Raw genomic sequence first — 57857 nt, 5'->3', positions numbered from 1 at the left:
AAATAATAATTTCAAACTGGCGATTAGGTTCACTGTTTGGAATAATTCCAAACCGTAAATTTAGTAGCCAGTTTGGGTATTTTTTAATAAAAACTGGAAATTGAGGCAGATTTGAAATTTATAATTAAAGTTAGATATTCATAAAAATGTCGGCTTTTACTGGAAGCACAAACAATGGTTTTAGCCTTTATGTGGATCCCTCACCTTTTTATGGGTACCACGCAACTTTTTTAATATGGTGCCCGTGAGGCCGTGAACAATTATTATTGGAGAGAGAACGACTCACAAAGTCACATATATTGGAAGTTTTTAACTCTTATATATTATTTTCCTTTATACCTACTGCTGGATTCGGTATCAGTCATATTGAATAATTCATTATAGAAAGCTAAGAAAACTCGTCAGTCAGATATAATTATTAAAACATTATGTTTGTCTCTAGACTCTCTACGACTTATTTTAAATGCCAGTACGTAACATTAACAATAGAAGATGATATTCCATAGAAATAAGAAAAAGCAGCAATCTATCGACAAAGGAGAAATACTGAACATAGAAGATGATATTCCATAACTTGTTAAAACAAATTCATACTCACTGCCCTCCCAAACCTTAACAGAATTAAACTTGCACATTAACAAAAGAAAACAGGATACAAAGCTAGCCCCCCAGAACACAAACAGAGACTTGCACAGACAAACTTTCAAACCACCATCAACCGACCTTGCAAGACCATACCATGAGAGCAGCAGCAAACACCCAAGAGCCAGATGGCTCACTTAGTTCCCGCCACGGAGGCGGAGCACCAAGTGAAGGGTCGACTCCTTCTGGATATTATAGTCAGCAAGGGTGCGACCATCCTCCAACTGCTTACCAGCAAAAATGAGCCTCTGCTGGTCCGGGGGAATCCCCTCCTTGTCTTGGATCTTGGCCTTCACATTATCAATGGTGTCAGACGACTCCACCTCCAGGGTGATGGTCTTGCCGGTGAGGGTCTTCACAAAAATCTGCATGCCACCACGGAGACGCAGGACAAGGTGGAGAGTGGACTCCTTCTGGATGTTGTAGTCAGCCAAGGTGCGGCCGTCTTCCAACTGCTTCCCGGCGAAGATCAACCTCTGCTGGTCCGGTGGGATTCCCTCCTTGTCCTGGATCTTGGCCTTCACATTGTCAATGGTGTCCGAGCTCTCCACCTCAAGAGTAATGGTCTTACCAGTGAGGGTCTTCACAAAAATCTGCATACCACCACGTAGACGGAGCACCAAGTGGAGAGTCGACTCCTTTTGAATGTTGTAATCGGCCAAGGTACGGCCGTCCTCAAGCTGTTTGCCAGCGAAGATCAACCTCTGCTGGTCCGGGGGGATACCCTCCTTGTCCTGGATCTTGGCCTTGACGTTGTCGATGGTGTCAGACGACTCCACCTCAAGGGTGATGGTCTTGCCGGTGAGGGTTTTCACGAAGATTTGCATACCACCACGGAGACGGAGCACCAAGTGGAGGGTCGACTCCTTTTGAATGTTGTAATCGGCCAAGGTACAGCCGTCCTCAAGCTGTTTGCCAGCGAAGATCAACCTCTGCTGGTCCGGGGGGATACCCTCCTTGTCCTGGATCTTGGCCTTGACGTTGTCAATGGTGTCAGACGACTCCACCTCAAGTGTGATGGTCTTGCCGGTGAGGGTTTTCACAAAGATTTGCATACCACCACGGAGACGGAGCACCAAGTGGAGGGTCGACTCCTTCTGGATGTTGTAATCGGCCAAGGTACGGCCGTCCTCAAGCTGTTTGCCAGCGAAGATCAACCTCTGCTGGTCCGGGGGGATACCCTCCTTGTCCTGGATCTTGGCCTTGACGTTGTCGATGGTGTCAGACGACTCCACCTCAAGGGTGATGGTCTTGCCGGTGAGGGTTTTCACGAAGATTTGCATACCACCACGGAGACGGAGCACCAAGTGGAGGGTCGACTCCTTTTGAATGTTGTAATCGGCCAAGGTACGGCCGTCCTCAAGCTGTTTGCCAGCGAAGATCAACCTCTGCTGGTCCGGGGGGATACCCTCCTTGTCCTGGATCTTGGCCTTGACGTTGTCAATGGTGTCAGACGACTCCACCTCAAGTGTGATGGTCTTGCCGGTGAGGGTTTTCACAAAGATTTGCATACCACCACGGAGACGGAGCACCAAGTGGAGGGTCGACTCCTTCTGGATGTTGTAATCGGCCAAGGTACGGCCGTCCTCAAGCTGCTTGCCAGCGAAGATCAACCTCTGCTGGTCCGGGGGGATCCCCTCCTTGTCCTGGATCTTAGCCTTGACATTGTCGATTGTGTCAGATGACTCGACCTCAAGGGTGATGGTCTTGCCGGTGAGGGTTTTCACAAAGATCTGCATGCCACCACGGAGACGGAGCACCAAGTGGAGAGTGGACTCCTTCTGGATGTTGTAATCAGCCAAAGTGCGGCCGTCCTCGAGCTGCTTGCCAGCGAAGATAAGCCTTTGCTGGTCCGGGGGGATGCCCTCCTTGTCCTGGATCTTAGCCTTGACATTGTCGATCGTGTCAGATGACTCGACCTCCAAGGTGATAGTCTTGCCAGTTAGGGTCTTAACGAAGATCTGCATCTGTTAAGCAAATAGATATAGATTGATTTAGCCCCAAATAATAAATCAGAAAGAACAGTCATAAACAGACTTGGATTAATTAAACACCAAGTGTTTTACAACTGAACTAAAACACAAATCACCATATATCAGGCAGAGAGACAAGAAATTTCTCCGATTACTACCATATCAAAAAATTCTTGTAAGTGATTACTACCACAGGTCAAAAAATTCTTTAAACGGATTCCTATGACAGATCGATATTCTTTTTCAGTGATTCCTCTTACAAATCAAGAAATTTCTCCGACAGACCAAGAAATTCTTTTAGGGTTCCTATGACTACATATGTTTTCGTCAAAATCAAGGTTGCAACCCTGGATTGCAAGTCTTCTCGGTGATTAGATAAATGGCCCAATTTTTACAAACAGATCTGAACTGTACAACCAGCTTTTTTTTTTTAAAAAAAAACCCTCAGTTCACAACAATTTGCGCCTATTAATTACGAATATCATCGTAAAAGGCAACAATCCAGTTGATCAAAACAGATCGGAAGAAATAGCGTAGATCAAAACGGATCAGAATAGATAGGGACGATTAACAACTACGAACACATATCTGAGAATAACGCCTCTGAACAAAGCGATTTCGCTCGAAACGATGAAAAGGGGTTCGTTCAGTCATACCAGACTTGTTTTACGAAGAACTATAAACAAAATCGAAATACAGTCCTTAAAGAACAGCAAGAATCTACGGCTAATTCTAATATAAACTATCTATCTATCTATCTAAATTTTAAATGAACAAAAGATTGTTGAAAATATAGCGAGAGAAGTAGAGAAGCGAGAAATTAATACCTTGAAAGAGTAAAGAGAGCGCTAGATTGATTTTTCAGGGAATTATTATGAACAGGTTGGATGAATCGTCTAGACCATCCAAGGCCCACTTTATAGGCCTTTGGGAAGTCTGGTGACCGTCGGTGAAGGTACCGTCTCGAATAATTTTCTAATTATTGCTTGCCACGTCGGTCGTAAGGTGTCAGTGACCGTTTCCAATACGTCTTAAGAGACATTTTTCTAGAAGAACCAGGTACAAAATACCGACGTAGATTGTGAAGGTAACAAACAACCCGGTTTACGATTTCCCGGTTCACGGAGTTCTTATGAGTAATGACTTGTCACCAGAAACTATTCAATGAACATGGAATACAATACAACTGTATCTTCTGACTTTGGGAATTAGTCTGGTTCTGGGAATCGATTCCTAGTTTTGGTTATCCTGGACCAGGAGTGGTGTATATCACATGACTTGAAGAAGAAGCTAATCTAAGTTACCAAAACCACTAATTAATGTTGCTTGCAAGATGGTTTTATGAGTGGAAAGGTGATCCAACAACAGTTTGCTGAAAACTTGCCTTGTGAGTAATGATAATTAAATGAATTCTCCAAGATTAAGATTGGTTGGCACTTGGCTTCTTTTCTTGACCCTGTTTCTGTTTGTTCAACGAAACCTTAATTTATCTTACGGAATTAATTGGTTTATCTTTTCTTGACGAACATCAAATATAATTATATGTACGTATTAACACCTAACTAACTACGTTTGATTTGCATTATTTTCTTTTCCACTGTCCCTTTCTTTTTCTTTATTTTGAGAAATGCTTTTATTTATTATTATTATTATTATTATTATTATTATTATTATCAAACCTATAGGATTGTTCGAAGCAGTAAATGTAGACGATATTAAATGATTAATTACGGTATATACTAATCATCCCTGAAATAATCAATATATATATAGACAATCATCGCATTCTATATTTGATAATTGATACAATGGCATTCTAACAATGAAATTAAAATTTCTAAAAATAACAAATAGATTTCAAAATTCAAAGGCATCGAAAAATTTGTATAGACTCTTTTCAGACACAAATGAAAAGAGAAATACGAAAGCTACTGCCGCATTTCAAAATAAAAATAAAAGATTTTATCTCTTTGTATTTTTTTAATTAACTAGTGTCTATTTTAATGAACAAGTTTGCTCACTTGTGTTGCAAATTTATTTTCTTTCCAACTCATTTTTTTTTTCTCGGCTTAACTCATTTTCTTGCCTACTCTTATCAAGTTTTTGAGTCCGCCCCTGATACATAAATATAAATATAAATATAAATATCAAATTAGTAAATTAAAACTCGCTTAACTTTTCTTATGCATTTTCAAAATGGTTATTGCAATCAGTTATCACCAGCACATAAATGAGTTTGGAAGTGCTGAAATAATAATATTGATGATTCAAAATGAAAATTTAATTAAAAATATGTTTGATAATCGGATCTAATAATCTGACGAAAAATTAATTTCTTTCAGATACATATCTTATGCAAGTTTAAATTCTGTTCAATTCACTGGTCCATGTCACGTTCCTTTTGTGACAATTTAAGTATGTTTGGATGAAGTGAGAATAGCTAGAATATGGAGTTATTCGGAATAACAATATGCATTCAAATAATATTTTTGCTATTCGAAATATTTAGAATAACTGATATTTTCTATTCATTAAAGATAGAGAGAGAAAAAAAATGTTTCATTCTCGGATTTTCGCCAACACAATCCCGAAAAAACAAAATTAACATCACTTCTTTTATCTCCATGTCGTGACAATTTATTTGAGATCTCACTTGTATATATCTTTTATCTTAATTAGCACACTGCTAACAAATTCTTTATCGGTTACAACTATTCACTATTTCAAATTTACAATCCAAACAACATTTTATTGGTCCCAAAGGCACCTAGAGGGGGGTGAATAGGCATTTTTATATTTTTTGTCCAAATAATTATATTCTAACGTGTCCATAAGTTATTTTTGACAGAAACTAGAATAACTTTGTTATAAACTAAATGTAAAGTAAATAGTAGAGTTTAGAGACACTTTACATGAGAGTTGTTTACGGAGTTCGACACTAACGCATACGTCTCCAGGGCTCGCAGCTTTTTAGATGGCGTGCCTTTCTTTATCCAATGAGAAATTAGTACAAGGTGGAACCGGTGAGCCCTTACAATTTTTCTGGGAAGTCATACGACCCTAACAGGACAATCCGAGTCGCAAGAACTTCAAGGATTGCAAGATGAGCACAAGGCTTGAAGTAGTAAATGATTCGATCACACATGATCACTCTAGGAGTTGGTTGATTGATTGAATAAGCTTGAGATTGATTGTGTATATTGAAGTTGGAGTGCACAAGCAACAACGGCTTTCTCTAGATCAGTAAATACGAAATATTAAAGTTGAAGGCGGCTAGAGTGATACTCCAAACCTTGGTATAGCTTATATTTATAGAGAGCTAATAAAAAGAAAGTAAGTGGTGCTGACTGTTGTAATGGTACAGGGGATCGCCTTAACGGTAGGTCAATCGGAGTGGTTTGGAGTATAACGATGGTCACTATTGATAACGGTACAACGGTGCCCACCACGGAAATGCTCTGGAAGGATTAGCGTTTCGGTGACGCTAAAACCTATTTTATGCGTCATGAGATTTGTATAGGATTTATTTATACCGTTATCACAGTCATTGGACCGTGACAACGGTAGGCCTCACTTAGGTCAATCTCAAGCTTATTTTACCAATCTTACATATACGTTATCCTTAATCTTGAGTTAATACTTTTGCTATTCAGTGTCTTGTGCTTCATGACTACATCCATGATGTTGTATTGCAGTGTATTAATTAATCCTTGATGTGTAATCACTAATCATTCACTTGTCATGAACCTGCACAGATACTCAAGAAGAAAAACTGTAAAATGCACCATGATATACCAATATAGCATGAACTTGTAATATCTCTCCCCCTTTTTGAAAATGGTCAAAATGGTAGAAAATAAAATATAGTTACGTTCAAAACGAAGAGAGAGCACCCCCTCAATTCATGCACTCCCCCTTAATTTGGTAAAATTGTAAATTAAGGTCCAACAATAAAATATAAATAAATATTGAAAATAAAGCATGAAAATTTGTACTAAATATGAATTTTGAGTTTATATAGTACAATATATGTGATTTTTGACTCCTTGTTGGTCATAAAATTGTTGAAGCTAAATTTGACCTAACTTGATCAATCAAATCTTCTAAATTAAGAGAATATTGACGTTAGGTTTTGATCAAGTTCATACGCCTCTAATTTTAGGCAAGATATTAAAACTTAAGATTATTAATTGATAATTATGGTGATTCTTCTAATCTGTATAATTTTGAATTTTAATAAATGATCAAGTGTTGGTTCCTCTAAAATAGGCAGAATATTTGAAGTTATATTATAATTTTATCATTTCATTTCTTTAAAAACTAGGGTGTATTTTTGTTGTATAAATGATCTTATATTTATGATGATCACTAGAGGACATGATTTAAAGAAATATATTAAAATAACAATAATACCCTAGGATACATCATTTGAGAGAAATTTAATTCGAAAACATAGAAATACTCATAGATAATCAAATGAACTATTTCTAAAAACCCTTACGACTTATTTTTTCACGGGCTTAGTCTCCACTTCAATTTTTTTCTCCTCATTTGGCTTTTTGGCATCTTTCATGTTGATTTCTTCTTTAGGCTTCCTCTTGTGATTCTCTTGTGCTTTGCGAATGCACTTGTAATCGACGCATATGAAAAGGTTGAACCTCGGGTCAGTATGATGAACCGGATTGATGAGAACACAACGAGGATGTAAGTCTTTGTTGCAATCATTGCATGTGAACATGCTCCATGCTGTGCTATCTTTGTTACATACAAGACATGTGTAGTACTCAATAGGAGACTCGGCATCGGACTCAAGGTCGGAAAGAAAAGCATGAATAGAATATTCATTTTGAGAGTCTTGGGAGCAATTTGAAGACATATTTTATTTGTATTATGAGGTGAAAAGAAGGGAGATAGAATGAAATGATGATGTGAAATGTGTATTCCAAGATGTGCTTAAATAGGAGAAGTGATTAGGGCTACACATCTTTGATTGTATGGCAACTAGATATAGATTGGGGAATATATCAATTTAGAATTGTGAAATACACAAAATTTTGGACGTGGAATCATGATTTTTGATAGAAAATCAATTAATTAAGAATTGGAAAGTTTGGAGAAGGAAATATGACAAAAACTGGAAGGAAATCAGTCCAAATCCTGGTCTGCCGTTGGGGACCGTTACAACGGTCTCTGGACTTGGTAACGGTATATGTCACATAGCATTTTTATTGTTAAATTTTAGAAATATGAATGAATATTTATATTTACAATTTTAACTTGTATACCCGAAATTAGTCTTTCAATTCTAGCATTCCTAATTTGTAGCGAAGATCAATATGTTGTTGAGTACTTAGAGGCTTTGTGAATATATCGACAATTTCATTTTTGGAGTTAATGTGTTGGAGTTCTGCATCCCATTTTTCAATATGATCCCTTATGAAATGATGTCTAATTTCAATATATTTTGTTTTTGAGTGGAGAACGGGATTCTTGGATATTTGAATTGTACTTGTATTATCACACATTATTGGAACTTTATAGAAATTAATTTCATAGTCTTGTAATGTTTGCATCATCTATAGTAATTGCGTACAATAATTTACGGCCGCGACATATTCGGCTTCCGTAGTAGACAATGTGACCGAAGTTTGTTTCCAACCTGACTAAGATACTAGTGATCCACACAGGAATTGACAAGTCCCACTTGTATTTTTTTTCTATCTACTCTATCCCCGGCGAAATCAGCATCTGTGAACCCTACTAGTTCTAGACTTGTCTGTTTACCATACCATAATCCTAAATTTAATGTTCCCTTGATATATTTAAAAATTTAATGTGACTCTTTTGGATTAACTTAAAATCTAGCACATAGACATACAACATGCATAATATCGGGTCTACTAGCCGTTAAATAAAGTAAACTACCAATCATACCTCGATATTTGTGTTGGATTTTGACGGTTCAAACCCATTGATTAAGTCTGTTGGAGTTTTGACTGTTCAAACCCATTTATTTGCTTAAGATGCGGAAAGAACGTAAAACAAAATTTTACTTCTAACTTAAGCCAAGGATTAAACGGGGTATGTCAGGAAATTTTCTAAGGCGGTCCACCTTCAGTATTCCTTTGGCATCAAAACCCAATTTAATCATTTTACAGATCTACTCCATGATTGATTTCTAAAACTTTAATCTACTTACCAATTAAATAGATTAATATAACATATTTATACCTTGATTCCAAATTCTAATTGGAATGCAGCAGAGCGAGAAGAGAGACATCTGGGAATGACTCGTCTCGGAGTATCAGACGTCTGATACCTCTATCGGTTATCCACCAGGACTAACCGGAGAGCGGTTTATTTTTTTTTCCATAAATACTATAAACCGCGGAATTCTGCAAAAACACTATTCACAGATAAAAAGACAAAAACCCGTAAACACGAATTTTCGGTTACTCAGTTTCATCAATGAGCAAAACTGAAATACCGCGAAATTCAGGAAAACACTATTCATAAATCCCGTAAATATATTTCAGAACAACCCGCAAGATTATACGTCAACTACATATAACTTTTTTTTCTCAACCGAAAAACTATTTGGGAGAGAAACCGAGAAAGAGAGAAAATATCGATTCGTTTCGACACAAAACGATACGAGTGAATTAGTATTTTAATCTCTTCATGCACCCCTCTATTTATAGACTCTAAAATGGTGTAAAAAGACCAAAATACCGCTATGACATGGCATGCCACCTAGGGGGTGAGGTGTTATGTGGATAGGATTGATGACGTGTCATCTGGATAGGATCGATGACATGTCATGCGGATAAGGACGAATCTGAAAAGACCCGAATGCCCTTGGCCCGAATATAATTAATATCCGTATAATTATTCTGAACAATTATATTTCTTGCGGTTGTTGTTTCGGTAACTTTTATACAACGTAACATGTACGTTTATAAATTAACCGTTGTTTCTGCTTGTCATTTTTATATGACATTTATAATTTAATTATATCACGTATAATTAATTATAACCATCTTAATATTAATTATAATCAATTTATAATTAATCAGTAAGATTCTCCGAATATCTCCTATATGGTGTGACCCAATAGGATCTGTGTTATGTTGGTAAATAGAATTAAAACTGTTTTAACTTCTATAATCATAGGAGGCATCTGGCAGTATACACTATGACCATCCAATTACATAGATGATGCTGCACTGTACAATATCACGATCCAGTAAACAATTTACTTGTGTCAGTTCTTTTGTCACATAGCTATCAGATCAGTTTCAAGGTAGATGTGTGTCATCCTTGCTAACTTAATATTTTCTTGATCTTGAGCATATTATCAAATATAATTACTCTTGTAATTATACCGCATGCAGATAATCTAACTCTACCAAGGGGCCCAGTGATGCTATAGCTTGTACAAAATACGAGGGACAATAGTACTTTTGGTAAACCATCACTTCCTCAGCTAAGCTATACATACGGAAGTGCTACCGTTATGACTGCTTTTTACAGACAGCGTTGGATAACACTTACACATACACATCTCTTAGTAGGGACGATGAATACCTCATACTGTAGAACTTGACACTGAATGAAAACATTAATGACACGAACACAATTATATTTAATGTTTCATTCGGAGTCTGTCTAATATCATGTTCCTAGAACATATATCTGTGTGATTAAAATGACATATCTTGTCAATGGTCTGTAAAACTTGACCATCTTTTAATCCACACATTAACCTTGTAGCGGTAATTAGTGTTCTTGCTAATTACCTCGGTCAGAGACTTTTTAAGAGTATATATCATCTGTATTATGAAATTTCACAATTCCAGTCATGAACTCGGAATGATTCATAAATGCAATAATACTCAAGGCAACAAAATGATATTTTAAACATTCAATTCATGAACAAAGCTTTATGATAATTTATCGTATTATTGACTTCTAGATTATTACACTAACAATTTGGTGATGTCCGTAGGTTGTCCACTCGGATCTGAGTCAAGCTTTGCGGAGGTGGCCATGAGAGTAGGACAAGTCTTGCTATCCGACATGTCATACTTCTTAATCAACTCTTTTGCATACTTAGTTTGACTTATGAAAGTTCCGTCCTCACGTTGCTTAATTTGTCCAAGAAGAACTTGATTTCACCCATCATGCTCATCTCAAATTCACTATGCATTAACTTTGAAAACTCATCGACTAGAGCTGTATTAGTTGTATCAAAAAATTTATCATCTACATAGATTTGGACAATTAATATATCTTCCTTATCATTTTTGGTAAACAAGGTTGTGTCATTTTTACCTCTATTGAAACCATTTTCTAACAAGAAAAAGCTAAGTCTTCCATACCATGCCCTTGAGACTTGTTTTAGGCCATACAATGCTTCGATGAGTTTGTATACATGATTGGGGTAATTTGGATCAACAAATCCGGGTGGTTGTTGGACATACACTTCCTCTTCTAGATATCCATTCAATAATGCATTTTTAACATCCATTTGGAATAATGTAAAGCCCTTATGAACGGCATATGCTAAAAACATTCGAATGGATTCTAGGCGAGCTACTAAAGCAAAGGTTTCATCAAAATCTATATCTTCTTGTTGGGTAAAACCTTGTGTTGCTAATCTATCTTTATTCCTAATTACATTACCATTTTCATCTCTTTTGTTCTTGAAAATCCATTTAGTACCTATAATCATACGATCTTTTGGTTGAGGTACTAGTTCCCTAACATTGTTATGTGTAAATTGGTCAAGTTCCTCTTCCATAGCACATATCCAATTTTCTTCATTATTGACTTCCTTGAAAGTTTTAGGTTCTAGTTGAGATACGAAAGCACAATGAGCAATTATTTGGTATAAAGCCGGATCTAGTCCTAACACTCTTCCTATAATTGTCTATAACATTAGTAAGAGGATGAGAAGAAACTTCTCTTAAGTTTTGAGGAATTTGATATGTCTCTTCGGGAGTATCTTGAGGCTCTCTAGAAGTAGCATTTTCCTCAATGGTTGGTTGCTCGAGAGGATGAGTATCTACAAGCTCCTCTTCATTAGTAATGGTGCGTACGGGTTAAGGTTCTTTTGTTGTCCCCTCACTTGCTTCATTGCCTTGAGCTTGCTTATTCTTGATGATGTTCTCATTCTTTTTATTTTATTGTGAGACTTCAACACCTACAAAATCATTTCCTTCCTCGACTGATAGATTAGCATTTTCATCGAATTTAACATATATAGATTCCATTATAGTACGATGTTGAGGTATGTATACTCTGTATGACTTACAGGTTAGTGAATAACTTACAAATATGTCTTCAATGGCCTTGGGATCAAATTTTCCTACCTTTTGTGATTCATCTAGTATGAAACACTTTGAACCATATACTCTAAAATGTGATACATATGATTTATAACCTTTTAAAAGTTCATAATTTTTTTTATCTAATAATAGGTCTTATGTTTACTCGATTAATTATGTAACATGCGGTGTTAAAAGCTTTGGTCCATAGATGATGCGGTAGGTTGTATTCATTTATCATGGTTCTAATTATTTCAAGTAAGGTTCAGTTCTTCCTTTCGACTACTCCATTTTGTAGTGTTCTAGGAGCCGAGAATTCTTTAATATACCCTTTATTAATGCAAAATTCACTAAATTTTTCATTTTCAAATTCTCCAACATGATCATTTCTAGTCCTATTAAATTTTAACCCTCTTTCATTTTCAACCCGATTACAAAATATTTCAAAATTTTCAAAAACTTCATTTTTATGTTGCAAAACATTACCCAAGTATATCTACTATAGTCATATACTATGACAAATGCATATCTCTTTTTGTTTAACCTTGGGGTACTCATTGGTCCTTTAAGGTCCATATGAATCAATTGTAACGGTTGTATGGTAGATACCATCATTTTTGGCTTAAAGCTAGTCCTCGATTGTTTACCTTTTACACATGCATCACACAATCCTTCAATTTCTATGTTGGTTATTGGTAATCCTCTAACAAGGTTCAATTGAATTACTTTCTTAATAGTATCATTACCTATATGTCCCAATCTCCGATGCCATAACTTACAGTCTGACGTTGTGGCACTAAGACATGTTTCACCAGTTTCAAAATAATTAAAATATAAGTAATAAACATTTTTATCTCTTTTCACTATGTAGATAATTTCATCATTTGATGATTTCACTAAATAGCAATCATTAGTATCAAATTTGACATAATATTCGATATCACACAACTTACTAACACTCGGTAAGTTATAGGTTAGGCCATCAACTAGGTATACATTCTTAATGGTTAAATGTTGGTTACCTACTGTACCTAAACCTATTATTTTGGACTTGCGTTTGTGGTTACCAAAAGTAACCCAGCCACCATCATATGGTTCTAAAGTAGTAAACTTAGATTTGTCACCAGTCATATGGTGTCAACATCCACTATCAATGATCCAAGCATTTTCTTTGTGTGAAGAACTCAAACACACCTACAAGAGTACATATTAGTTAATATAAATGATTAGTAACTAATACATACCTTGTTATTATCTCCCCCTAATTTGTGTTGAAAGTTTGTGATATGTGGGGGAGATTACCTCCTATGTCTTATTATTTCTTAGACTTAGGAACCCAAACAATATTCGACATGTTATTTTTCTTCCTAAGCTTACACTCCAATGATGTATGACCAATCTTGCATCAATAGTTACAAAATTTACGAATGGGTTTACATGTAGAATGTTCCAAATTCGGTATTTACCTAAAATTACAATTAAATGACCATTTGAATCCTTGAGGTTGGATTCGTTCATGGTGACTTGACTTGTTTAGACCACTAATGTGAGCACCCAACTTTTTACTATTGAGTACTTGAAATTTTTTAGGATATTGGGGAACACGTCTCAATAAACTAGTTTATACTAGTTTTATTAAACTCTTTGTAATACCATGTTTCATTTTGATTTCTAAAATAGTGTTCTGTAGGTTTATTTGGATCAAAGGTTATAGCTTTGTTTGATTGAAATCTAACTTATTCATTATTATCAAATTTAAGTTTTGCAAACTTTTCATTATCAAACATTTGAGTGAGCTCCCCTTGTGTATTTTGCCTTTGCGAGTGGTTGGATTGAATTGAGAATTGACTTTTCTTATATCCAAGACCAAGTTTTTCGATTTCTCAATCATCTAATTGATCCCTCGCTTGAAAATAGGGATCTAACCTAGTAACACTACTAGATTCACTAGGTTCCCTTAAAGCCTTGTTTTCAGTCTCTAGTGTTTGTATTTTTACTTTTAATATTTCTATGTCACATCTATGTGTTTGACACTTATCTATGCTCCTAAAAATTGGCATTTCTTCTATTTTAGTTTCTAGATCTTTTAGTTTGTCTTCAAGTATTTTATTTGTTGTTTTTAAGGTGGTATTTTCAAGTGTGGGTGTTTCTACTTCATTTATCTTAAGTTCAACCTCAAGAATCTTAGACCTTAATCTTTGAATTATACCTTCCCTTTTAAGCAAGTTCGAATTTGCTTCATCAAGGAGTTTTCTCAACCTAATTTCATTTTCGGAAATTAGATTCTTTTTAGAAAAAAAAATGCTTGGTTTAAGGGTGGATGCATGACATAGAGATACAACGGTTTGATTATGACATGATATGAATGAACCACTAGTTTATTCACATTCGGATTCATAACCATTTGTATTAAGTCCTAGAAATACCTCACTCAAAGTACTTGAGGATCAATTCCATGAGCTCTTCATATTTTTTGCTTTAGCTATTTCTCGGAGTATATCAATGGCTCGCTTGTCGATGATATTATTCTGCAATATGATCTCCTCCATGTCCACATCGGGATCTTCATCATAGTTAGCCATCAGGGCTAGGTTGATTTCGTGTTCATCACTTGTCTCAGCCTCAAACTCATCTTCGTAACTCATGTAGATGCCTTCATTTGTTAGTGCCTGCAAGGCTTTCACCATTTTCTTACCTTGAAATCTCTTTGTTGAAGGCCTTGACCTTTGATCTTGCCTTCCTCCTTCCACCTTATCTCTTGGGTAGAGCTTGTAACAGGTCTTTATGGTATGTCCTTCCTTGTGACATATTATACACATTATTCACTTGTTCTTTTCTTCCTTTCGTTTGTTGTATTGTTGTTCGAACTCAAGCATTCCTTGAATAATTTTGGACATAACAAGGGGGTTTAAGGAGGCTTATTGGTTAATTTTGATCAGGAAAGAATCACTTGAAGAAGAGGTATTTTGAGGGGTGTAGGCTTTACTTGGTTGGAAGGTTTGTTTTTGTGCATTAAGAGCAATGTTCTTAGGTTTGTGTTCTAACTCTGCGGATTGTTTGAGTTTCTCTTCACAACTTTGAAGATATGCAAAGAGCTCTTCTGGAGAGAAGGTTTGCACCCCCTGATAGAACTTCAAGAGCACTTACCATTGATACCCATCTTGGTTTCCTAAGCAACACTCGCAGTAACTTTCCTACAACTTTACTGTTAGATATGGGTTCTCCCAATTCCACAAATTCATTTTGTATTTGTAACATTCTATTGTACATATCCTCTATTAATTCATTTTCCCACAAATCAAAGGTTTCAAATCTAGTTTCTAGGCCAGTAAGTTTGGTTTGTTTTATTTGGGCATTCCCTTCAAATTTATAAACTATGACATCCCACATATCATTGGCAATGATCATATCACCAAAGATCATTGATACAGATTCATCAACATAATTATATATAATGTTTACTACATTATCATTTACCCTCTTATTTGCTTTTGATTCATCTGTCAGTTCAGTGGAATTTTCTTTAGAGGTAGGGTATATCCACTAACAACAATATCCCAAAGGTCAATTACATTTAAATAGTTTATCATTTATTTTTTCCAGTAACTAAAATTCTTGGTTGAGTTGGTTAACTTTGTTGGTCCTCGTACATGGTTGATTGGTACCATTAAAGGATCTAATACAAATCAAACTAAGTGTATCTTAATTTATTTTTTCTGCTCTGATACCACTTGTGGGTCCCAAAGGCACCTAGAGGGGGGGGGGGGGGTTGTGAATAGGCATTTTTATATTTTTGGTCGAAGTAATAATATTATAACGTGTTTATAAGTTATTCTTGGCGGAAATTAGAATAACTTTGTCCTAAACTAAATGTAAAGTAAATAGTAGAGTTTAGAGACACTTGACACAAGAGTTGTTTACGGAGTTCGGCACTAACGCCTACATCCCCAGGGCTCGCGACCTTCTAGATGGTGTGCCTTTCTTTACCTAATGAGAAAGGAGTACAAGGTGAAACCTAACAGGACAATTCGAGTCGCAATGTGATAAGCCGAAATTGTATCTAGTGAAACCTAGGATTTGTTATGTAAATTAAGCCAAGTTTTGTTGAAATTAGGTTTGATTAGGTTAGAAATGTCCAAAAGTTCAAGTTATTGCCCTAGTTATGTTTATTTTACAGGTAATCAAGTGTTTGGAGCTTAACGAAGCAAAACGGGTGAGTCAGCACGAAGATTGGAGCAACTATCAACATTCATTGCAACTCGAAATGAACCTATTGCTGCCCGCAACCAAACAAGTCAGAGCCCCTTCATTCCTGCACTTTCATTGCGGCCCGCAACCAAATCCATTGCGGCCCGAAATGACTTTTACAAATTTTCTGCACTTTCATTGCGGCCCCGCAACCAAATCCATTGCGGTCCGCAATGACCTCTCCAGTTTCTTCTGCGCAACCAGTTAACTGCCTCCATCCATTGTGGCCCGCAATAAGGCGGTTCAGAGCCCGAATTTGCTATTTTTAGTTAGTTATTTCTAGGTTTTAGAGAGGGGTATAAAAGGGGACCTGTAGAACAGATTAAGGACGTTTTTAGAGAGAGATTTTCTGGTTTTGAGCAAGGAAAAGCAAGGAAGAGAGAAGAAGGGAGAAGAGAACATCATTGATCAACCGGTTTTATTATTTTCTTTCCTTTGGAACTCTTTTACTCTTTTGATTTCATTTGTGTCTTAGCCATGACTGGTTAAGGGCTTTTCTAGGGTTGATTAGGGCTGTACTTGAAACTTTTGTTATGATTTAATTGGTTTTATTTTATATATTCTTGTTCTTTGTTATGATCAATTCTTTATTTTAATTGATTGTGAAGACTTAATCGAAATTGCATGAAACCCTAAGATTTGGTATTTACAATTGAGAAATTGAATTTTAGGTCCAGACCATAAGGAATAGGGTATTTGATAGGCTAAGTACCGAGAGGTGATGCTTGTCTTATACGGGCTTTACCTAATAGTTTAGACAAATTGTGCCAAGTACCGAGAGGTGAAAGACGGTTTGCTAAATTAATTGGGACAGTAAGAACTTAATGACTTTAGATTAGTGTAGCCAAGTACCGAGAGGTGACGTTTATTCTAATTTAAAGATGATATTAATATAGAGATATCACTTTGTACCTATAACATCCAACTGTGCCTTCATAATTATAAGAACAAATTTAATAAACCAATTAGCCATGACATTTGTGGAGAGGAACCCTAAGAAACCCTAATTTCTAATACTTGTTAAAAATCAGACTTTGCTTTAAAGACTTTAGTTTAATTTAGTTTAATCACAATCAAACCAACCTTTTGAACAAACAAAAATCTTTTTATTTTATTTTACTAAATTAAATTGTTAGGTTAGATTTAATATTCCAACTCGTCCCTGTGGAGACGATCCCTAAGTACTACTCGACAAGGTTGTACACTTGCAACCGAATTGGGCGTAAATTAGGATTTATTACTTGTATTGTAATAAACACATCACAATGACTTCAAGAATTGTAAGATGAGCACAAGGCTCGAAGTAGTAAATGATTCGATCACGCAGGATCACTCTAGGAGTTGGTTGATTGATTGAATAAACTTGAAATTGATTGTGTATATTGAAGTTGGAGTGCACCAGCAACAACAACTTTCTCTATATCTGTAAATACGAAATATTGAAGTTCAAGGCGGCTAGAGTAATACTCTAAACCTTGGTATAGCTTCTATTTATAGAGAGCTGATAAAAAGGAAGTAAGTGGTGTTGACCGTTGTAATGGTACAGGGGACCGTCACAACGGTAGGTCAATCGGAGTGGTTTGGAGTATAACGATGGTCACTGTTGATAACGGTAGATGACCGTGACAACGGTGCCCACCACGGAAATCCTCTGGAAGGATTAGCGTTTCGATGACGCTAAACCTATTTTATGCGTCACAGGATTTATACAAGATTTATTTATTCTGTTATCACGGTCACTGGACCGTGACAACGGTAAGCCTCACTTAGGTCAATCTCATGCTTATTTTACCAATCTTACATATACGTTATCCTTAATCATGAGTTAATATTTTTGCTATCCAATGTCTTGTGCTTCATGATGTTGTATTGCAGTGTATTAATTCATCCTTGATGTGTAATCACTAATCCTTCACTTGTCATAAACCTGCACAGATACTTAAGAAGAAAAACTGTAAAATATAATTATGTATGTTTTGCAAATCTAGTCAAACAGATAAGTCGAGGGCTTCCAAAAGCCAACACATTTTAGTAATCTGAATAGCATCATTTTCATACTAATCTAAATTTTTTTTTTCCTATTCTCATTTACTATTATCAATTTTCACTATTCTAATTATTCTAGCTCAATCCAAACCTACCCTTACGTATATACAAGCATCTTCAGGATAATTATATTTACATAAAAATCAAAACGAATTGGTGATAATTTTGAGAGGAAAAAGGACTCCAGAAGAAAATGACAAAACTACCCATCTCAAAGACGTGACTAAATTAATGAGATGATCCATCCTCCATATGATAGATATACTTTCACCAATTGCATGGTTCTAAATTTTTTATTATCTTTCTGAAAATATAAACTTCATTCGAAGCATCAAAATTTAAAAAAAAAAAAAAACGTCATTTAGTGCCTTAAAAATTTAGTTTAAGTTTTTGTTCAACGGTAGGCATGCAACGATAGGTATTTTGTTTAGTCAAAAGCCTAAGAGATTATTCAAGAATTATCCATATAATTATTTTAAAATACATTTACTATTTATTGTGTTCGTTTGCCTATCTCCGAGCAAATGGTATATGTTGACAATAATCAAATAATTCAATTATTCTCTAAAAAAAAAATAAGTTGACATCATTGATGCAATCTAACCATATTTCCTTATGTATATTTGAATAAAATAAATTATTAAGAATCAATGCCAAATCCTTAATTAGCGTTATCTTTAGACTTGTAATATCCAACTTACAAATCAAATCAAAGTTATAAAGAGTTACGACATCTCACTCGTAAATATATCAAATGTCTTATTTTTGGCATACAAGAAAAAAAAATTTTCAAAAAATTATTTAAATCAAAATATTAAGATATCAAAAAAAATAAAAATAAAAATAGAGGACCGCCCGGTCTCTAGGCAGTCTGGTTCCTAGCGGACTGCCTCTGGCCCGGGAGATCTGCTAGAGGATCTGGGCCGTCCGTAGGTCTGGCGATCGGGGCAGTTTTAAAAAAATATATTTTTTTTAGGGTATTAATAAAAATGGCCGAACTGAAGCCCGTTCTAAGAAATTACTCCCCTAAAGTTACACTGGCTTAGGAAAAATAATGTGACAGTGCCATCCATTTTTATTTAAGTTAAATTAGATATAATGAGCTTGTTTTACTGAATTACTATAATTATTTAAAATAAATCTATTTGTATTTGAGTATATTCTATATTACAATAGAGATAAATTGTTTTGTCCTCTGGAATTCATTACAATAGAGAAAAATTGTATAGGAGTAATTGAAGGGTATATGAGATGAGAATTACTATTACCTTACTGCACTACAAATATTCTAAATAAATGGAGTAAATTTGTACTTACTAAATTAAAGTTATATTCAAAATAGAACACATTAGTGAAGTCTTCATTTATATGTTATGTATTTAATTTTAATAAAGAACTGCAGTTCATATCAGAAAAATCAGCAATTCTGATTACCAAAAAATTTAGAGAACCAGAAAATAGACAGCCTGCGTATTAGGAAATAGTGAGGCCAGTTCGCACCAATCAATTTCCAGAACAGATATCTGATCCGACAGTTATAATCTGAAGTGACGACAGATGTAATTTGATTTAAAACAAAGCACAAGACACCATACTTGTACCAACCTGATTTGAATCATACCAGTGGGACTCAAAAAATTTTGATTTGATATTTCCAATTTTGGCCTTGCATTGAGTACGTACATTTTAGGCCTTGTGTTTAGCTCTCTTTTGAAGGTGATATTGCACCAAGTTGAGACTTGAGACAAGCGTGTAGCTTACATTAACTGTTTATGGAAGGATAAGCTTGGGTTAGTATGTACGGCAGATTTCAGGGATTCCTTAACTAGTAATTAAGAAAATTAGGTTTTTTTTTTTTTTTTTTTTTTTTTTTTTACTTTTGGTGCAAATACATTCAACATATATAGGGCGGTATTTCAATAGAAACTTCTTCTTTTTTTTATTAGTTCTACACTGAACACTCACTTATTAGTTCTCTTACAAAAACAACTTACAATAAGTGAACAAAAGAAGAGGACAAAAATGTCATTCGTGTATGCCAACATTCACCAAAAATAAACGCATCTAGTGAATCTTAACAAATTTGGATGGCTGGGATGATATTTTAAGGAAGTGTCTCACAGGAGTACACGGATACTATTTTGCAAATTTATTTTAATTTAACATGCTATATATGTATCAATCTCTACGTTAGTTAAAATTATTAACTTACCATTCAGATCTTTTCCTCAAAACCATTTTAATTTTAATTCTGATTTTTAAATTAATTTGGGTTTGTGCATAGCGTTTAAAGATCCAATTGTTAGAAAATAAACTGGGAGACAAATGAAGCTGACAAAGTCCAAGCAGAAAAGCTATTTTTAATTGTGAGTGTTGTTATATTATTGCAATTGATATTTTTAAGATACTTGAGATAATTGTGAACAATTTTTTTCTTAATGAATTGAAACATACTCTTGAATTTGAGTTCATAAACATCTTTCTTTTAAAATTAAAAAAAAAAAATCTATATAATGTAGTTGTCTTCAACCACAATGCAAAATCACTTCAGAATTACAAATGATTTCCGATGACCTGATTGTTTGAAATCTTAGAATCAAAATAGTACAAAAATAGTAATATTTTAATCTCAATTAGAATAACACTATTTATCCACAGTTCTAATATTAATATTTAAATAGCACTATTTTAATTTAATGCTATTTCTTAATTAACCAAACAAGCACTTAAATAGGATATGAGAAAAGTAAATATAAATATAAATATAAAAGCCAAAGATGTATCTGAAAGAAACAAGAAACAAGAAACAATTACCCATGTTTGTTTGATGACATAAACTAAAAACAGAAAAGAGAAAAGAGAAAAACGTACGCAGTCTAAAAATAGGCTTTCAAGTGAACTGACTCTCTCAAGTGACACGCTTTCTACCAGCGTTTCTCTGTTTGCTCCAATTCCATCCAGGCTCTCATTCCCGCCATTCTCTCTGCGCCTTCCTTCCTTCCAAAACTCTCTCTCTCTCTGTTAATTCCCGTTACAATAATCCCCTCTCTTGGATGCACCCGTTTGCAAATGCAAGCAACATAATTAATCCCTCTGCACCCCTCCATTTCTCCTAGCTCCTCTCTTCTCACCCCATCACCAATGGGCAACTGCTGCTCCATCTACAAAAGGGCTAAAACTGCTCATGGTGAGGCGACCCATGATGCAAAGTCGGCCTCGGGTGATGATGCAGGTGGACAGGCTCCACAAGTGCCAGTTCCCAAACCGGTGTCGCCCCTTCCCTCCAAGCCACCTGGTCCCATCGGGCCGGTACTTGGTCGGCCGATGGAGGATGTGCGTGGGACTTACAGCCTTGGGAAGGAGCTAGGACGGGGGCAATTCGGGGTCACACATCTCTGCACCCACAAAATCACTGGAGAGAAACTCGCCTGTAAGACCATTTCGAAGAGGAAACTCTCGTCCAAGGAGGATACCGAGGATGTCAGGAGAGAGGTTCAGATAATGTATCATTTATCAGGTCAACCGAACATCGTCGAGTTGAAAGGGGTATATGAGGACAAGCAGGCGGTGCACCTGGTGATGGAGCTGTGTGCGGGAGGGGAGTTGTTCGACAGGATCATTGCAAAAGGGCATTATACTGAGAGGGCTGCAGCGGGGCTGCTCAGGACGATTGTGCAGATAGTGCATACGTGTCATTCCATGGGGGTGATGCACCGTGACCTCAAGCCAGAGAACTTCTTGCTGCAATCCAAGGAGGAGGACGCACCTCTCAAGGCCACCGACTTTGGCCTCTCTGTATTCTACAAGGAAGGTGAGTAACTTCTTGGAGTAAAAATGATTCATAGATTTGCGATTAATTGTTTGATTATCTCCCCCTTTATCTGTTCAACAGGAGAAACATTCAGGGATATAGTTGGCAGTGCATATTACATCGCACCTGAAGTTCTAAAAAGAAAATACGGGCCCGAAGCCGATATTTGGAGTATTGGTGTCATGCTATACATTTTCCTTTGCGGAGTTCCTCCTTTCTGGGCTGGTATATTCATCCAAAATTTATGTTGAATCTTTCAGAAAAACGTTGCATATATAACTCAATACAATCTGACTTATTATCAAACACAAAGATTGGTTTCTGACATTGTGAACCTTCTGTTATTTTTATACTTATATCAGAACACAGTATACTAACACTTTGAAAATTTGTTATCTGGATCCCATCAGAATCAGAGCATGGCATCTTCAATGCAATCTTGCGTGCACACATCGATTTCACGAGTGATCCATGGCCAAGCATTTCATCTGGCGCAAAGGACCTTGTTAGAAAAATGCTGAATCCTGATCCCAAGGAGAGGCTTAGCGCATTCCAAGTTCTCAGTAAGTATATATTCCAAAGAATTCAAGATCAAATGTTATGACACAAGGAAAAAATGCAATAACTTTTGAACTGAAAAGTTTGGACAATGAATATTGCTAATAATGACCATAGATAGCTCGCATTAGTTTATTTGTTTGTCAGGAACTAAAATCTAACTTCATTAAAGGAAAAGTTTCTTATAGAGAAAGCTAACAAACTCTTCATGGAAAACCATGCTTGATAGTTCTAGAAATAGGCTGAAATACATTAGAAGTTACAATTCCCCAAAAGCATACCATTATATCAAAGTATTATCCTACTGTAGATCATCCATGGATCAAAGAAGATGGAGAAGCACCTGATACACCTCTTGATCATGCTGTTATCGGTAGGCTCAAGCAATTCAGAGCCATGAACCAGTTCAAGAAAGCTGCCCTCAGAGTAGCTCTCCTTTTATGCACATATTTATCGCTTATCTATAATTTTTTTTTTTTTTTTCAGATGGTTTAACCAGTTTTAAGGACCTGAAATGCTTAAGCTGGTTAAAATTGAGGTTCCGTAAAACACATAAAAACAAGATAATTTTTTTAGCAGCAAAATAACCACAGCACCTCTGCTATATGACCCCAGCTGTTGAAAAATCACAAGTTTTAGCTTTTCATTTGAAGAGGCTTGATGGTTATTTTAAGATACGATCATTCAAAGATAGTTAACCCGTCTTAATTTACAAGTGGAAATATGCTTTATATGAATTTATAGGTTATAGCTGGATGCTTATCAGAAGAAGAGATCAAAGGCTTAAAAGAAATGTTTAAGAACATCGATACTGATAACAGTGGCACCATCACTCTTGATGAGTTAAAACAAGGTCTATCAAAGCAAGGACCTAAACTATCAGAGCAAGAAGTTCTACAACTAATGGAAGCGGTAAAATTAACCAAACAAATTATTAAAATAATATTGACCAGAGGCTTTCAAACCTTTCTTTTGATTAACAAATCTAAAGATGTCATGTTCAATTACCTACTAGCAATGTAGACTTGCACCAAGTTGATAGTAGATAGACCTAATTCCTTCCAGCCATTTTATGTTTTCCCATTCAGTTGAAGGCAAGTATATGAGAACCCCTACCAGGACAACCAAATAACCCCCAAGTGAATGAAATGAACTCACCTCCATTACTACAAAGTACTGAATCTTATCAAAGTTAAAAGAGGAAAGGATTGATACTGTATGAAAACCCTAGCTTCTGTGCACAACCTTAATCAAGGCCTTAACATGGCAACTGTAAAGGTTTTGAACTTATAGTCCTGCTATTTTGTGTGTTTCTGTTTTGTCACCTCCACAGTATGGAGTGTGTTGCCTTATTACTATCCCTTATGTGGAGATTGTTATCTCCTTAAACTGCAATATCTTTTGGTGCCTGTGAGCACGGAGCAGTTGATAGTTGATACTGATAGTTTGCCAGTTTGGTCAGAGGTTAAACTTTGCTAATAGTTGTAGGGGATTACCGTCTGATACAATGGACTAAGCTGCTATTAACTCTAGGATGTAACTTAAATGGTTTCAATATACGAAATGGGCGTCTTGCCTTTTTGTCAAAAATAAATGTAAAGGTTTTAAGCAGGGCTTAGTTCTTACAGGTGTTGGCTTACATATATAATAATCTGACAGATATACAATTAACAGGCTGATGCGGATGGAAATGGCACAATAGATTATGACGAGTTCATAACTGCAACAGTGCACATGAACAGAATGGATAGAGAAGAACACCTCTACACTGCCTTCCAGTACTTTGATAAAGATAATAGTGGGTATGTACAAACAACCTTGCCCAACATCCTATTTCAAGATACAATTTTACAACTAAACTGAAAGTTAAAAACAAAAAGAATGGAATAGGGGAAAATAATGTATGTAATCTCACTAACTTAAGAGTTGTATCCATCAGATTTATAACTCAAAGGGACATCTCTGATTCTAACTCCTAACCTATGAAAATATTATGTGTGAGTTCTCCTAGGTAACATGATATAGAAAATCCTCCAATAAAAATACTTTCTGGGATTGCATTATTAAAGTATCCTCATAATCGTGTTGAACACTGAAAAAATAAATACAAATATCGACAAGGTTACCTTGATTGTAATTTTACAGATACATCACCAAAGAAGAGCTTGAGCAGGCACTGAAGGAGAAAGGCTTATACAATGGTCAAGAAATCAAGGAAATCATCTCTGAGGCCGACAGTGACAATGTAAGAAACAAAGTCATCAAGTCATGCCAGATATTAATATTCATAAATTATATTTTATCTTATCATTGTCACATCATGCAGGATGGAAGAATAGACTATACAGAGTTTGTCACCATGATGAGAAGAGGAAACCCAGAAGTAAATCCAAAGAAGAGGCGTGATGTGGTATTTTAAGAGAGAGAACTGTTGGATTGGAGGATATCAATCGCTCGAGACTTCAAACAGTGTATTGTACAATATATAAGATACATTAGTGAAGTGAAATTTGGTTTGTATGTTGGCTAGCTGATGGCTTGAGCAGATGAATATCATTATTGTACTCCACCCTACTTTGCTAGTTTATTCTTTAGAAATTGCAACAAATAATTTTTGTTCCTCTACAGAAAACTATGCATGGATAAATTTTTCTCAAAGCAAGCTCCAAGTTAACATGGCTTAGGAAAAAGCTCTTGCAATTTCAGCAACTTTGTCTAAGGCCACAGAACAAAACTAGATAGACCTTTTTCTTTTTTTCTTTTAATTTTCTTCATCCACTCATAGATCCAACATGATTATCAGAAAACTCACTCACTCATAGCAACCAACTATAAACATTAATTCTTAGACAAATCATATATAAAGCATAATAAAACTGTGAAATAGAAATAAGAAGACAATTAAACCCACTAATATATCATCAGTAAAGAAAGACAATCAGAAATAGACTAGTAGTAATACGCATTAAACGCAGACAATATTTTTATACATAATACAGCCCCACAAGATAAGCAAATTAATCCCAGAACTGAGAAGAAAAATGTCTACAATGAACTAAAGTAACCATAGATAAATCTCACTTAATCTTTAGAAGGGGCTGCAGACCCCACTCCATACTTCTCTTGCAACCGCTGAATCTCCTCTTCCTTCTTCTTGGTATCTGCCTTCTTCCCCATCTTGGTTGCCTGGTAATAAAGCACGATCAGGTATCTATTGGCCACATTGAATCCGGAGAGGTGGTCGACAGCAGTCTTGGCGTCGTATATATCCTCGTAAACAACGAAGGCGGTGCCCCGTGTCTCCTTGCTGGTCCCAATCCGGATCTGGCGGATCGCACCGTACTTGCCGAAAATATCGTACATCTCCTCGCTGGAGATGTTGAAGGGGAGATTGCGCACGTACAGAACCCGGTTCACCTCGGGCGGGAGGCGCGTGTTCGCCTTTCGCAAGCTCATCGACGCCATGAGTGAGCGATTGGGATTAGATTCTAGCTAGGGTTCCCTTTCCCTTTCCCTTTCCCTTTCAAGGAGGAGGAGATTCGAGTCGACCGAGAAGTGAGATTTGAGAACTGTGCCTTTTAGATCGATCGATTTCAAGTTTTCAACCAATCTGTTAGTGTTAGGTCGAACTCGAATCAATCTAGGCCCAATTGGTTTGGTTTGGTTTAGACCCAATAAAGGCCTCAAAAGTCAAAACCCACTTATTGGATCCAGCAATCTAGGCCCAATTGCATTGCTCTCTTCTCAAATCTCCCTTTTCAATCCAGCAAGATAGGAAGGGAAGGGAAGGGATCAAGGGAGAGATGCCGCACAGAGCGAGGCCGATGACGGGGCTGTTGGTGTTCACGGGGGTGAATATGGTGCTCGTTAGCACCATTACCCCTGTTTATGATTTTGTCTGCTTCCTTCCCTACTGGGAGCGGAGGGTACGATCATTTCTCATCTCTCTCTCCCCCTCAATTTAACTCTTTTATCTTTTTTCCAATGAATTTATTTCTTGTTTCTACTCGAGATTTCTTTATTAGGCCCGTAGTTGTAGTTGTAGTTGTAGTTGTAGTTGTAGTTGTAGTTGTAGTTGTAGTTGTAGTTGTGTTGCTTGTGTGCGCATCAGTTGTATGTATGTATGTATCATTGTCTGTATATACAGTTACAGTGTGCGCATCAGTTGTATGTGAAAATGCCTCAAAGAAGTGCTACAACAGATCAGATGACCCAAGGAAAGACAACCATTCCATGTTAGTGAAGTTCTTTGTCCTTTGATACCAATGGGCAGCCATGGCTGAAATTAGTGTACTCATAGTAGACTGTAATTGCTACTAATTTCATCAATTTCCTAATCATCCTTCTAGATTTTTCATTTAAAGATTACCTGATCAAGTTGTTTGCATCTTATGCCACTTTTTGCAGAGAGAGAGCCGTCGGCAGGACCGCGAAGCTGCTGCGACCAAGAATTCTTGAGTGTTTAAGCAAACATTTTATCAAGTTTCATCATGTGCTGTATAACAGTTTTTCTGTCAAAAGAACCAAGAAAGAAGAAAAAACCAACTATTGTTTTCTTTTCTTTTTAAATCTTCAGCAGAGATTGCGAGTCGTGAGCGGGGCTAGGAAACCAACTACTGTTAGTAGCAAGACTTTTGGTGCCTTTTCTTATTTTAAGAAGTGGAATGAAGAAATATATAGTTCGATCAAGAAATTGATTGACAAGTTACCACTTACATTCTTTCGGTGTCTGTATTCTTTGTGCCGCTTAACCTGATTATATTGGATTGGAAATAAGCACATGTATTGCATCTTTCTGCTCTGTTTCTCGTTACATCTATTACATTTTTCAGGTACTTTATCCCGCGACAATCTCTGTTTAATTGCTAGTCTCCAAATATGTATACGTTCATTCAAATTTGTTCTAACAAGCCGATGTATTATACAAAATTAGGTTTTAGTTTTGCACCGACTTTTTTACATAAAAATCAAATAAGTCCAGCTGTTAACTAAACAAGCCTCTGGGAATTGCCTTTTAACTCATGGATAAAAACCGCAAGAAGACCTTCCCTATAATACATGGATCTCCAATTCAAAAGAAAAATATTAACAAAAAAAAAAAACAGAGACGAGTGGCACATATGTTCTCTTTCATTATACATAACAAAACTGCACTTGACCAAAAACATGCAGTTTGATAGACACCAATCACTTCTTCCATTATTATACTGTAACATCACTCATTCTATAGAACAAAAATAACAACAAAACCACCCTTCAAGATCTCCCTTGATGTCTGTGCTTCTTAAGCTGTGCTAATATCGACTCTACTCTTGATAATCTGAAAAGCCGGCGTGATCCAACTGCCGCAACTGCACTGAATTCCTGACCAGTTAAAATAACCCAATCGTGCAGAGCAGTGGATGCAATGCAACTTCCCTTCTAAGGCACCTTCTTCAACTGTGACGGCATTAAACAATAACACATATTTCAGAAAATAATAGGCCAATTTACAGGCTATGCAGAGCATCTCATATTCTTACTGATTTCACTGCAAATTAAACCAAATTATTTTTTAAATAATTTAGCATCATAATTAGTTTTTAGTGCAACAGCAGTATTCTGAAGTAGACTATTTTGACCCTAACCTCACTGTTATCTTCAAAACATCGAGCATAACTTTTTTAACAGCAAAACTAAACAAAAAAGTATAAAGCATGTAAAAGATTGAAATCTGGTACTGGGTCACTGACCTGAAGTCATCCATTTCATAGGCTCAACAAAGAGAGATGAACACTCATTCTCGTCAGATGGGCTAAAAGGCCGGCTGTATCTTCTTTTATTCCAGTCAAAGCATGCTTCACCTTCCCTGGGCACATGACTGACAACATTTTCTTGTAAAGCAACTACTCTCCTGCACTTCTTGCACCTATAAGCAATTTTCTTCTCCTGTTGTTTTTCTTGTTCTTGTTGTTGCTGCTGATGTTGGTTCTCTATAAGGGCATCCAGAGCAGGCCTGGGTTCAGGAGGAACACCGGGATCTGCTTCAAATATTGACTCATCTACTCTCATCCCTTCCTTATAAGCATGAGCTGAAACAGGGATTGGTGAATGATGAATTAACAGAAAAACATGAAGAATAGTATAGAATTTGATGGCATGGCATCAAGGGAAATAATTCAAGGCATCCCGATTTTTTTATTGGTAGCATTTAAAAAAAAAAATTGTACCAACGCTTTTTCAATATTTTCATTTATACCATGACGAATTCAGTGGTTGAAATCTGCATTATGATTTTTTTTAAAACTCGGCTCTCATCATTCATGTGTCAGTCTTATTAAATGAGATGAAAACCTTTCTTGGATTTCTCAAATCTCAATAAATGAGATGCAGAAAAGTAGAGATGAGATCTAAGACTAATAATTTGGGTTTCTCTATAGTCCGCTGGCAATGGGAAAAGTTTTTTTTGGTTGGTTTGTCCCCATCAATTTGATGGTTACCGCAATATTGCATTGCGGTGGTTTCTAAACCTTTATGGCATTTATTAATGTTGTGTCTTATAGGTCAATCAATGGAAGCTTTTCATCTCATTTGTGGGCCCAAAATTCAAGGGAGCTATTCATCTCATTTAATGAATGAAGTGAGCTGGTTTTATGAAAAATTGAAACGCAGATTTCAACCGCTGAATTATTCAGCTGTCGAAGCCATGCAGGCCGCTGGATATTCAATGATCATGGTACAAATCAAAATATTGAAAATACGTTAGTACAAGTTTAATTTTTTATTTCTTTTTATGGTACCAATAAAAAGTTCAGCAAAGCAACTAACCTAGAACTTTTAACCGAAAGCGCTTGTAAATTGGGCTTGAGGTGTCTACTTTAAAGCCCATTTCTTCAAAAATCTTCAACTGCAACAAGATATAATAACGTTTCAGTCATTAAGATATCTATTGATTAAAAATAAGAAATGGCAGAATCATCTCAAAACTAGTAATTGAATGCAAATTACATCTAACCTGATCAAGAAAACCATCATTTGGGGATACAAATTCACAAACCTCCTTCAGAGATTGAAGGGCATCTGCAAATAAGGAGCGATAACAAAAAAAATATTCTATGAGAAAACATGAGAAGGTAATAAGAATGTGATATATAGAATCTAAAGATTAACAGACAGTATGTCATTTAAACCTTCCAATGATTTCTGCTCTTTTCTCATAAGATAAGCTGTGATAACTGCCGCACTGCAATGGAAGAAAAAAAATACTCAAAATTCATGATGCCTTGGTACAGAAATGCAGAAAATAAAAATATGTAATGTAAACCTTCTAGAAACCCCAGCAAAGCAATGCACGAGCACTGAGCCTTCACTCCTCCCTTGTTCAATAAAATCCAAACAAACCTCCAAATAATCCAACAAATCCTCATCCTCTGTATCCTTCAATGGCACCGCCATGCGCACCAGCTTCAGATCAGGGCCGGCATGCTCTTTCATGTACAACAGTTTCTCCCGCGCGAGAGACTTCTTAGGCGACTCATCGGCCGCCACGTGTACCTGCTCGATCTCTTCAGTCGAGATCGAGATGCCAGGACGCCACTCGGAGAAGAAGGATATGGAAGCGGAGCTGAGAAGCGAGAGTACGTGAGTGATCGTCTCTCCGGCACCGGAGCCGCCGGTGAGGACGGCAGCGGCGTCGGCGATGTTGCCAAAGAAAAGGTGGTCGCGAACGAGGTATGGCATCGGAACCCTAACCCTAGATTATTGATTTGGCTTGGCTTCACTGGAAGGGTAAGGGTACGGTTGAAAATGAGTTGGAGGGAAGTGGAGAATCGAGATAGGAAGGAGAAGGAAGCGTGTGTGAAACTGTTTTTTTTTTATTTTATTTTTTTTGGTACCAGGAATTGAATTGAATTGAATTGAATTGACTTGACTTGAATTGATGGGTTATTTCGTGCGGGAATAAAAAAGGAATCATTTGATTTCCCTTCGGCAAATAAAAGGAATCTTTCACCTGTGCCAGGCAGGAACTGCGATCGGTTCCTTCCGAAAACGATTGAAAGGAATGTATCATATCATGTATGGAACGGTATGTAAATGTAATGCATATGCTTCTGCAATCTATCATGGTCAAATGACAAAATTGATTATCACTTATGACTATTGTATTTGTATCTATGAAAATGTAAAAGTTAACCATATTGATTAAGATTAATGCATTCACACCAATTTACTCAACTAAACAAATTCATTTAAATGAGATGGTCTCGTAGGGTACATGTGTCATAAAACGATAAGTCCTAAAAATAATTTTCATTTTCTCTTCATCTATTTTATTTTTATCTCAATCTATCACAGTGTCTGGGATGACTTCATACTTCATAGTAAATAACGATATGCGGTCGTATAAAGGACGGATAGAGTAGAGTATCATGAAGCAATTAATTAGAAATAATCGGTCATAATAAAAAATAATCTGTTAATTAATCAAAAAAATTCATAACAGTTTGATCATCGCTAACGACTAATCAATCTTAGTGAATGTTTTTTACAACACTGGTTCATACCATTATTTCTTTTGTTTCTTATATTTTGACAAGAGAATACATAACGTCTCTTAATTTGTTCTCTCATTTCAATTAGAGGTGCTATAAGGTACGCAAGCTAATATAATTAAAGGTTTAGGGCCACCCTGTGTAAACAACCAAGCAATTACTAATTGCCACTATGCAGACGACACAATTCTTTTTCTAGAGGCTCGGGAAGAGAATGCGGAAGCTGCATGGTGGGCTATGCTAGCTTTTGAGGCCATCTTTGGTATTAGAATGAACTATGAAAAAACTGAATTATATTCATTACATGTAGAGAATTCCTTACCCCTGCAACAAATATTTAGATGCTAAAAAGGTGAATTTCCTATTAAATATCTAGGTTTACCTCTTCACTATAAGAAATTACAAGTAGTTGATTGGGATTTCCTCGTAGCTAAGGTAGAAAGTAAGTTGCAACATTGGAATGGGTCCTTGCTCTCGATAGGAGACAGACTTACCCTTCTCAATTCAGTACTCATTGTTGTTCCTTTATATGCATTGTCAGTATATAGACTTCCTCTTACGGTAATTAAACAAAGAGATAAAATTAGGAGAAGGTTTTTATGGCAAGGTAACTCTAGGAAGAAAAGGTACATACTCATAGATTGGTACACTTCCAATTTAGCTAAACAGTTTGGGGGATTAGGAATTTTAAATTTACACCAAATGAATATATCTCTTCTTCTCAAGTGGTGGTGGAAACTCAAAAATACTGATTATGAAGGGACTTGGAAAACTTTAATTATTTATAAGTATTTTGCACACCAACCTCTTCTCAAATCTAATTTTTGGACTGCTTTGCTGAAAATTAATCACATAAGAGAGTTAGGAGTATCATGTGAACCTGGAGTTAACACAACTTAGATTCTGACTTGATCAATGATACCAAAACTGTTCACTGGCAACTATGTATTACACTTTATTTTCTAAATGTACTAACCCCAATATACTGTTAGTTGATGTCATCAACTGTCAGGGTAGATTAGTTAAGTTTAGGATTACATTAGTTGGGGTAGATTTTCAGGAATGGACTGAATTACTTCATCTTATCAGCTCAACATCGTTCACAGCCTCTCATGACAAAATTGAATGGAAATGGGAAGCATCAGGGAGATTCTCAACTCATTCAATTTATAGGATACTTAACTTTGGTGAGCTGCAACCTAAAGACTCAATGTTATGGTGGAACTTACCAATACCTCCAAAAATTAGAGTGTTTATGTGGTTAGTATCCCATAATACAATCCTCACAAAAGACAACCTAGTTATCAAAGGGGATTGGAGACCCCAAATGTCAATTTTATTTTGAAAATGAAACTATTGATTATCTTTTTATTCAATGCACATTAGCACAACAAGTTTGGTTTTGGTTAGGTAGAAGTCAATTAATGATGCAAACTTGGGCAGATTGGGATAGTATCATCAAATTAGCTTTTTCTTTGTCTTCCATTGATAGAATCGATTTTTGTATTCTACTAAGTGCTGTTTGTCACACCCCGCGGCCACGGGTCGTAACAGTCCCCCGCCGTAAGCATACAACGCCGTGTATGCTTACAAGGCTACTCACAATTCAAACCAAACAATTCAATATAAAACAAGTTTCTAATAGATAATCAGAGTACACAGTCTGGTCAGAATATAATACAACAAAAGTATCTCATCCGGATACCAACCACGAGGCCTACCCTAAATCTATACAACAAAACATATCTAGAGTCATACACTGGTAAGCTACTAAGGCCTACTACTCTCGTGCCTCTCCGGAATCAGTCGCACCGGTACCTGTAATATAATCCGAAGGTGGGGGTGAGAATAAATTCTCAGTGCGAATTTGCCACATATGAATTATTGGACTTGCAATCAAACTCCATATTCAAAAATGAAACCCTAAACAATAACAATGCAAACAGATATATAAGAAAACATAAATAACAGAATGCCACTACTCGACAACAATTTATCAACCTGAAACACAGTTTACGGAATTTCCAAGATGAATTTCAAACACAACATATATTTTGGCTTAACTCGATTCATAACTCAGTTCATTAGGGCTTGTAGCAATTACAGATGTTCTTTCGAGCTGAACCTTTATCAAACCCACATCTGTAGGGTTACTAACACCTACAGATGGCCAACCGCTGGACCCTTTATCTGACACCCATCTGTAATCACTTGGCTTAACCGTTTATTAAGGTCTGGTTCGAATCACATAAAGAAAATCTTTTTTTTTGAATCGTTTCCAATATTCGTCATATTCAATCGACCGTTCAAATGCATTAACACGTAGGGAAATGCCACCGAGCCATAGACGTTACACAAGTCACCCACGACCTCAAATCACATCGCATAACATATCTCATATCATCACATAATCACCCTTCCTCGTCCCAACCGGTACTGGGAATATCGAGGGCCGTTCACCTAAGGCCATTAGGATCCTGGGAATCCAAGTCAGCATACAGCCCGACTTGGCAAATTCATTGGATCCAAGTGCTTAACTTCGTAAATCCATTCACATACATTCACATATTCAATCCAATCGTGGTGACTTTCAATCAAGATCAGATCACAATAGATCAACATAACCTATAACCATACCAGCATGCAAATCATTCAATTCAGATCAATTCGAGTTTAATTTGATTGGGCTATGCAAATGCTCTACACAATTCAGTGATGCAATCAATGATATTCAACATGACAAACGAATACACAGTTTAATTCCTGAAAATAAAGTATCAAACAAGTCCAAGAATCCCGCACCTTAGTATGACGAGCGTACCGCTTAATTTAAGGATCGGACGTCTCGTATTGTCTCGCAAGTTCTTGCTCGACCGAGCCTACACCTATATTATACGTATACGGCTTATACCTTCCCTAATCAATTTCTATGTGTTTGGTATCAATTCGTTCGGTTCATTATTTCTTACCAAAATCCTCTAAAACCACACAAAATCTCATCTAGGTCCTCTGGACCATACAACTCTCCATTTGGTAACCATCAATCACCGTTTCACTACTTTGGTTCTCGGTTCATTTCAATTTACCGTTTGGTTAACCCTAATTTGGTCAAAACCTCAAATCAGCCGTTAAATGTTCTAAAAATTCACGATCAGGAGGCAACCCTACCGATTACAAGTCTAATTGGTCGGGTTAAGCAAATCAAATCACGATTATGCCAACTTTCAATTTTGGCACGAAACCCTAGAAATCAGATTTCACAAATCGGAAGAAATCGGGAAAAAGATTGACAAACAAACTAGTAAGGAGTGTAGAGGAACTAGTTCTCGAGAAATTCGAACACAAATCTCGGGTTTAAAACGAGAATCTGAGAAATCGAGAAAATTCGAGGTTTCGAAAGAAATAGAAAGAGAAAGAAATACCAAATAGGAGGGTTCGGAGAGATCCTCGGCTGCTTTCTCGGTTCCAAACTCGATTTCTCGCAACAATCGGGAGTCTGAAAGAAACGGAAACTCACGAGCTCTTTTTCTTCTCTCTTGGACGAAAATCACTTAAAAATGGGGAATGGTGGAAGAGAGAGAGAGAGAGAAGCTTTGATTTGGATTTTAGGGTTAAAATTACCCTGAATGCGGATGCACCCATCCGCACTGCAGGTGGCTTGACCCGCACTCGGGACTTAGAAAGTTTTCAGACCAAATTCAAGAAAATCCGAGCCTAGTGCGGATGAATCCCACCCGCACTGCGGGTCAACTTCATCCGCACTCACTACTTAGCCGATTTCAGGAAAATTCAGTGCAATACAGAAATTCATGAGTGCGGCTGGACCCATCCGCACTGCGGGTCACTCACCCGCACTTAGTACTTAGTCAATTTTGGACCAACACAGAATTGCATGAGTGCGGATGCACCCACCCGCACTGCGGGTCAATCCCATCCGCACTGAGCCTATAAAATTCCAAAATCTCGAAATTTCGACGCGGTTTCGATTCACACTTAACCTACTTATTTAGGGGAACCTTAATTAAGGTTTAAACTTCCATTTTATTAGCACAATTAACTTGATTCTTGTTTTTAATTCATTTGAATTTAATTGTAAAAAGTTCGTAACGTAACACTGTTAGTTGGACCCTATGGAAACATAGGAATGAACTTTGCTTTACTATATGTAGTGTTAAATCTGCTAGAACTTTAATTTTACTTATTAAATCTGTTTGTTGTTATTGGGCAGGGAATCTGAATAAGAAGGTTAAGGATGTTGTTGATTCCCGGCTTCCTATCATAGAAGATGCCATCCCACTCCATCAGTATATGCCGCATGAGATTGTGCCTTTCCAAGCAGGTGGTGAAGGGGAGGATACAGTTCAGCTGGGGAAGGCCTTTGATGCGGCCATTTGGTGAAGATGAAGTTCTTCCCACATTTTTGTCAAATAGAACCAGATGACCTCAGCCCATTACTATGTGGCTTAGTATTAGCAAACTTAGCTTTCTTTTGGTCTCTTGCTAATTGCAAGTTATGGTTGATATATGCTCTATTACTTAGCTTTTGGTTTGTAATGATCTAAACCTCCAGCCTACTAGAAGCTCACAATGGGTCTGTATATTTAACTCTAAATTTCATAAATGAAATGGGCATATCTTACCTTTTTTGAAAAAAAAAAACTAGAGGTGCTATAAAATTTTATATGATTACTTGCATCCGATTCGGAACCGAACTGGATTTGAATTGAAATCGATCCGGATCCAATTAATTTAAATAGAATATGATTTAAAAAATATAATTGATTAAATTATGAGTACAATTATAAAATTAATTGTTAAATATTCGATTCGGATTCAAACCGGAACCAATATTGTAATGGATAGGATATAAGTTTGATTTAATTATCTAACTCATAACCGAACCCAACCCGATACTCGATAAATAATAATATCATTTCTTTATAATTATTTAATATAAAAACATATATTAATAACTATAAAAAGACAATCTTTTGCAATATTTTTAATTTATTTGAATGAAATTTATTGTTCTTTTTGTTTTGCACAGGTGATTGAAATTAAATGTCATGTTCACCTTTTGCCTATAAATTTTCAAAACTAATTAATTCATTTCTTGATTTATTTATTTTTGTCTACCATACATCTATCTTTCTACACGATCATTAAAATGTATTGCTCTCTTCGCTGATTGAAACAAACTAGTATTAATATTTTATTCATGAATTTTAGAACTATAAAATGAAATCACTATCTCCAATATTTTATTTTCTAAGATTATCTCACCTTTAATAATTTGAAGCAGATTTTAATTCATATTATAATGATATATTATGTAAGATTTTATAGAAATTATAATTATATTTAAACGTAAAAGGTTTCTCAAATGTTTTTGAGTTGCGACATGTATCAGTTTTGGATCCGGACATGCCCTAAATTCGAACCGGACCCAATAATTCACAAACAAGTTATGAGTATATCAATTTGGGCCTGGAAAAAACTAGGCCTTGATTTTGCCCTTTTTAACACTTGAGAAAGGCCATATTGCAAACATGCCCATTAAGGCCCAAAATTAAGACGACCCCTTCGCATGCTTGCTTGTTAATAATTTGAGGAACCCAACTTTTTTTATTTTTTGTACTCAAGTTGGTGTACTATTTATATTTAGTACTGCATACAGCACCAAAGTGAAAACAGTAAAATCAGATGGACTTTGCGAGAAAGAGAGACAACAAGAAATAATGTAGGGTCCTTTATTTCTCTGTCTGTCTGTCTGTGTCTATCGTTTGCTTTGCCAGAGTCAGAGAGAGCATTTTTTCAGAATAGCCGACAGCTGTGCTTTGTAATATTCTGCTTTTATTGGTGTGTTTGCTTCTCTTTATTTATTCCTCTACCCTTTTGTTTCCTGCAGAGAGAGCATCATTGCTTCCAACTTGTCCAAGTGCGCATGCTAAAAGGCAAAAAAAAAAAAAAAAAAAAAAGAAACCCTAAAAAGCTCTGCCTCTTTCCAAGATTAAGGCTCATTGCACTAGATGGATCTCAAAAGCAAGAGCCTCTTTCGGCTTTTCTTTTTCTATTTTTGAGAAAATACAAATCATGTTTCATAATGTGCATCATCAATCATCATCCAAAGATGCTCATGCTTTTTGAAATTACAAAAGGAAAATTTATGTGTCTATAATAATTTTCATTGCCCTTGAAAAGGTGTAAAGATATGAATGTGATGTGATGTGGCAAAAAAAACCAAAATTTCCTATGGAAATTATATTGTGCTCAAAATTGACACAAAAGAACCCAAATTGGCAGAAAAAGTAAATTCCAAATTGCCAACACAAGCAACCTGGTACAACTAAAGTGGTTCAACTAGCAGGTGTCATTCATTCTCTCAAAAAAACAAAAAAAACAAAAGAACACAACAAAACAATAGATCCAAGGGAACAGACCATTCAGATATCAGGTAGATATTTCTTTTTCAGAATCTAATTTGTTAAAAATGGTGGTCCATAATTTGTGCTCTCACCTGATCTCACCTTTGTGCTATAATGGAATCCTCACCGTCTGATCTGATATTAATGGATGTACGGTGCCGTGAATGGGTTGATGTTTGATTTGATCTAAACCGTCCAGCACTAATTTGAATGGCTCAGGTGTTGGTGAATTGAGCTTAGATTAGAAAATAAATTATGAAAATTGAAGTCAAATTTATATATATATATTTTTTTATTTTTTTTATTTTTTTATTTTTGCGTGTTGTGTGTAATATCTGATCATATGAGGGGCTTATATACAATACAAGATTCTAAACCCATTTTCGGGTGATGTGATGGTCAAACCATCTCCTGCTGTTGATTTGATCCCTAAAAAGTAAAAAGTGAAGAAACAGAAAATTTTACGATGCTTTGCCTATTCAATCAACCTTTAATTGCAATGACCGTAGGATTTAGCAAAAAAGCTTTTGAAATAACTTTAGAGTTTCCTGCATTGGATATTTGGATTGGAGTTGGAGTTGGACACATCAATTTCTGACTTACATATATATATTTAAGTGTGGGGGGTAGATTTTGCCAATATTTCCCAAACAAATACAGATAGTTTTTCATTTGCCACAGCCCAGTAGCCCACAGCTAGATGGTCTACAAAGGAATCAAATTCGAAGGATACTTGCTTAATTCTTCCTGAGTCTCAAAAAACAAAAAACAAAAAAGAGTTGCCCTTGAAAATGGAACCAAATCATATCACAAATTTCAGTCCTTTGATATCAACAACAAGATTTGACTTGAAAATGTTTATATATTAATTGCATCCCATCGAGGATTAGGCACCCATTTCACGAAATACAAATTTCACAAGATGGTACTTTCTCTCTCTCGTATTTGATCTACCAATTCTAAGTTCACTGCCTAAGCACTTGTAGCTCTATTTCATCTACCAAAACCTCACCTATCACTCTGTCAGAGAGGGACCTAATTTAGAGATACTAAACCGAGCCAAAAAAATCAAATAAGGAATAAAAAATGTTAATTAGGTCTAATTGGCTTCAGATTTAGAGCCCCAGTAAAATGTAGTAAACTAGAGTAATAGGAAGAGCTATAAGCATCCCAAAGATAACCCTGAAAAAATCAAAGCAAAGGTATATATCAAGTATTTGAAATAGTTCAAAATGAAGAAAACAGAACTATTTGGTTCTGTACCAGTTTGGTACGGTTCATTCACTGGTTTAGAAATACATGCAGGAGGAACCAAAATTCAAAAAATGGGCACTTGTTCGTAAAGGCAGATGGAAATGGGTTTGGTACCAAGTACCAACTGGTACGGTATGTAAGCAACATTACAAAGCTAAAGAGCGTACGCTGTGCTCAGGATGTCAGGATGCACGTTGTACTCCTTGGCAAACACAAAAGGAACTATTCCTTGCGGGAGAGCAGCCTGAAAATTTCAAGTGTATGTTAGAATACTAATGCATGTCACAAATCCTAAACCCGGCTACCAAAATAAGATTGCACCTACGAGGCCAACGAGTTTGCCTGGATTATTTTATTTAAACTAAGTTTAATTAAAAAATGATTGTTGCAGCAGGTTAATCTGTTGATACTTTATGCAAGGTACCTTTAGAATTTACAACTTTTTAATCTAACGAACTGGAGCTAGTTGAATGTATCTAACATGTTATGTTGTTATTAGCAAAAAGAACCTAATTAAATTTTAAATTTCAGAAAAAAAAAAATTAGGAGATCAAAATAGAAATGGTCACACACCTGAACAATAGCTATATGAAGAAGCACACCGCGCAAGCCAACAATAATTGAGGCAGCAGCCATGACAGCCGGGCCCGTTAGAAATCTGACAGCCATGGCAAATGCAGCTAGAGAATTTCCACATGCAATAATCCTGGGTTGCAGTGCCATAAACAGCCCTGTTTGAAAAATGTATCTCCTATTAGATAATCGACAAATAAGCATGTTAATGTAAAAAATTTAAAAAGTATCACTATTAAAAGAAGGGGCATGTACCGAGACTGAACATGGCCATTCCAAGCCCTGCATCAGAGAGAATGGAAATAGAACGTGCGATAATTGCTGGCATTTCAACTCCCCACCTACAAAGATTATTTACTTAGATGAGTCCCGACATGTCTAATAAAACCAAAGCATGTTCTATTTTTGGGGATTGTTTGGTTATGCATATTCCTTCAAGCCTGCTACAATAACATAAAACTATTTATGATTATCAATGCATTTACATCAAAGAAAAAAAAATTGAACTATTAAAATAACCACCACCTGAACGAAACAAGGGACCAAATGATGCCGATCAGGCTGGAATAAGTATTCGGGTTCCTTATCAGCTTGCGCCAGACCATGATAAGGATAAGGCGTGTCATAACACTGGCAGGTGGCATCGAATTCGGCCTCACATCTCCTTCAATGCCAGATTTTGGATGAAGCTCGGCAGTTGAGTTAGACCCAAGCTTAGAGAGGCTTGGGCCATCCTTTGGAATCGGTTCAACTCTACTATACTCGTCATAAGCCTCCCGGTGCCCACCTGCCAGAGTCATGAGGAGAGATTAACTAACATTTGTGAAGAGAATAACACGCACATTGATTAACTCATAATCCTTTATGGTTAATTTGCTTAGTAGGCTTATATCTAATAGAGGGGTGATATTTTATCAGTACCTACAGTTTACTTTTAGGGACTTCAATTCTGGGGACTTTTGGGACTTTAGGGAAAATGTCACTTCATTTTGACTATTGAACTACAGAAAAATATGGTCCAAATTTCAACCTAAGAATCTTAAATATGCTTTAAACAAAAACACCATATATAAACTAAGTGATTCTCTTCAATTTACTGTCATGCTAGAATTAAAACACTAAAAAGAGCTGAAACAAAACCTTTGCCATGATGATCTCCCATGTTACCAACTCCATGTTCATTGCCATTGCCGTACTCTCCTCTGAACACATGGTGGTGAACCCCACCTTCTGACACCGGGGAAGCACTTGAGCTCCATACAAACATGTGTAAATCCTTTCCTCCTTCAGCTCCATTCACCTTCTTCTTTGCCGTAACAACCGGTGAAAACATTCCACCATTCCCATTTACAATCCCCTTTTCCTCATCAAATCCAAAGTTTGAATTCCTCGGGCTTGCGCCATTGGCCACACCTGATTTCCCATTAACCATGGTGTAGAAATCGGTGTGGTTAAAGCTTGACCCACGAGGAGTTGGGTTGCGAGATGATTGGAGCGAGTAGATCTCCACATTGGAGAGGTTGGAGGGGCGGGGTGTTGCTGACACGTGGGACCGGCGTGAATAGGCCGTCTCTGACCTGGAGCTGGTTGATTTTCTGACTTTAACATGCAATTTGCCATCTTCGCCTATGGCCGCCTCGGTTTGAAGAGGCTCTTTACCTGTTTAGATTAAAAATTACTTAAATCAGCCTTTCCTATTTGTAACTAAAAAATGGAAGAATAATTAATATATTAGGTCAGGAAATGTATGCTCCAAAATCCTTAGTGTAATAGTTATCAAAGAAGGTATGCTTGGTAAAAAAATTGTACATACAAGGCATTAACAAATCGAAATAATCTTCATTTTGTTCTAATTACCATCTAATGAGAGGATGTCAGAATCGACATGAAAGGAGATGATTGAACCGGCCGTGTCGGGAAATTGCTCCATGATAAGGAGCCGTGCGCCTCTATACTCAAATAGGAAAAGCATAAGGGTGTACCTGTAAAAGACCAAACTTTCTACATTAGTTGATTGGTGTAAGAAATTACTAGTAGTAAATGGCATTCAGGTCTTTCTTGGTGTTTAGTAGTAAAGCAATCTCCAAAGAAGAAAGAATGGAATGGAATGGAATAGGCCTCACATGTACTTTTTTATATATTAAATTAAAATTAAAAAAAAGTCCAATCAGAAAGTTTCAAAATTTATTTTATTTTAGCAAACTATACAGTAATAGAATTTATCACGAGACACAAATGATCTTGTACTTGTAGGCTCATTTTGAATCATTTTACTTTTAATAAAATAATAGAAATCTCCCAAAAATAAATATTTTGGTAACAAAATCTGATTGGAGAATGCAGTAGACAAATTTATAAGTGTAACAAAACCAAATCACTATTATAATTATAAATTAACTAAAAAGGAGAAAATGTAGTATGATATGTAACTGGATTAACTTGAACCAACTACATTATTACTACCTAAAGCTTAATTAATTAGCACACTTGTTATTTACAAGAAGATAAAATAAAAAAGAAAAGAAAATTTATGAATTGAGGAAGCAACCAAATAATGCACTGAAGAACAACAATCTGAACCATCAAACTCCCCGAATCAGCACCATACATTCCCTTGAGAAGCGGTATCCCCATGACCAGAGTATTTGGCAATGAGGAGAGCGAGAAGAGAGTAATGGACCACTCCATTGAGCCCCGTTTGCTGACGTGGCTCCACACGAACAACACACCCAAGACGATGATCTTCTGTAGAGTATCAGCAGCGATAAACCGTAGGTTCATGGAGTACGGGTCGTTTGTTGAGATGAAATGGAACGAGAGGAGCGGCACGGCGAAGAGTGCGACGAAACGGTTGATACCAGAGCATTGATCCGGTGTGAAGATGCGCCACCATTTCACCGAACCGTAGGCGAGGATCATCGCGACGTAGAGCGGTACCACCGCCGATAGAACATGGTACAAGTCTATAGCTGTGATCATGGTGTGGTGTCCCTCTTCTCTTTTGTTTTTTTGGTGGGTGTGTTTGAGAAATGAGAAATGAGAAATGCTGGAGGGGAGAGAGGTAGTGAAGGGGCTTAGCCGCTTAGGCTATATATATATATTAAAGGAGAGAATAATGCAGGGGAGGGAGGGAGGGAGGAAGCAGAGATGTGGTGCCATTTACAGCTTAGGCTTCAGAGAAAGAGAACTCGACCTCTGTGCGCAGCGCATAGGAAAAGGAAAGGAAAGGAAAGGAAAGAGGGGGGAGTGTTGTACTAGTGTCTACTGTCTACTGTCTACTCTCTACTGTCTAGTGCGGAAAAGGAACTCAGTTCAAATAGAGAGAAGACTGAGAGACCTACATCTACATATATGCTCTCTGTTATTTTTCAGTAATTGCACAAGGTACAAAATTGTACTCTAAAAAATCGATTTAACGGTGATTACGGATTAGGATTTGTAAATATTTGGTCTCGCTCTGGCATATTAATCCTATAAATGTTTAAAAAAATATATGAAAAAAATATTCAGAAATTCGAAAATAATTTTTTTTTTTTTTCAATTTTTTTTTAATATATTATAGCATTTTTTTGTGTTTTGATTTGAAATAAAAAATTCAAAAAATATCTAAAAAGTAGAAAAAAGTTAGACTTACCGTACAAGGTCTTTTTCTAGACGTACGTTACTTAACAGATGCCAATTTCAAAAAGAATAAAACAAAACACGATTAAGAATACGCTAGCACGTCTTGACACGGTACGCCTAATAGGCCGTGTTGTGTTCTTAGTTGTGTGTATCGGCACATGTGCTCGGCACGCCATGTTTTTGCAATACACTACTCCTGATTTATGTTTAGTTGTCGAGTAAGAGGTGGAGTAAATTTCTTACTCTACGCTTAAGGAGTCAAATGAGGAGTAAAATAGAGTAATTAAGTTACTCCACTTTTTTAAGTGGATTAACTTATTCTACACTTATTACACTTATAGGACCCGCTATCATAGACATGGATTCATTTTTCAACATCTTACTCCTTCATATTGATTAATATAATTCATAACTTAAACTACCAAATAAATATAAAATATAAGAAGTAAAATAGAGTAAGCAATTTAATCCTCGTTAACTTTACTCTATAATTAAACATGACCGATAAGTTTTCTTCTTTCTTTTTTCTTTTGTTTAAGTGAAGACTGATTGGTGATTGGAGGATGCTAAGGTACTTAATTTGAATGAACAAGTAACGCAGTAATCTTACTATTTTAGAATTAGTATGAATAATTGGGCGACAAAGATTTTTTAATAGTTTATGTATTAACTCTGAAAAATTATATGTTGGATGCAAATTCTAAAGCTAAGACATGAGGATTGGTTTAGGCATGCATGTCAATTATTTTTATAATTTGCAACGTTGCAATGATGTTGGTTACAAAATAATTAGTGGATTTCAGAACATTAATTATTTATAATTACAGTTGGTAGAAGTAGTTTTTAGCTTTCATTTCATTTCTGACGGAGGCGGAGGTAATTTAAAAATTGTAGAAATTTGCAATATGAGGTGAACAACAGAGTAGTAAGTGTGAGGAAGGTGGTGGTAGTTAAACATTTGATAAAATATTAATGGTTGGATTAATGGCAGACAAGAAAGGATGAAAGGATGAAAGGATGGAGTAAAGATTGATAAAAAGTAAAACACTAGTAAATAGTATTTGTAGTGGTCTGGACTGGAGTATAGGCTCTCATCTCATCTCAGGCAGAGAGAGAAGAGAGAGAGAAGAGAGAGAGGAGAGGAAGCCTGTTCTGAGCCTCTATCTCTATATTATATATGTCAGTTCCTGTGCCTTTGTCTCTTCTCATCAGGATATTCCGTGGCCGGCACAGAGAGTAAGTTAATAGTAACGCCACACGACGACACAACACAACTACACAAGTGAAGTGATTAATGATCTGACCGCATGGGATGAGAAAATATTTGTCGCACATAGTAGAAAAGGCTAACCAATAGTCAATAGAGGAGGAATAGGCCTGTGAGACAAATATGATCATAGTATTGATGGTAGGGCAGGGCCGTAGGGGTTTAGGAGGGTTAAGACTTAAGATGCAGTAGACTTGCGAGAGAGAGAGAGAGAGTTTGCGAAATCCCATAATGATAAAACCAACCTTGGCTTGTTGGCTTGTCCTTTTGGATTCTGTTTTTTTTATTATTATTTTCTTTTATTTGTTAGCTGTCAGGCTGCGGTGTTGACTACGTCAGTGTCAGTGTGGGTGTGGCCGCTCAATCACATTGCTTTGCTTTGCTTTGCTTTGGTTTTATGAATTAAATACCTTTTCCCATATTTTCAGGGCACAAGGTTAGGTGAGGGTCGCCAGAATCAATCAACCCATGGCTTCATGGGATTTCCATCGTTCCATACCAAATTCCATTTTTTTTTTACTAAATTCACTCCCCTCATTTTTATTATTATTATTTTGTTTATATTTAACATTAAAATAAAACACTGGATTTAAAAGTAACTTCTAAGTAAATAAATAAAATATTATGGTCCTTTTAAGAGATGTCAACGGGTACAATACGAGTTGAGTGGAGGAATTTTCATACCATACCCGTTATGATAACGAAAAAAAATCTTTATCCTTACTCATCTTTTTTAATACGGTACAAATCGAATAAACGGATAAAAAAGTGCTATTGACATTTCGATTTGTGCTTTCGATAAGATATTTTTCAAAATAATAATAATAATAATAATGAATACAAGTATACTATTATGAAAATTTAATAAAATATAAAATTTTATTATATCATCTATCATCTTCATACAAATATATATTTATATATATAATTTAAAAATTATTTAATACGAGAACGGATAAGATAACAAGAAAAAATCGTCATTCTTATCCGTACTCAATAAGCTAACGAAAAATTTGTTTACCCTTATCCGTGTTTTCGAATACAATACAGGTCGGGTAAACAAGTAAAAGTGTGCCATAGACACCCCTAGTCTTCTAATACATTTAAATTATAAATTATTGTATCTATTTTGAAAAAAAAATGATAAGAAATCAAAGTCAGAGAAAATTCTTATTTTTCGAAAATGGAAGGACCATAAATCCAAAAGTGACTTTTGAATATTGTGTATTTATCTGGAAGTGGCTTTTGAACTGAAATCAATAACTCAAATTTAAAATATTTTTATTTTTCTAGTAACATATAAAGAAATATTTTTAATTATGCAAAAATCTCGACTGAAAAATGTTTATTAGAGTTATTTGTTGTAGTATTTATAGTGAATTAAATTAAATTATATAGCAAGATTCTAAATAGCGATTATCGCATCATCGCGGAAAGGCTAAAAAAAACTACCGCAAATAGCGTATCTATAGCAAAAGCTATCGTACATAGCGTTTTTTGTTTAAAAAAATATATTTTATATTTCTACTAATGATCAACATGGGAAAAAAAGAATACTAAAAGGCATCACTTGTGTGTTAGTTGGCTTGTCAGAACAATTTTTGTTGCTATTTTCCTTCGTTGAGAATTGACGTTAGAACTTAGAACTTAGAACAGGCACAGCATCCCCCATGGCCCATGGCCCATGGCATGGAGTAGACTGTAGACAGACACATTGCTTTCCTTTTTCTAAGCTAAAACTAAAACTAAAACTAAAACTAAAACTAAAACTAAAACTAAAACTAAAAGCAATTTGTAGTATGACGTACTATGAATCAATCCGTGACAAACATATATTTAACCCCCCAACAGCAACACTAGTATCTTCATACGCATAGTCATCACTCATCACATCTCTGCTAACGGCGCTTTAAAAAAAAAGACAAAGAAATTATAATATCGAATTCAAAAATCTCAAAACGGAGCAGAAACGAAATAGGGACGGCTTTTTGAAGAGCGCACAGTCATGAATATATACAGCAAGAAATGCGAGGTATTTAATTAACACAAAATTTGATGGCTTCGACAACCCAGAAAGCTTGCGGAACCAATGCAACAAACAAGGTAATTTTGTGAGAATATATTTTTTTTAATATGGAAATTAAAATCTTAATTTATTAAAATCAAAATCATATAAGCTATGAGAAATTTTACAATATAGATGTTCTGTGAGAAATTTGTTAAAATATTAATTTTTTTTTCTTTTTATAGAAGATGTAATACTAAAATTAAATTATATTAAGTGTATTAATACTAATTATTAATTATGATTAATATATAAACTTAACTTAAAAATTAGTCTTGTGTTTTGTTCAATTAAAATTTCTTATACTTTTAAATTATATTTTGTTTAATTATTTTAAGTTTTGTGTTTAATCAATTATTATTGTACTGTTGAAATGCTATCTGTGTATTTAATTGTTTTAAGTCTTGAGTTTCAATTTTTGTATTTATGCATTTTCAACTATTTTTACTTTTTTTACTTTGAGAAATAATTATATATATATATATATATTTGTTTTTTTAAGTCAAGGTACAAAACAGTACAAATTAATGCCTTTTTGTAATTAATGTCTTATTGGAGTAGAACCAGGGTGTTCTTAAGCTCACCAAAGTGTTTGGTGAGCTTAACTCTAAAACTCATCAAATCGGTTTCAAATGACGAATCCGAACCGTTGAAACCCGCCTACCTTATGAGTGATGGGTCTACATGTGAAAATTTTAAACATTCAAATTAATTTAGTATAAAGTCAAGCGGTCAAAAAACGTTCAAAAAATGAATGTACTAAAATTAATTTATTAATCTTCTAATTTTGACCAATTGACTTTATACTAAATTAATTCGAATGTTTCAAATTTTCACATGTAGACGCATCACTTGTAAGGTAGGCGGGTTCCAACGGTTCGGATTCGTCATTTGAAACCAATTTGATGAGTTTTAGAATTAAGCTCACCAAACACTTTGGTGAGCTTAAGAACACTCTAATTCTACTCGTCATCTTGACATAAAAAATAAATAGTACAATAGCTTCAAACAGCTCTTGGAAAAAAAAAACGGAGTTTTGACATATTGGTTTTTTCTTACAGCTGATGACGAACGGAAGCAGAAGAGCAAAAGAACCATATGGCCTATGGCCTATGGCTATGGGTATCACAATCTTTTTTTTTTTTGAGGAAAAGCCCTTGAGCGTATGGGTATCACAATCAGTGTCCAAACAGTCAGCTGCTGTCGAACGGAACAGAACAGAACCGAACCTTTAAAGTTTAAATATCATTTCTATATTTTTTTCCCCCTTTTTTCCGTACATAAAAGGCATAGAAATTATAATGATGGGAATCATGTCATTGTCAGTGCAATGTAAATGCAGAATTTATTACTTTGAGAAATATATTCAAAAAATTTCGAGAAAAAAAGAAGAAGAAGATGATAATCTTTATATGTTTCTTTATAAAAATTTCAATACATTTTGTGTGGCATGGCATACCTGCCGGCCATTTTTATTAATATCCTTCAGAAAAAAGTTAATTTTAAAAATAATTATCAGTTCTGTTTTTTTTTTTCAAAACTAACCTAACCGTCAGGTCCACGGGCGGCCCAATAAAAAAGCAAACCGCCTGGCCCACGGACGGTCTGCTATAGGTTTAGAGTTTTTGAATAAAAAAAAAATATTATTTGGTAATTCTTTATAATTAAAATTCGATTAAAATTCATACGTTAGGGTTATTGGTTATGATATATATTTTCTAAGTGTGGTGAGATGAATAGGTGAGATTATCTTTTTTTTTATGGAGATAATTAGTTACAACATAATTATAGTGAGTAACCTAATCTAATATTTAAAAAAATATTATATTACATTTAATATCTAAACTAATATTTTATTTCATTTAATATTTAGACTAATATTATATTACATTTGAACTAATATTTTTTAATACTAATCGAATATTTTATTTAATACTAATCTATTTAAATATGATATTATATTTATTTAATGCTAATTTAATATTTTATTTTAATACTAATCTAATATTTGAACTAATATTATATTACATTTAACATTTAAATTAATATTGTATTATATTTAATCTAATATTTTATTTAATAATAAACTAAAATTAGTTACAACTTATTAGTTACAACATAATTATAACAAATCGAATTAAAACATATCAGATTATAACTAAGCAAGTTTTAAAACTAAACAATTCCATAGACTAGCAAATTATAACTAATTAGTTACACCATAATTATAACAAATCGAAATAAGTTCACACTAGCAAGATAGTAGGTTTATCTGCCCCTGCCACCAAGTCTCAATAGACCTAACAAACGACTAGTTCTACTGGTACCAGCTGCAGGTGCGGCATTACTTGTAGAGCCTTGGCAACTAGATGATTGGCTCGGAGGAGGGGGGGTTGTGTTCTACCAGTTGCTTCAGCAACAACTCTGGCATTTTCTCTTTCGTTGTGCTTGTTTATGGCATCTGAACATAAGACCACAATTCAGTTAGTAATATAATAAGATCATAAATGAATTTCGTACAATGCTACATACCTGCCCTGCGCCTGTCAGAAACAGAACAGCGAGCCTGATTTCCCGACGGTCGCCTGCCACTCATCTCGTCCATGGTCATTATAATACGCTCGTGTCTCCTCCTCCTCTTTCTTATCCATCCTTCTGAAGGGAGTATTCTATCACCGACATATGCAGGCCACTCATGCTAATCGGGATAAGAATGGAAATATCCACCCCAAGTGGAAGTAAGGTAATCGGTACGGTACATGTCAGCAACATAGTGATCCTCACAGTAGTTCCTCACTCGGCATACCGCCATCACGTGACTGCAGGGTATGTGACTTAGCTGGGGTCCTTGGCATGTACAGGTTACCGCCCTGGCATCTCCGAATTTAACCACGTACTTGCAAGCCCTCTTGACAAACGCCATAGTGCCATCTGGTTTATGGCTGGTAGGAACGTACTCATTTGGATTTTGCACTTCGAATTCTGTTCCATCATTACCCATCGGGATCACTGTCATAGTTGCACCTTTGTCCTGTGTCATCTTAGTTTCTCCTCCACCCTTGTTAAAAATGACTGGTTCATCCTTATTAATTATGCGGCCTTAGCACGCCGTTCCTAAAACCAGGCATTTAACTTATAGAATGTGTCATCTACAACTACAGCCACAGGCAACATCCGGCTCTGCTTGAATACTGCATTCAGCGACTCGGATCCGTTGGTGGTCATAATTCCCCAACACCAACCTCCATCACGGGATTGATATATTTTCTCGTATGCTGGATCTTCGTTGACATCTCGGGGATTATTTTTACCCACCTTCATTAAGTAGAGATTTGCCTTTGGCATGTACTACATAAAAAATAAGGAAATAAAATAATGTAAGTAAACAATTGTACTAAAAAAAATTATTTTCTTAAAGTACAATAGTATATGTAAACAATTGAAATACATGTACATTTGCAAAACTACTAGTCATCTCTACCACCCTTCTCGGCTTTTTCTTTCTGCAATTCCATCTAAATGTATTAGTAACCCACTTGTCGCCCCCGGTTGCCTTGGAAAGGTTCTCCGCAACGTGTTGCATACACAACCTGTGCACGCACTGGCCAGTACGGGTTGACCAACCGTAATCTTCACGATCAAAAATATATTTTATTCCTTTGTGCTGGTCTGATATCACACAGAAAAATTTTCCTTCCCCAATCACCCGTCTTCTTAAAAACTGCATAAAGAATCCCCAGTTCTCACCATCCTCTTTATGAACAATTGCAAACGCCAAAGGCAACAGCTGGTTCTCAGCATCATATGCACATGCTATCAGTAGCCTCCCCTCGTAACGGCCAGACATGAAGCATGCATCAATGCTGATAACGGGTCTGATGTATGGCACATCTTGGATACAAGCACCAAAAGCCCATGCTATGCCCTTGAATTGTTGAGCTCTCTCTATTAGTACTCCGTCTTTATCAAAAAAAGGGCCATGCCATCGCTCATATACGGTGCCGACATTTGTACTTGCCATGGCCTGAAGCAATGGTGCCAGATAGCCATATGAATCCTTCCAACTACCGAATATTCTGCAAACCTCAAGTTCACGACCTCTCCACAGCCTGTTGTATTTTGGGATTACATATTTGTATTTGTGTCTGACGGTCATAGCCACCGCCTTAATGCTCATCGATGGATCCAACTTAATGTCCTCCTCAATTGCATCGGCAATTAATGATGCCGTCAGCTGCGCATGGTCTGTCATTGTGGACACAGACTTGCATGTATGAGGTGGTTCACACTTCTTAATCATCCATGCTTCCCCTGAACCCGCAGGGGTTGCAAAAAGGCGGAACTCGCAGCGCGGGTGAGTTTTACATAGCACAGCTAACCTTGTTCGTTCTCTTTTTTGTATTATACATTCCCAGTTGCCGTGAACATGAGTCTCATTTATTTTCTTTATAAGTTCGTCTATGTTGGTATAAAGTTGCCCTGCAGCAAGTTCTTTATTGTATTCAACACGATGACCAAAGAAACTAATGTCTGCCTCTTCGAAAGCTGTGGTGTCGTTGAATGTGGCAACTGGATGCTTATTCCCCCGACCTCTAATCAGGAATTTTTCTGCCCTGGACAACCCTGGTACATTTGCATCACCATTTGATAAGTCATCAGCTTCCCAAACCCCTTGGTATTCATCCCCCATTTCCATTTCCCTTTCTGGTACGACATCAATAGCATCTACATCAATATCAATATCAGTTTGATTAACGGGCACCGGTCCTGACTCTGGCATAGTTGAAAATCTAGGGATTATGGGTGTCTATCTTGGTGGTGGTGGTAACTCTTCAGTATTTTCTGGGGAGTTGTGGTATCCCTAGTTGTCATAAGGGGAGTGTTGGTGGTACCTCTGGTTATCATAAGGGGAGTGTTGGTGGTACCCCTGGTTGTCATAAGGGGAGTGGTGGTGGTACCCCTGGTTGTCATAAGGGGAGTGCTGGTGGTACCCCTGGTTGTCATAAGGGGAGTGCTGGTGGTACCACTGGTTGTCATAACCCGAAGGTCCAGCTCCAGCCGGACTTGAAGGTCCAGCCCTATTCCGGGGAACCCTATTTGAATATATGTCCATTACTGGGACCCTACTAGCCACAAATTGAGTGTACACAACTCTCCACAAATTCGCATATGTTATTGGAAACCTAACAAAGTAAGGTCTATCCCCCACGTGAGTTGTCAATCCGTGTAACCAATTATATTTCATACCTATTGGGGTTCACAGCAGTCTTTTCGTACATTAGCTGCTTAAGTTCTTGAAATGTGGTATTTTCATTAATCTCGAAGCCAAATGCGGCATCTTTCGTGTACTCCACGCCATCTTCACCTTTTTGTAGTTTGCCTCCCACATACAGTGCAACTAACATCTTTTTCTTGACAAACTACATTTAAAAAATAATTTTATAAGGATTAAAGTAATTGTACAGTAATTATAACGGGTACAGTAATCAATAGCTAATTAGAAAATAAATTTTTTTTTCCGTGGCTACATTAATTTATGTTGCTATAGTAATTGCTACAGTTACATTAATTAATAATTAGCAAATAATTAACAAGAAATTAAAAGAAAAATCTGCTGCTACAGTAAAATCGCCTTCAATCGCCCGACAATCGTCTTAAGTTCTCTCTCAAACAGTAAAATCGCAGCACATGAAATGTTTAGTTTACAGAATGGTTGGAGTGGGTAGGAGAGAGAAAAAATCGGGTTAAGTAGGCACCTATAGTAGACCGCCCGTGGGGGGGGGGGGGGGGTGGGGGGGGGGGGGGGGGAGGGGGTTTGGTCCCCTAGCAGACTGCCCGTGGGCCAGGCGGTTTGCTTATTTTTTGGGCTGCCCGTGGGCCTGACGGTTATGTTAGTTTTGAAAAAAAACAAAACTGATAGTAATTTGTAAAATTAATTTTTTTCTGAAGGGTGTTAATAAAAATGGCCGCATACCCGCTGTTTCTTTTTCTCCTCACTTTTTTTTTTTTTTTTTTTTTTTTTTTTTTTTTTTTTTTTTTTTGAACAGATATCTAAACCTTACCAGTTATCAGTTACCACCTCCTTTTTGTTGTCTTGAATGAAATGAAGTAGTGTTAGTAACACTTTTTGATAGCGGTCTAAAAGAAAATGATGGAGAGTGCAGAGTGCTCGTCTCGCGAGGTAAATGTCTAAGCAAAGAAAGGTACCTTTTTTATAATCTCCACAGCAATGGATCATTCCACGCATGCTATTGCTATATCAATATGGATTCTCTTTGTTTTTTTTTTTTAATTTTTAATTTTTATTTTTGGTGAGAGGCCCGTAGGCCTATGCTCTTGTAGTCTTGTCTTGTGCAAGAAAGAAAGAATCGTGCATTTAATATAATAATAAATATATATCCTGAGAATAAGCTACTTGTACTTGTCAAGCGGCGCTAGCCTACCAAATACCATCATGACATGATGCAGCTGCATGGGAATGGGATCCTCATTCTATTCCTCTCCAGTAATTTTGATTTCAAAATTCAATTCAAACCCTCCACTCCACCATTATTATTATTTTGTTGGTACGAGAACGAGAGAATTAAATTAAATGTCTAATCCTGAAGTAAGCCTAGTTCGTTCGGCCCATCATCACATCACTTTCAATTTCAATGGAGTTGGAGTTGGAGTTGCAGTGTTGCACTACCACCTACACGGCTACACCTACACTACACAATCAATAGCAACTGAGCCAGCTGTCTCAAGCTTGGTTAATATCACTATTAGTAGCAAAATATGTATTTCTTTCTGTTTCTATACTTGTAGTCAGATATATACTGTTATATATTTTGAGAAACATATAACTTGTAAGGTTGATTTTTGTCAAATATGCCTCATCTATTCTTCCCTCTGTTATATTTTCACTTTAGAAAACTATTAGTACCTAAATATGCCTCATCTATTATTGTTTCAAATGAACTGCTTACGTTATTTAGCGTTTCAATTCCTGGGTAAAGACAGCAAAGTAAATATGATAATAAATATTCACCTTCAATTATCTGAGGAAAATTTGTTAGCAATTTCCTTGGGATAGATACACGAACTCTCCAGTAGCTCTATAAGAAGACTATTAGTGCAGCACAATCAAATCTCCTGTAAATCATTTGCTTAACAAAGTATTTCATTTTGGGATTTCAATCCAGTTCCTTCCAAGATTTTCAATTTTCCATTTTGAAACATAAAAGAAGCTTCGACAACAACACTATTTTGGAAAGTACAACAAAGAAAAGAAATACATAGAGACCTTAACACAATTAGTCTGTATAACTACAATCAGTTACTGGCTAAACTGGATGATGCTAAGCTGATTTGAACTAAGATGCCTCCAATTTGTCTGTGTTAACCCACAGCTATCTCAAACCTTGAGCAAATAACGAAGGTCAAATATTACTATTTACACACAAGAGGTCAAATTTTATGATTACACTCTTTACAACAATCTTCCTACTGCAATCAATCAACTTATTCCTCCACAACTAAATTAAATCAGGATGCGAATAGCTCCTTCTGTACAATAGTTGACCAATTTTACAAAATTGACAGCTGCTATCTTATTTCTCAAGCGAGGTGACATTCTCAGTCCCATTTCAGAGATAGCCTGCTATGCTTTCTAGTTGGTACTGCTAGCCCGAGCTCTTTGCATTGTTGCTCATCTGGATAGAGGCTCTTTGGGGTAGCACCAAAAGCGTGTCGCGCCATCTCAACGCCTGACAAGCACTGGTGCACATAAACTGATGCCTCCTCCACACGCCTCTTCAACTTAGGTGACCTTAGGGATGCTGGTTTGGTATCTACATATAGAGGTGCATATTCATCAAGAGAGTCATTACAGCTCCATTTATTCAAGGACATTCAGAATTTTTTCAAATTATACCCTGCATATTCATTCAAATTACACCAGGCACTCCTAGATCTCTGAGATAGTTGCCAATAATACCAAATCTTTATAGTTCATAGTAATTAGACTAATTTTGTGGAAAGGACATATTCTATTACTTGCTAAAATCTTTTCCCTTCAGTCCTAAAAAGCCACTTTTATACTGGGGCGGATGCACCCACACCATATGGGGGGGTCAATTGAACCCCATTTTTTTTTTTTAAATTTTTTTCTGTATTTATACATGATTTTTTAATATAGTTTAGAGTAAAATACTATGAGTATTGTAAAATTCACCCCCGTTCACAGCATGCAAATTTTATACGATTGAACTCCATTCATGTTTGACCCCCATAATTTGAAAGTCTGGCTCCGCCCCCTGCTTCTATACTAATCCACCCAGGAGGTGGTATTTTCAGCAAGTATGGTAAAATTTAGGGTGCATTTTACATAAACCAAAAAAAGAAGAAAACAACCGAATACTTGTATATGAAAATTCAAATCGCAGTTTACATGAAGGCTTACCTTAATATGAAATACAATCCCCAATAAAGACTGGATCCAGCCAGATAACATTATGGCCTAGTAGTTACCTTATTCTTGTTTCAACTTCATTTCATATGTTACAAAATTTATCTTTTCTGAATGTTGTGCAAAGATACCTTACAGTAACCACACTAATCAGTAATCACCAATCCTCGGTACGGACAAACCCAACAAAAAGCAGAATATAGATTTTTGTACTGGTATAGATCGCTGTACAGACTTGTACATGCAAGTAACTCAGTAATCACCTTTATATGAAATAAATACCTTGCCTCTATTTTCATACTGGAACAAGGCTAAGAGAAGCAAAACTAGGGAATTGGTGCTCAGACACTGTAGTTGTTTCCTTTTATTTAAGTTCAAACCTCTAATTTTCATGTTTTGATGTAATTGATGTAAACGTTTTCATTTAAGTAATGTGATGTGCCTAAGGGCATTTCCTAAAAAAAAAAAAAGTAACTTAGTGCAAACCACTACAGTACAATTGTACAAACTTAGCGCAACACATGTACTTACCTTTATATGGATACTCCTTGTTAAGCTTAGCAGCCTTTATGAGCCTCTCTGTGGCAGCCTCCCATGAGAGCTTGCGTAGTAGATCATCTGTCATTGGGGCTGGCTCGTCAGACAATGCGCCACGAGTCAATTTTACAAACTCAGATTCATCATCGTATATGTGGCAGTTGGGGAACTGCTTGAAGAACTCATTTGAGGGATGGTTTGCACAGATTACTATTTTGCCCATCGCAAGGGCTTCAGCCGTTGTGGTGCAAACCACATCAGTAGTGCTTGGGTTAATGAATACCTTGTAGCTGGATTAAAAAAAAAAGTCAATTTATTCTGTTAGATTTATTAAAAAAGTAATAAACAATCAAATAATTTCAGAAGTGAAAACTGAGCATTTTGTTAACCGTTATTTTAGGCAAGTGTAGACAATTTGCCCATTTTGAAAGCATGTTACTTGTCAAGTTGAGACAACTTGCTCATAACTTTATATTTTGATCTGCCCAAACCAAGCAAATTGATTATTTTTACACAACTGAAGGCCAAGCCACTGAAATTGGCTTCCTACTTTTACACAACTGAAATTGGCTTCCTACTTTTACACAACTGGTTTCAAATTGATTTTTTTTAAGTTATTTAAGTAAAACAAGGGAGGTTCAGCACAATTTCGTCATGTTTTGCTTGATATGGAAGTTGATGCCACTTATAACAGCATGTGACCCACAGGACGTTTAAAATTGGTTACATATATAGTAATTTATTAGTGCAATTTGCAAAATATTAAGAATAATAATATGATACAAGACAAAAGTACCTCGTGCAACACAAAAACAAATACCCAGTAGATTGAGACTCACTCATGAAATAATTTATCAGCATGGTCCCGTCCTGGGTGAACCTTCACCAATAACTGCAATTTCTCTGCAGTTTGACGAATTGCGTCAGAATCCTCTCCACTCCCATATAAATCCACCTGGAGCCCATCTAGCTGGTCTTCATACTTTGATAAAAGATGGAGTAGTTCTCTATAACCTTTATTCCATATCATTTTGCCGATGTAGTAGGCTCCCTTTGTGAATGCAGCCTCGCCTCTTTGTGATTGTCCACACTTTTCCCTTCCAATTTCAAGAAATTTGGGGTTTACACCGTGCACATTGCATACAATGGAGCGAGGGAGATCTTGAGTGGCTGCTGATAGTCTGATTATCTATATGAAATAAATTAATTTGAGAGCCAACATTAATTAAAATTTCATTTTTCATTTATTATTTTTTTTAATTTTACATTGTAACCATACTAGTGATTGCTGGAGGTACAGCATATAGAACTATAGTTAATTTTTAATGCACATGTTTCGAGTTTTATTTTTGTGAATGCTGATTACTCTGATATCTCAAGAAATTCTCCTTTCTTATTTGTTTGGAAGTGCTGTCTCTTCAGTATATTGCAGTTTCTTTATTTTATTTTCTGTCCTTTTCTCATCCAATGTAAAAAATATAACGCAGTTAACAAATAAGATATGTTATTATGTACTTAAAGACAGTATTATAATTTCTTTCCAGAAGTTTCAACTTGTAAATACAACTGTCTGTGGAAAGTCAAAAGGTTGTAGACGCATATTACCATTATTTTTTCAATACAAAAGAAAAGAAGATACTCACAACTAATGACCAACCAGATCAATCTAGAAATAAGAAAATAAATGACTTTGACAGCTTGCAAACAAACTAAATATTATTGTCAACAAAAATTATACAATACCAAATTCAATTGTCAAACTCAAGGACAAATTTGCTTATGTTTGAAGTTAAACAAACCAAAATTAATTTCAAATTTCAGATAGAAGGGTGGTTATTCAGCTCTTATAAATGACGAAATTGCAAAATCAATTTATAGAAAATTCAAAATGGCGCATTTAGTCCTGCCACCCAATAGGTACCTTATACTTATTTGAGACATCAGCAACTTAATGTGACAACACATCATATAAGGCCTCTAACAAAAACAATCTGACACCAGAAAGAAGTTAATAGAATAAGAAATAAGAAAATAAGGTGAGCATAGGAGCTTACTTTATGGCAATAAATCCTTGTGACCCAACTATTCATATATCTTAGAACAAAAGCAATGATCCTTCCATTCTTTTCTCGTCTGACATACTCGAGATAATTTGTATGAACTATACCAATTACTCGCTTAAACTTGTGCTTCCATTTGCAGCCGTGGTGGTACCAGTTGAGGTGCTCTGGCTCCTCAAGTATGGCCACATCAGCTTCGTCATCAGGAATGCACTCTGTGAGGTCACCAACTTGTATAATGCTCCTTAATTCCTTTGAAAACTGTCCAATAGAGCGTATGGTAAAGTGAGTGAGTAGTGGTTTTGGTACATAGTGATCTTTCCGGAAATAACACACTCTTTCTTCTGGCTTTAGTTTGTAACAAAAAAATAAATTGTTCGCTGTACTACTAGGGCTGTAGTCTGTACCCTGTGTAATATACTGGTACTTAATAACCATTGAACCTAGTATGGGTTTAATTTGAAA

General features: G+C 36.0%; 7 protein-coding genes across 9 annotated transcripts in view; 2 read left to right on the top strand and 5 right to left on the bottom strand.

Annotated features, from left to right (window-relative positions):
* Positions 1-544: 544 nt before the first annotated feature.
* On the bottom strand, positions 545-3605 carry LOC144547472 (polyubiquitin-like). The gene is made up of 2 exons (XM_078296128.1): positions 3443-3605; positions 545-2609 (listed from the first exon to the last, which is right to left on the bottom strand). The coding sequence occupies exon 2, from the start codon at positions 2607-2609 to the stop codon at positions 780-782; it is 1830 nt and encodes a 609-aa protein (XP_078152254.1). The 5' UTR covers positions 3443-3605; the 3' UTR covers positions 545-779.
* Positions 3606-21068: 17463 nt separating this feature from the next.
* LOC144547270 (calcium-dependent protein kinase 2-like) lies at positions 21069-26099 on the top strand. Of its 3 annotated transcripts, XM_078295874.1 has the most exons (8): positions 21069-22049; positions 22131-22274; positions 22460-22612; positions 22918-23033; positions 23352-23519; positions 24282-24409; positions 24753-24852; positions 24934-26099. In XM_078295874.1, exons 1-8 carry the CDS (start codon positions 21380-21382, stop codon positions 25024-25026), a joined length of 1572 nt encoding a protein of 523 aa, XP_078152000.1. In that variant the 5' UTR covers positions 21069-21379; the 3' UTR covers positions 25027-26099. The 3 variants fall into 3 exon arrangements, 2 of the variants coding, with proteins under 2 accessions (XP_078152000.1, XP_078151999.1); XM_078295873.1 differs by having other exon boundaries at positions 24753-26099; XR_013509061.1 differs by lacking the exons at positions 24753-24852; positions 24934-26099 and having other exon boundaries at positions 23352-23885; positions 24209-24419.
* Positions 25498-26147, bottom strand: LOC144547271 (RNA-binding (RRM/RBD/RNP motifs) family protein). The gene has a single exon (XM_078295875.1). It carries the CDS (start codon positions 26070-26072, stop codon positions 25689-25691), a length of 384 nt encoding a protein of 127 aa, XP_078152001.1. The 5' UTR covers positions 26073-26147; the 3' UTR covers positions 25498-25688.
* Positions 26148-26381: 234 nt separating this feature from the next.
* On the top strand, positions 26382-27211 carry LOC144547269 (uncharacterized). The gene is made up of 2 exons (XM_078295872.1): positions 26382-26533; positions 27015-27211. Exons 1-2 carry the CDS (start codon positions 26411-26413, stop codon positions 27063-27065), a joined length of 174 nt encoding a protein of 57 aa, XP_078151998.1. The 5' UTR covers positions 26382-26410; the 3' UTR covers positions 27066-27211.
* Positions 27212-27644: 433 nt separating this feature from the next.
* On the bottom strand, positions 27645-30423 carry LOC144547268 (uncharacterized). The gene is made up of 6 exons (XM_078295871.1): positions 29911-30423; positions 29777-29829; positions 29602-29666; positions 29415-29493; positions 28340-28678; positions 27645-28046 (listed from the first exon to the last, which is right to left on the bottom strand). Exons 1-6 carry the CDS (start codon positions 30324-30326, stop codon positions 27892-27894), a joined length of 1107 nt encoding a protein of 368 aa, XP_078151997.1. The 5' UTR covers positions 30327-30423; the 3' UTR covers positions 27645-27891.
* A 7988-nt stretch (positions 30424-38411) lies between these two features.
* LOC144547362 (putative auxin efflux carrier component 1b) lies at positions 38412-42661 on the bottom strand. The gene is made up of 8 exons (XM_078295988.1): positions 41939-42661; positions 41248-41372; positions 40531-41049; positions 39916-40177; positions 39646-39731; positions 39391-39548; positions 38985-39061; positions 38412-38745 (listed from the first exon to the last, which is right to left on the bottom strand). Exons 1-8 carry the CDS (start codon positions 42367-42369, stop codon positions 38679-38681), a joined length of 1725 nt encoding a protein of 574 aa, XP_078152114.1. The 5' UTR covers positions 42370-42661; the 3' UTR covers positions 38412-38678.
* An 11088-nt stretch (positions 42662-53749) lies between these two features.
* LOC144547490 (digalactosyldiacylglycerol synthase 2, chloroplastic-like) overlaps positions 53750-57857 on the bottom strand; it is a 4708-nt gene continuing 600 nt past the window's right edge. Inside the window, exons 2-5 of the mRNA XM_078296158.1 lie at positions 57387-57653; positions 56172-56521; positions 55327-55622; positions 53750-54178 (exon numbers count right to left, since the gene is read on the bottom strand). Coding sequence (XP_078152284.1) covers positions 53964-54178; positions 55327-55622; positions 56172-56521; positions 57387-57653 — 1128 coding nt within the window. The 3' untranslated portion in view covers positions 53750-53963. The remainder of the gene's footprint in view (positions 54179-55326; positions 55623-56171; positions 56522-57386; positions 57654-57857) is intronic.

Source organism: Carex rostrata, chromosome 31, assembly GCF_964058835.1.
Source record: "Carex rostrata chromosome 31, lpCarRost1.2, whole genome shotgun sequence".
Classification (NCBI taxonomy): Eukaryota; Viridiplantae; Streptophyta; class Magnoliopsida; order Poales; family Cyperaceae; genus Carex; species Carex rostrata.
The sequence above is the reverse complement of the archived record's forward strand: the minus strand, read 5'-3'. Positions and strand labels throughout refer to the sequence as shown.

Excerpts from the sequence above, each read along its gene's own strand:
- LOC144547472 (XM_078296128.1), bottom strand. The coding sequence starts at position 2,609 with ATGCAGATCTTCGTTAAGACCCTAACTGGCAAGACTATCACCTTGGAG.
- LOC144547270 (XM_078295873.1), top strand. The coding sequence starts at position 21,380 with ATGGGCAACTGCTGCTCCATCTACAAAAGGGCTAAAACTGCTCATGGT. Across the intron at positions 22,050-22,130 it reads CTCTGTATTCTACAAGGAAG|GAGAAACATTCAGGGATATA; the intron begins GTGAGTAACTTC and ends TCTGTTCAACAG. Across the intron at positions 23,520-24,281 it reads TTCTACAACTAATGGAAGCG|GCTGATGCGGATGGAAATGG; the intron begins GTAAAATTAACC and ends TACAATTAACAG.
- LOC144547271 (XM_078295875.1), bottom strand. The coding sequence starts at position 26,072 with ATGGCGTCGATGAGCTTGCGAAAGGCGAACACGCGCCTCCCGCCCGAG.
- LOC144547269 (XM_078295872.1), top strand. The coding sequence starts at position 26,411 with ATGCCGCACAGAGCGAGGCCGATGACGGGGCTGTTGGTGTTCACGGGG. Across the intron at positions 26,534-27,014 it reads TTCCCTACTGGGAGCGGAGG|AGAGAGAGCCGTCGGCAGGA; the intron begins GTACGATCATTT and ends CACTTTTTGCAG.
- LOC144547268 (XM_078295871.1), bottom strand. The coding sequence starts at position 30,326 with ATGCCATACCTCGTTCGCGACCACCTTTTCTTTGGCAACATCGCCGAC. Across the intron at positions 29,830-29,910 it reads TTTGCTGGGGTTTCTAGAAG|TGCGGCAGTTATCACAGCTT; the intron begins GTTTACATTACA and ends CTTCCATTGCAG. Across the intron at positions 29,667-29,776 it reads AGAGCAGAAATCATTGGAAG|ATGCCCTTCAATCTCTGAAG; the intron begins GTTTAAATGACA and ends CCTTATTTGCAG.
- LOC144547362 (XM_078295988.1), bottom strand. The coding sequence starts at position 42,369 with ATGATCACAGCTATAGACTTGTACCATGTTCTATCGGCGGTGGTACCG. Across the intron at positions 39,549-39,645 it reads AATGGCCATGTTCAGTCTCG|GGCTGTTTATGGCACTGCAA; the intron begins GTACATGCCCCT and ends TTTTTCAAACAG. Across the intron at positions 39,062-39,390 it reads TTCATATAGCTATTGTTCAG|GCTGCTCTCCCGCAAGGAAT; the intron begins GTGTGTGACCAT and ends TGAAATTTTCAG.